Raw genomic sequence first — 72,089 nt, 5'->3', positions numbered from 1 at the left:
CAAAATGGTGCCTGTGCTAACATACTAGCACAGCACCACAAAATCAATAAAGTGGTACCACTGTTGTCTCACACTGAAACCTACAGGTCACTGAAACCAAAATCTTTCAAGTATGTAGAGCTGCGAGATGAATCATATGACAGAAAAGACAAAACATTTTGCAACATAGATTTCTTTAAACATTTTATACTGTACTTTTTGAAACATGGATTATTGCATGGGCATAGAGTGCACATGACCTTCCTGCTGGTGCATGCCAAGAAAAACAGGTGTTTTGACGCATTTGTCATGGTAAATATTAACTCAGAATAAACACCCTGTCCCATAGTCCACTGAATCTGAATTGTCCAGGATTTGGAACTTAAACTTTAATGAATCAGTAATTTTTCCCCAAAAAATTCTAGAACAAAGGTAACACTTTACATAGTACATTTGTCAAAGCACAGGAGCGGGAGGAGTGGCAGCAATTTTTTTCCACTCTAGCTTATCAAGTGTTACTCTGAGCCTTGCACACTCTAATAAACAGTTTTATTTGTTTCTGTTTGCTGTCTATGGCGCAAGGCCCATGATAATCTATCAATAATTCTACCTCGACAATTCTCAAAGATTTATGTGAATAAAGGTATGATAGGATTAGAGAATCAATTCAGTTCTATTTGTATAGTTGCCTAAAGGCAAATGTTATTCTGATTTGACCGAAAAATAACCTTAGAGATGAAATGTGTCTGCAAACAACTGAAATCTTCAGTCATGCCAAACAAACCAAATAATTAGAATTTTTAACGCAAAATCTGTTACTAAAAGTAACTAATGAAAAAACAATACATGTCAATGTATTAATATATGTCAACATGTTGCTTGTATGTGTTAAATTAAGATGGTACTTTATAGTAATCAGTAATTGATATGTCATTATGCAGACTGAAGGTGAGGAAACTTACTGTTTCCTGTTATGTACCACTCAAAAAACTGGTCAAAGCTCTCGGGAGTCTCCAGGTCTGCTAGGGCTTTGCTGAAGTGATAAAAAGACACCATGTTGTCCTTTGGATTCCTCATCAAATACACGATCTGATATATATTTTAAAAAAATCAGAATATTAAAAGTCTGTCACTTAAAGGTAATAATTCACAAAAAAAACCCTAAATTGCACAGGAGTTTTCCTTCTATTAGTCTTATATGTGAACATTGTAAACTTGGAGAATGCTCTCTTACTCATTTATTTCAGACATGTCCCAAATTGTACAATTACTGGCTGGATATCTTTAAATGTTTCTCTGATATGTACAATTTCACATTAGAGCCAGACCCAGTAACTGCATTGTTTGGATCTTCCTCTTCCCTTTTATGCCTCAGTCCTGCTGCACAAACTACAGTTTTGTTCAGGATTGGTTAAGAAAATTATTTTGACCATCTGGAAGTCTGATACTGTGCCTCAGTTCAAAATGTGGTTAGCAGGACTGACTGTTTTATTGCACATGGAGAGGAATAGATATACACTAGAGGACAAACTTCGTAAGTTCTTTGATGTGTGGCAACCTTTTTTAGATCATTTATCAAAGCATAAAGTTCTCTCTGATTGGTTGCAAATAACTTAGTCTGCCACCCTAGTGTCCTACTTGTGTTTATTGTCAGTGTTGAAGCAATATTTTCTGTTGTTGCAGTGTAATCCTTTGCCTTATTTCTGTGTTCTTGCACTTGCTGTTGCTTTGTCTATTTGTGTTCTATTCTTTTTGTCTATATATATATATATATATATATATATATATATATATATATATATATATCAGAAAATCTTAATTAACATATTTTTCAAAAAATTGAATAATTCACTATTTAATGTCATTAGTTTAAAAGAAAAGCAATTTAAAATTTAGTGTTAAAATTGGATTTCAAATAATATTTTTAAAAATATATTTTAAAGTCTGTTTCTTTTTTATCTTTTTTTCTCCTGTTTCTACTTGATTTGTTGGAGATTATGTATCGGAATTTCAGGAGCAGGACCACGCCTCCAAACACTCTCCTTCCGGTTGTCATCCATATAGGTTCATTCTCGTTTACGTGCCCCTCCCTCCCTCCCCTTTTCAATTCTTTAACTTCTTCACTTCTATGTAGTACACGGGGATCTGCCAGGCCCGGGAGCCGTCGCCAGTCCCCTTCGAGGCCTTCCCCAAACCGCTGCTCAATTCATGTCCAAGCATTCACCTTTACCTACTAAAATGCTGTCAAACATAAAATGAGGCTGTGGGTCCAGCTAGTGAAATGAACCTCTTAGTCTGTGATGACCTCATTGTAAGAAAGGAAAAGGACAAAAAAAAAACCTGAAATAAAACAGAATCATTTAAAATAAAACAAATGCAAGTGCTAGTTTTTTGGGCCTGGAACCATGTGTTTGTGTAGAAGTCTATGATAAAAATGACCCTCAGATCAACCACTCTATTTTCATTTGCTAGGATTTGCTGGTTTCTAAAAGCTACCAATGGTCAAAGTGCAAGCCTCAAAAACTGGACTTCAGTGACCAATAGGTAACATCACAAAAAATTTAAATAGTCTTAGCAAGTACAAATTTAGTTTGCTTTATTTTTGCAACAATAAGTAAGTTTCTCAGGGGAGAAACTTTCAAGATGGCGCCAGTGTGTACGGCGAGCCGTCTCTGGATCCGTCTTCCTGAGTGTTGTTTACTCTTTGCCTTTTTATTTTCTATATGCTTTCCAGATGTTACTGCTCTAATTGCCTATGATCGACAAACTCTTTTAAATCTTCGACCCTTGAATCATCAAAAGCTGGATCTATATGGATTCGCTATGCTGGCCAGCAAGCCCACTCGGTCTTACCAGTTGAGTGCCCACCTGTATGGAGCTGGAAGCAGGTCTCTGGAGGAGGTGTGGATCATAGCAATCTTCGCCGGCTGGGACGTGCTCCTAGTAGCGTCAATGTGACTACGCTCTGCTAAACACTAGGTCCCTGGTGAACAAGTCCTACTGTCAGGCGCCACAGCGCGCGTGCACAAAAAGGATCCAGGCGCAGACCCAGCGGTAACAGAAAAGACACTTTATTATACTAACGAAAGGCGACCCGGGGGAAACTTAGAGAGCAAAACGAGGAACTAATAACCCGGGGAAACAATGACACAAGGAAGCCGGAATCGGGACCGCGGGAGGCTGCAACAGAAAGGGGAGAGGATTACTAGGAAGCCGGGAAGCGGAAAACACATTAAGACTGCGTTAGAGTAGTGGGCTTACGATAGAGCGAGACCGTGGGAGCTCGGAAGGGAGGTGCGGCAGCCCGTGAGCAGGGAGTCCGTGGAGATGGTGAAAGGGCCAGATGATGCACTGGGTGAGCCAGTTGAGCAGGAGGACAGGCAGGTGGCAGACGCCGAACGCCGGATTGAAACCTAGACACAGGCAGGCGGGTTAAATACAGCTCCAACTAGATGTTGATGTAACGCTTTCGCGGAAGTCTAGTTACCACTGTGAGGTGATTACGGACTGGCGTGGAGCATCCGTCAGCGCCAGGTAAAGAAGCTCTGCAGGTAATCACCGCGATGGAGAGCAGGTGTGTCGGTGATGGCCCAGTCCGGGGGTGTGGCTACCCAAGCAGCACGCATTCCACAGACCCAGGACCACGGACTATGACACCTTCATTGTAAACGACTTTTTTCTCTCGTCAAGGCTGGACGTCCTGTTTCTAACGGAGACCTGGATTTGCCCCGGTGAGTCCTCTTCCTTTTCGGAACTTCTTCCTCTGGATTGTGCTTTCTTTAACTCTCCTAGGACCGTGGGCAGGGGTGGAGGGCTAGCTTCGGTTTTTTGAAGTAAATTCCGAGTGCGGCAACTGCCTCCTGCCTCATATTCCAGCTGTCCGGTTCCCCCCGGACTCTCTGTGCAGTGGTGTATCGACCTCCGAAGCACAGAAAGGATTTTATCTGTGCATTTGCTGATCTTTTAGGATTTCTCTTTTTAAATTATGATCATGTTCTTATTTGTGGTGATTTTAACATTCATATATGTTGTGAGGCGGACCTATTGGCTAAGGACTTTCTTGCCCTTATTGACTCTTTTAATCTCACTCAGTGGGTGAGAAAATCAACCCACACTAAAGGCCATATGCTGGACTTGGTATTGTCGTATGGACTGGATATTTGCATCACGGACATTAATGATGCTGGGATTTCGAACTGAACTCTGAGGGTCCACTGTGCCTATCGCGTATGATTAATTCTGAGGCTGTTGCCCATTTCTCTGCGGCCTTTGCTAACTCCGTCTGTTTAGTAATGCACCTCTCTCGGTTGATGGCTTAGTCAACTCTTTTATTTCTACATGCTCTTCTATTTTGGACACTGTGGCTCCAGTAAAGACTAAACACCATAAAACCTCTCGCCAACTCTGGCTAAATGAATCCACCCTCGCTCTTAGAGGTGAATGTCGTCGAGCTGAGAGGAGATGGAAAAAAGATCAACTTCAGTTGTCCCTTGACATTCTGCATATGAGCTGGTCTAAATTTCAGAAGGCTGCCAAAATGGTAAAAACTTCTTTTTTGTCGAACATCATTGCAACTAATAGTCACAATCCTCGAGTTCTGTTTAAAATCTTTAACTCAGTGGTTAATCCTTGCTCTGATGTTTCGATGGATGCCTCCCCGGCCCTCTGCGAAAAATTTCTAAATCATTTTATAGATAAAATCTCAGTGTTAAGGGCCCCACATTCTCCGGTAGTAAATCAAGCCCCAGTTTCCGAATGTTCAACAGTTTTTCAACAGTTTGAACCTGTGTCGTTCTCAACTTTAAAGGAAATAATTAATAACCTGAGAAGCTCAAATTCTTTGCATGACATTATTCCTTCTCGTATCATTAAGGATGCATTGAATACAATTGGGTCCTGTATCTTATTTTTAATGAACTCATCACTGTTATCTGGCTGTGTTCCGACTGTCTTTAAACATGCAGTCGTGCAACCTGTTATCAAGAAAAGCAGCCTTGATCATTACACTCTAGCAAATTACAGGCCGATTTCTAAACTCCCTTTCATGAAGATATCTACCTATTCGGAACCATGATAACAGGGTTCTTGCTGATCGGAGCTGGCTTGGCCCTGGCTTATCGGAGAATTACGACAGCGGGACCGGCTGCTGAAACCCCCACAAAGCTGCCCCCTGAGATTGAATTGATGGGACGAAGCGCAGCTTCTCAGAAAGGGCTCACAGACGGGGACATGGTCAAGAGCTTGGAGGCTATTGCGGCTGCAGTGAATACTCAGAATAACATCTCTGAGCGGATACTGGGTCACATCAGGGAAGAATCAGCTCAAATCAACAACTATGGGCGGAAGCTGGAAAACATCACGGATCAGGTGGCTGCGGTCGTGAGGTCTCAGAATCTGCTCTGTGAGCAAAGGATTGACAAGACCACGGAATTGCAGGTAAACAACATCATGGAGAAACTGGCGGCTATCCAACGGGAGATGGAGAGACCAGTGTCGAGGTGCTAAAGCAATAACAGCTCGAAATTTCATGAGTTGTTGGAAAGAAATCGCCATCTTAATGCGGCTACCCCTCCGGCGCCAGCTGCGGGCTCAAGGCTGGAGCCGAACAAAACAATCCCTGATAGCGACTATGTTGACAATGTTCCTCCCCATTCCATGCAAGGCCACCTGGGTTGGCTGGTAGACTGTTTACTTAGCCTGGCAGGGCAAAGGACACTGTCTCAGCTGAACTATGGACACGCATACACATACACTTACACTGATGAGCACGCACTAATCCCCCTCCCTTTCCAAACACCTTCGATGCTTTTTCCCTGTGGGGGAAGACGGCGGGTCTGCGCGCTGCGCTGGAATGGTAGCGCTGTGCAGGACGACTGCTGTGTTTTCCTTCGGACTACTCCTCACCCCCTACCCAACCCTGTGGCTTGTCACGTGCTCTAATGTTGTACTGTGGACATTTATGTGCTCTCTGTGCAGAGGAGTTTTTTTTTGTTTCCTGTTCTCATGCTGTCCTCCCATAGGTGCCCAGCATGAGTAAAGGTCTCTTTTTTTCCTCTTGTACTTTCCCCATTGTTGTGTATATTTTCAGTGTTTTTCTGTAACGCTGCCGATCTCCGACTTGTATTCCCATGTGTTGTCTATGTTGTGTGTGTAAGTCGGGGGGGTTCTATTCCTCTGCGGGGCAACCTGCATATGGCCAATAAAGCAAAGCATTCAATTCAATTCAATTCAATTCATTCATGTCAAAAATTTGAGAGAAAATAGTGCTTCAGCAACTACAGACCCATTTAGAGATAAACGGTATAAACGATAAATTCCAGTCTGGATTTAAACTGCGTCACAGCACCGAAACTGCTCTACTAAGAGTTTTCAATGGCCTCCTTCTAATCGCTGACTCTGGGCGCTCTGCGGTCTTAGTTCTATTAGATTTAACTTCAGCCTTTGACACGGTTGACCATGATATTCTTTTGGCAAGGTTAGAACAAGTAGTAGGCCTTAAAGGAAATGTTCTCTCATGGTTTAAATCATATTTTTCTGAGAGGTCGTTCTCTGTCATGATGGGAAAATATTCCTCTTCTTCTGCCCTTTTTCGCTGTGGTGTGCCCCAGGGCTCGGTACTGGGTCCTGTGTTGTTCTCTCTGTACATGTTGCCCTTGGGCTCCATTTTTGAAAAACATAATGTCTACATCCTCTGTTTGATTGTCTGAGGGATGTTAAAGACTGGTTATCACGTAACTCTCTTACTTTAAATAAAAAGAAGACAGAAATTAGTGTTTTTGATAGAAATATGCCTCTGGGACAACTGACTGGTACACTCGGGCCTGTTGCTAATCACCTCACTGATGCTGCCAGAAATCTTGGAGTTTTCATGGATAGTTCCTTCAAACTAGATAAGCAGGTGTCTACTGTGGTAAAAACCAGCTTCCACCAACTACGCCTAATTTCTAAGGCTAAACCTTATATACCACGCAAAGATCTGGAGAAACTCATTCATGCTTTCATCACTTCAAGACTAGATTATTGTAATTCTCTCTACTTGGGCCTCCAATCTTCCCTCCTTCAGCGATTGCAGTTGGTCCAAAATGCTGCAGCACATCTCTTAACTGGCATTAGAAGGTATGATTCCATCACCCCTGTTTTAGCCAACTTACATTGGCTTCCTATTAAATATCGAATTGATTTTAAAATTTTTTTGTTTACTTATAAAATCCTAAATAATATGGCACCTGATTACTTAGCTGATCTCCTCTGTCTGTATAGTCCTAAGAGAGCACTAAGATCATCGGGCCAACTGCTCTTAGTGCAACCTAGGTCTCGACTGAAGACCAGAGGAGACCGTGCCTTTGCCGTTGCTGCACCCAGGTTATGGAATATTCTTCCTCTTCATATTTGCGCATCAGATTCTATTCAATCTTTTAAATCATGTCTAAAAACGTACTTGTTTAACCTGGCATTCGAGGCTAATTAGGGTAATTTACATCTGGCTTTGCATTTAGATTATGTAATTATTTTATATTTTATATCTGTAATTTATATTTTATATTTTATATTGTGATTTTATCTGTATCATGATTTTACTGGAAAGCGCTTTGGTGTACTTAGGTCTTTAAAATGTGCTATATAAATAAATTTTGATTGATTGATTGATTGAAAATGCTTTTAACTTTCTCAAACTTTAAGACTGCCTCTTTCTTCAAGAAGAATTGAGCTTCTATAAAGTACTGACTTTTGCCTTCTTCTCCTTCACTCCTGGAGGCATGATATGTTCAGGGAGATGCGAGGCGAAGAGTCGTGGAGAGGGAAGAAGAGTGTATTCAGCTGTCTTGTACTCCAGCCACGGCATCCTCTCTATGTTGGTTGAATATTTATTCTGATACCCATGCAGTTCGTGGATGGAAATGATGATCTGCTGAGCCCATACAGTGCCTGATGTGGGGAAAGACATGATCAGAGGTGATCAGTGGATCAGTCTGGCCAGCACAAAACTGCAAATATAAACAATGTGTGAAATTTTTCACCAACCTGACTTTGGATAAGTGACAAGGAAGACATCGCTGTCTTTTATTTCAAAGCTGTCAAGGGAGTCTATGTACTCTGGAGTTGTATGACCGACCAGAAAGTTGTAGTTCTTATGCCTGAACAGATGGTCACTGATCTGCTCCATACTAGTTCTAAGTAAGACAGATAAAAAAGATACATAGGGAAGTAAAATCTGTGAATTGCTACCTTATCATGGTGGAGAGGTTTGTGTGTCCCAGGGATCCCAGGGGCTACATTGTTGGGGGGCTTTTTGCCCCCTGGTAGGGTCTCCCATGGCAAATTGATGCTGGGTGCAAGACCAGACAAAGAGCAATTCAAAAACCTGTTTGAATGTGACTCTGAAATGAAGAAATGTGGTAAAATGTGTTACACTCAACACAAGCAGCACAGAAGAAAAGGTTGATCCAATCAACAAATTTATTATTGTGAATGACGGACACTGAAAATGGTATTTGGGTGGTTTTACAGTTGTTCAATATGGGAATAGTCCAGAGAAATAGAATTTCTCTCTCACACATCTCATGAAGGACTTCATGTCACCAATGAAACCAACTCTACTTGAAATAGAATATTTAGCTATGGCACAGACAAAACTCATAAGATTAAGTCAGCAAACAGTAGTATAAGGAGGAAATCATAGACCTGAAAAAAAGTGTAACTGGTAAGAAAATCATTCAACAATCCTGCCAAAGAATTCTCATATTGCTGACCTGATCTTATAGCACATTCACCAAAAAATCTTCACGCATGCTCAGCCTTCCAGGTAAGAAAATCCCTAAAAAATTGATTCTGTTCGTCTGGACGTAGCATTTTCACATTTACATAATGACTGAAGTTTCAGTCATTATGTAAATGTATTGTTTAAAAGGCTGGGGAAACCTGCAGTCATCTGAGACAGGAGAAATCACTTGGATAAGTGACAAAACATTTTTCCCACTGGAAAAGTTACATATAGATAAAAAGTCAACTTTTTTGAGGTATTCACCAAGAAGCTGGACACTGTGGCAAAGGCACTGCACTCACACTTTCAAGCCATTCATCCACTTCAAATAGGCACTGAACACTCATATCATAGCCACATTAGGAGCAATGTTAGACTTTTTTGTGTAATTTACATTAAATTGCATCTTGCAACCCTTAGTAATTGTATATGTTAACATGAATTACTCAAATAATTCACTCCAAACCCTCCTTGGTCACACCTCTGTTTACAGTTAATCTGAAATAGTAAAACACTTACTCCCATTCTCTGAACCACACTCTCAGTGTCCTAAGCTTTTTTAATAAATCATTCTTTTTGCAAAAACATTGAACAGTTTTAACCATGTTAAACACAATTTTGTAACTCAGAGTAAATCATTAAAACCACTATGACTCACTAAAGTACATGTGTGCAGTGACAGCCAGATTGAGTCAAAGGTTGATAAACAACAAAGCATAGAAACAGTCTGATAATATATGTAAACAAATTCTCAAGACAGAATACTACAAAAAGAGAAATTCACAAAACACATTTTTACTGAACCTGCATTACTTTTAGAACCAATTTAACAGTGGAAAGGTAAGTGTTGTATTACCTGGGTGTTTGCAGCAAGACCAATAGAGTGAATGTCCCGTACACCTCTTATTACTGACATGCGCATGCTCTGAGCATCCATAATCTTCCACAACATTGCCAGAGCATCATTTGCTGATAAGATAACATGGAGAGTCCAGAGTGTTGTTTTCTTATTTATGTTGGCATTCATTCAGAGAGTCACAGATCTCCAACTCTGGCCCTGATGAACTGGGAGACCTCAGACTCTGGATATTTATACGGCCACCTCTAGATTACTTGATTGTACTTCATTAACTTTTCAAAATTAAATATGGTACACTGATTGGAGAGGGAGTTGACAAGTTCTTACTTAGCTCAAGAAACTGTGTCAAATCTGCTTAATTAAAAACAGCAATTTCTAGATGGAAAGAGAATGCATTGGCATCTCTGCCCAGTCTGGAAGGCAGCCATGCTGACATTGAATAAATGTCACAACCTGGCTCATGGGTTATTACATAGAAAGGGGGAAAGGACACCAAACAATGATTTACGAATGTTTGTTTTAAAGAAAACAAACCTAAAAAAAATAAAACAACTAACAACAGTCTGGCGTATAAATATAGGGGTAAAGGTCCAGCTCAGGTGTTCTCAATCAGTTTGCCTGCTGCACTCCAACCAGTGGATCCTGCCATAGTTCCCTAGGCCTCCCTGGTATCTATTTGTTTTGGGCCTTCTCTCTCCCTCTTCACTGCTACCTGCCAGAGTGAAGCCTGACTCCTTGTCCCAACCCTGATCTTCACACCAGGTTGTCATCAGTCACCTGCTGTTATTCTCCTGTGATTACTCAGCTACTAATTAGGGCCTCAGCAGAGTGTTGTTCTTCGCTGGAACATTGTACTTTCCTCCGTTAGTGTGCCCCAGCTCTCTCTGTGATTTCTCTAGTCTTCCATTATGTTCTCTGGCTTTCTTCTAAGGATCGTTTCCCTCTCTCTGGACAGATCTTCCTGGACTCTTGCCTATTTTTCCCTGTGGACCATGTTTGGATGAGTGTGAGTGAGTTTCAGCGTGGATTGGATCGAGTGCTTGTGAGACAGACAAGAGGAGTGTGGAGGTGTTACCCTACCCCAGACCTTTCCCTGGAATCGCTGAAGCCCCCTTCCCTTCTTCACCTGGTGTTGCTGTAAATAATTTCCCTTTGACTTGCACTAGTTTGAGTCCTGCCAGAATTATCGACAGGATCCGTTCCTGCAACGGTGCAAAAAATTAAGTACCCAGCAGGGCTATCACATCTCCACCTATAAAGACTGACGCGAAAAAGGATCACTCGACTAAACATCCCAAAGACAAAATATACACAAGGGAAACAACATCTGACCGTAGTTTTGTACTTAATCAATCTATTCCATATTGTTTTCAGCAACCCGGTACCTAAGAAGCAAATTAAGGGAATTCCACATACACATCACAGTGTTGCAAAATGAGGGCTAATGCCTCCTACTCAATTACAGAATAGTTAACCCGATAACAGTTAAACTTTCTGGTATAAAAAAAACCCGACTAGTCTCACCACGCCCTGATCATCCTCCTCCTCCTCAAGACTGCCCCTGCACCAATGTGACTGGCGTCCACCTGGAGTGTAAATGGAAGATCAAAACATGGAGCTGCTAAAATAGCAGGGGAGCACAACAAAGACTTCACATTGTCAAAAGGCTTGCTCACATTTAGATGACCAAATAAACCTTGCTTTGGCCTTCAACAACTGAGTCACTTCTATAATAACCCACCAGACCCAATCTCCAAATCTTTGCAGTTCCTTCTTTGTTGTTGGGGGAGGATACTGCTCAATTACTGCAATCTTTGCTGTCACTGGGGGCACCTTGTCTCACCACATGGCCAAGATAGGCCATTGTTTCCTTGGCATACTCATATTTAGCAAAGTTAATAGTAAATTTGGCTTCAGCCAGTCGATTAAACAATGCTCAAATGCAATGAAGATGAGCATGCCACATGTCACTGTAGATAACTAAATCATCCAAATAAACTGAGCAGCCCTCCAAGCCAGCCACAGTTTGATTCAATAACTGGTGAAATGTTGCTGAAGTGTTTCTTAAACCCAACGCCATGACTTTATAAGAATAAAGACCAGAAGGACTAATGAAAGCTGATATTTTCTTGTGCTTGTTCTGACACGGGCACCTGCCAATAACCTTTAAGCAAATCAGATTTGCTTACAAACTTGCCTGACCCAACCTGGTCATTACAGTCATCCATTTGTGGCAATGGAAAAGAATCTGGCTTTGAAACAAAGTTTACTTTCCTGAAATCTGTACAAAATCTTGATTTTGTGTCTGGCTTTGGAAAAAGGATACATGGAGAAACCCAGCTGGAGGAAGAAGGAGAAGCAATATCATTTTGGAGCATGAAAGAAACTTCAGCATCCAAATGTTTAGGCTTCTCTAGTGACATGCGATAAAATCACTGCTTGATCAGCTGTATATTTCCAACATCAGTATCGGGGTACAAGAGTGGTATGTTGGTCACATGTCCGTCCGCCAGGCAACGTAGTGCCGTACGAAGTAGCGCGAAAAACTAATTTCAAAGTAGCACTACGTGTTCAGTGGGAGGCGTGGATGACGAGCGGCGATAAATCATTCACCAAAACTGGTCGCATGCGAAAAGCAAGTTTTGCCCAAGTCTGCCAGTGGATTCTGACAGCGTGGAAAAGGGCTGGACTGCTGCGTGATGGAGAGGAGGACACCGCCACGGCACTTCAGAGGGTGTTGGACTCCAACACTGACAACGAGGATTTCTTTGGTTTTCAAAGCAACAACGAAGGAGAGAAGCGGAGAGTGGATGACGAAGCCATCCTGAGCCTGTTCATTTCCGACAGTGGAGAAGGGGACTTTGGTGGTTTTAGTGCGCAGGAAGAAGAGAAAGATGGTGGTGAATGACTGACTTTTCTTCTTGTTAAAGCCGTGTCACTACACCTGAGCCTAAAAGGTAGGCCAAATCTATTTTTTTGGTGTGCTGTAGGTTATTGTTATACACTACATTTGTTACTCGTTTATAAAGCACATGTTTCGTACTTGTAATTACCGGTACTTGTACATATTCGTAAAAAGTTATGCAAATATGTACCGGTAACTTGTTTTTCAAAATATTAATAAAAGGGATGTGTTCCCAAACAGCCATCTCTTTCCTGAATTCCCTTTGTGCATATTCTCTTACATATGGTAAGTAAACATTGAAACACCTGCGGCTTTTAGTCAGGTGCAGCTAATGTATGTACAAAACAGGATTTTCCCCTGATTTTAGCTTGTGCGGCTAATATTCAGGTGCGCTTTGTAGTCCGGAAAATACGGTAATCCTGCTGACTCTTGTTGTCGTTTGCATTAAAACCAGGTTTGTTACAGGTTACGTCTGTGTCTTTACAACATTTTGCTACTGGAAATTCTCCATAATATTATTACTTAGGCTAGGAGGAGGAGTTGGCCGTCCGACTGGGGTCTGGAATGTGGGGCCTCCCTGCTGCTGCGGAGTCGGGGCAGTCTGCTTCTCCCCACTGCAGGGAAAAGGGTAACACCACCTGGGTCTGGGTGCAGTTTCCCCCTCCAGGGGCAAGGGTACCTAGACCCGGTTCTTAGAGTACGCTTGGGGAGTGTGATTGTGTGTACAGTGTCTCTTTATGTCTGTCTCCACGTTGGTTGAGTGTGGAGTATGCTTATGAGAGCATGAGGGTGGGAATGGATGTTTGTATCTGTGTGCCTGTATGTCTGTGTCTATATGTCAGGTCGGGTATCAGACGCCACCTCTCTGGGGACATCTCAGGTCCTCCAAGGTTTGGAGGCCTATCTCCCCCCACCACTTCCCCTGCTGGTGGCGGACGCCCTCAGACATCGGTGCGTTGGTGGTTCTTTGTGTCCGGGGGTGGGCGTCCGGGTACACACCGGCTCACTCCTTGGTGGCTGCTTATCGGGGCCTGGAGCCTGGGGCTCGCTCGGGCCACTTCGGGGGTGGGGTGCCCTCGGCCTCTCGGCCTGGGGCTCGGTCACTCAGGCACAGCTGGCTGCCGGCGGAGCTCACGGGCACGTCACTGCAACCCCCCCTGGCTTCTGCTCCGCGGCTGCTGAGTGACCCCTCATCTGGGACTCTCCTCAGCTCTTTCTGGGATAGTGGCGCGGCTGCCCCTCTGTTGGTCTTCCTTGGTCTCTTGTGTTCTGGGGGCCTCTGGATGTCTGGAGTTTTGATCTCCTCCACACCTGCTTCATGCCCTGGAGGACGGGGCTGTGGCCCCCCACACCCTCTAGCAGATCATTACATTAAGGAACCTTTTAAAATCAAGCGCGTTCATGCTCACAGGTGTACACACGGGTGATCACACACACAAACTACACCCTTTTTGGCTCCTACCTCAAAGCACACTGTGCGCTGTCAATCTTACATGCTGCACAATAATGTTTAATATTTAGTATTTACTGTCATATTCCCATATATCATTGTGATGTTGTTTATTCTATTACTCTCGTTTTCTTCTGCTTGTTTTCTTTTTTCTTTCTCAACAGGTGATCCAGGTGATTGATATATGTATTTTTTGTCTGCTCATTCTGTTGGTTTTTGTTTTTTGCCCTTTTTCCCCGTCCCTCTTCTCAGTTTTTTTTCTTTCCCTCTTTCTTTCTCCCCTTTCTTTCCCCCAATCAAGTCTGTCCCGTATTCAGCAAGTGAAAATAAAATAAACAATAAAAGGTGAATCACATAGATCATTACGGCAAGGCCGGGATGGTCCATTTGGTAAAGTAAATCCGTTGGGTATCTTTCTTCGCCTTTAGACAATAATTCTGATGGCAAAAGAGCCAAACGGGACAGGCAAAAAAAAAAAAAGAATTAGCTTTCAGAAAAATAGCACAATGGCCTACCAAATATAAAGGATCCATCTCCATAAGAGAAGTTTCTCGTGATGAAATTAAAATAATAATATTAATAATCATAGAATAATGCAGTTTTCGAAATCAACTTTATTTATATAGAGCATCATCAGAAGAACTCCTCAAGGCTCTTAATACTGTAAGGTAAACAACAACAATACAGATAAAACTACAACAATTGATCATTTCTCAATCAGTAATTATTTTTAAAAATGTGTTTTAAAAGAGACTTGAAGGAAGTCATAGATTTGGCGAGCCTGATCTCCTCAGGCAGGTCAATCCAAAGTTGAGGGGTCCTGGCAATAGACGGCCACTTTTAAATGTAAAAGTGAACTTTAAATGAGCCCAGCTGAAGATGAAAACTAGCTCATATGAGGTCAACATGTCTGCTGAGTGTGCCTGTTTCTGACAGCTTCCTGGCACATTTTAGTTGGTGATAAATATACTTTATTAAATGTACTTATTTATTGTGAAATATATAAATAGAAAAATAAAAAAATGCCCATAATTCCACTTAGAAAAAGAGAATGGAAAAACCACCCAAACTTCCCCACACCCTGACACTTTGACTGATTTTATATGAATGACCAAAGCGTTCTTCTACATTAGCATTTGTTGAGTTGTGTTTTGTGTTGATGTTGACTTTCTATCTTCTTTCTTCACTCTGTTTAGTTCCTTAACTGTGCACTACAAGGTGACCAGATGTTGCAGACCTTAGAAACCTGTTGGGTTTGTATGCAGTAAACATCTCAGGCCATTTAACTATTCATAAGCAATGAGTTATAATTTAAATTCAACATTCAACTCTATATACATTCTGGAAAAAGTACATTTTACAATATGTAGGACCGGTTGTTGATCTCAATAAAATATTGTTGCATGTTAGCAGGGGTGGTCCTAGCCTGTTTGGTGCCCTGGGCGAACACGCCAACAAACTAGGGCTGTCAACAATCACGAGTAACACGATCAAAATTTTTAACGCAATCAACAAACTTTGGACAAACTGCCCGAAATGCGTTGACAGAGACATTTCAGTGATTTTGAGTCATTCTGTGCTCCAAATGAATTAAGTGCGTTAAAATTTTTATCTCCAAAAGTTGATTCTGTTCATCTGGACGTAGCGTTTTCAGTGGGAGAAATGTTTCGTCACTCATCTAAGTGACTTCTTCAGTATCAGCTGACTGCAGGTTTCCACAATCTTATAAACTGTCACGGCTGCGAGGGCAGACGTGTGGAGGTAAGGTAAGGACCCAAACGCAGGCACTGACTTTAATGAAATGAGTGAGCTTTATTGTGGAGAAGAACAAACGATGAAAGGCGAGGGTGGCGAGAACATAACTGAGAAAACCTAAACTGGGAAAAACTAAGCGTTAACCAACAAACCTGAACGCCAGGAGACGGAGAGCGGAGGTACATAAAGCACAGAGGAACACAGAGAGACTCGGGGAGAAAACACAGACGGACCAGCAAACAGCAGGAGAAAACACAGGGCTTATATACTCACAGGACAATCAAGGAATGGGAAACAGGAGGGAGACACAGCTGGGAGAAATTAGGCTGACGAGACAAGGAAGGAGTAAAACTGAACACACTGACATCACACAAGACCACGATCCTTCAAAGTAAAACAGGAAAAAAAACACACTTTACTAAGACACGGACTAGACAGAGAGAGACAGACTTGACACTGACCAAAACCTACTAAAATAATAATAATAATCATAATCAAAACAGTATCACTGACTAATCAGAACATACATCATAATCTAGAAAAACACCAAAACATGAGAAACAGAAAAAGCTGGGTCAAAATGACCCAGAACCGTGACATAAACAGTACATTTGCATTATGACTGAAACTAGCATCACTGAAAGAACAATGGGCTGGGAGGTCAGTTCCTTCATCATGATTATGCAAGTTCTCATGACCATGGATCAACAACAACTGATCAACAACCACTGATCAAAGACCACTGCTCAATGGCCATGAGTACCATTCACAGAGAGTTGGGGAATGTCGAAGTGAAGCAGCTCATGGTGGTGAGAAGTGACTATCAGGGGAGAGCAGATATAACCTGAGTACTACTGGCACACTTTAGCACCGGATTGTGAATTATTTTGGTATTTCCGTTGAGCCGTACAATAAATTTGCATGTTAGCTAAATATTTAGTTTCCTGTAACATTTAGATTTAAATATAATATTTAGATTCAACATTTAAAATTGTGTTTTAAATATGAAAAGTTACAAATATTTTACTAAATGTTGTAAAAAATGACTTGAAAAAACATGTTTTTGTAAGGTTTTGAGCTAAATGTGGAAAGATGTTGCCGTTAATTTCAGCATGTTTCACTTTACAAACGGTGCCCCATAAGTAGGCACCATTAGTGGGCAAAAGAGTGTATTTTCTGATGTTTTTGTTGATCTAGTGTTTTAGAAAATAGTCCAAGTCACCTGGTCTTCCGCCATAGTGCAACCATTTAAAATTACTACTATAACTAAACTGAGAGAACAATCAGGTGTGACAATAAGATGCCACAAAAATTATTTTTGCCAATGAAAAAAAAAGTTTGTTCGCCACAAGACAGAGGAGAACACCACAGACTTAAACCCTGCAGTACTGACAACAGGTGTATCAGTCCTGTACCTGTTTTCCACCTGGAAGCAGCGTTTACATTGCAGTCTGCCTTTGTGACATTCATTAGTAACTTCACTGACACACAAAACCAAACAGCGAATACACTACTCACTAACTACACAAGACAAGACAACACAACACACTAACTATACACTCCACGCTAAACATGACAAATCTCTCACATGTCAAAACTCTCTCTCTCTCTCTTGCGACAGTCACTCCCAAAACTTTACTATACAGAAACCTGGTTACAGTAGGATGATTATGTTAGCTTAAATAAATCAACACCCCCGAGTCAGACTAAAAATAAGAATCTTTGAAGCACGGCGGTGTGGCAGCAATTTTCCACACCAGCCTATTAATCAACCACAGACCAAGACAGACTTTTAATTCATTTGAAAGCCTAATGCTTAGCCTTGTCCACCTTATGTCACGGTCCTGGGTCTGCGACCCAGTATTTTGAGTTTCTACTATTATTGATATTTGATTTCATCATAATTTTTCACTGCTAGTCTCTTGGTTTTGGTTTTCAGTATTTCTAGCTCCCTAGTTCCTTAGGGAGCTACAATCATGCTTTCTACCCTTTAGGTTTTATGTGTTCTGTGTTATGTCTATGCTGTGCCTTCTTGCCCCACGTTTCAGGTCCCTGTGCCTCTGTGCCTGTTGTGTGCTTCCTGTTTTACTTTGAAAGTCCATGTCCTATGTCACTGTATTCTGTTGTACTTGCTATTCTCTTTTGCTTCCTCCCAGACACCCTTCTAGCCTTCGTTCAAGTTCCACCCTTACTTCCGCATTTTTCCCATCGCTAGCGCCACAGAGCAACAACTTTAAAATGGACCCAGACCCACATAGCAAAATTGGTATGTCCCGGATCTGGCCCACACAATGTGCTTACACATGGCCCACATACCGCAAAGAATGATGGCCCTTTGGTGGCCCAGATCAGGTTTGTGCCTGCCCAGACACACTGGTGGTCCTGTGCTGGTCCATGTGTGGATTACCTCTGGCAAACCTGATCTGGGCCACCAAAGGGGCCATCATTCTTTGCAGTATGTGGGCAATGTGCAAGTTGTGTGCAGCCACGGGCCAGTTGCGGACACACTGCTGGCCCTGTGCTGGCCCAGAACAGTTTCATCTCTGGCCCCAGATGTCAGCCTAATGTGTACCTTAATCAAGCCATGTAATAACAACATGTGCCGGAACATAATAGTGCAAAAGTAACATGACAAAACTCTGTTCTGTCAGTGAATGGACTGATTCTTATATAGCACTTTTCTACTCCTCTGGATTAGTCAAAGTGCTCTATAAAACATGCCACATGTACCCAATCACACACTTTCTCTAAAATGAGTGCTTCCTAACCACATTCATATATATTTCACGCTCTTGAGATGCAGACTGGAGAAGCCAGGGACTGAACCACTAACCTTCCAATCAGTAAGTGACCTGTTCTACCTCCCGAGTTGCAGCCACCCAGTGATAAACATGAGTAAACCCTCACTAGGTTTAGGATAAAGTGTACACTCACAAAACCTGTCAAACCTGCATTTGAAACGTTGGCTACCATAGCAGTATAGTATTGCAACATGGCATTTGGGTCTTCTAACTAAAATAGGAAAATAGGAACATAAATAGTGCCATCATTGCCAGACCTGGCCCACATCTGGTTGACATACACCCTGCCATGACACCAGTCAGTCATGACATATCACTTACCATGCCAGAAGTCAGCCAGCAGTACCAGCTTCACACCAGATCCGGGCCAGACCTGTCTGCTATGTGGGTATATCACTAAACATGCTCTTTCTTCAGGCTGCTTGAGCATCTATACAGCTCTTACCTTTCCCTTCTTGTCCTTCAGTCCTAGAGGCATGAGAACCTGGGAGAGATGTGATGTGAAGAGCCGTGGAGAGAGCTGATGAGTGTATGCACCCCCTGTGAACTCCAGCCATGGCATCTTCTGCGAGTTGGTAGAACATTCATTCAGATGCCCGTTCAACTCATAGATAGAAGTGATGATCTGCTGAGCCCACATGGTGCCTTTTGAGGCAAGTGTATGGGATATTATATCTAACCATTGGATTAGTCTGGACAGAATAAAACTGAAAAATAATGGGATGCTACAGAGATTTCTCACTGACCTGACTTTGTAAAAGACGCAAGTAATACATTGCTGTTTGTTATTTCAAAACTGAAGGGAGTCTATGTATACTGGCCAAAAAGTTGTAGTTCTTATACCTGCACAGACAGTCACTGATCTGCTCCATCTTAGTTCTGAATCACACAGATAGATGAGGGGAAGAGACACAGTTTATGTAGTTCTTCACCCCATGTGACAATATTCTATAGGTTCCTTAAGAGGTACTAAAGTTAATTTTGAAGTGAAGTGTTAATTTATGCTTTACTTTTTTACTAACAACTTTTTTGCTTTTACTAAAAAAATTGTACTTATGGGACACAGTGTCCCGATTACTACATAATAATGATGTTCCTGGAAGATTGGTGTGAAAAACAAAGGTTATTCAGATTTAAAACCACAAATGGAGTGATATTAAAAAACTCTTAAAACCTGAAAAACTTGTGTTTGAAACATGCAATTTTATTCTATATGAACATGAATAATGTGGAGTTTTTTCATCTTTGGATCAGCTTAGTTGTGTGAGAAGAGTTTCTCACAGATAAACTACCTAAATTCCAAATGTTACTCTTGCCTCCCAGATGAGAGCATTCACTCTTGTGTGAAAATCAAAGTTACATTTTGCAGCCATAACGCTGAAAATGAAAATGTTTAGTAATGTTCACAAAATGTAAGTCACATTAAAGAATTATTTATTTTAATTATTATTTTTTAATAGTCTATTATCTTGCAATAAATCATGCGTTAAGAACCTGTATTGCACATATTAATTACATGATATTCAATGGATGCTGTTTACAGGTCTGAGGTTTGATTCTGTATCAGATCAAATAAAGGAAGAATGTCACGCTGAACAAGAATTTAAACAAAATTACACTACAATTGCACAATTTCTTCTTGTAATGTTTTGTTTCTTACCAAAAAAGGATCCTTTTCTTTTGATTCTTCTACACAAATAAATGAGATACTTCTGTCTTAAATGCTGACTCATGATTCTTACTGTCTTCATGGCAAAAGTACATTAAATTCAAGAAATTTCTTATATTTGAAGGTCAAGACATACTTTCAAAAGCAATGTGATTCAAAAACACAATTAACAGTTAGTGACTATTCAGAAATTATGAGAATCCAAAGCACTGTGTACTGACTGATAAACATTTTATTAATGACCATTGTTAATTCCTGGAATCATGATCTACATGACATGAATCCATCTTGGGTAAACAAACATTAATCTTTTGTTGATGTTTTTTTTTTTTAATTTAAATAGCAGAAAAACACATTTTTATGGTTTTCTGATTAATGAAATCAATGCTTTAAAAACTCCTGGGAGACGAGTTTCTCTGCTTATTCCCAGATGAACCTCAAAGGCAAATCACCAAGTTTCTCCTGAAGGACTTGATCCACTCTTTCACTCTGGGCAACAGTCAGTGTGTTCTTCCAGTCTCCAATCTGACCTGTAATGAAGACAAAGCCTGAAATCCTGAAGTCACATTTTTCTGCACAGCAGCTGCAGGTCTGTTATGTTACCTTTACGCAGGAATTTTCCACTGAACTGCTCTGGTGGAAGATGCTGATAATTTGCTTTCGAGTCATTCTTCATGTTCTGAAATGTAGCTTTTTCCACAACTTGACTGATGGCGGCTTCAGTCAGGTTTATCCCTAAGAAGTTGCAGATCTTCTTCACTGATCCTTTCAGGTCCTGAAAGAAAAGCAGGACCGCAACAGAAAAAGAACCTTAAACTCTGTCAGATATTTTATTTGACTTTCCTTAGGAACAACAAAAATGCAAAGAAACATCTTACCAAAATCATTTCCTCGTAGGTCAGGAAGAGGATGTTGTACTGCTCTCTGTTTGAATACCACTCCCTGATGTGGTCAAACCAGGATGACGCAAAAACTGTATAGTGGCATAATGCATCCAGTTATTTGGCATTGTCATTTAATTGAGTTCATATACAATCCTCATGTCAGAAGAGGAGCTCAAGTGTAAGCTCTGTAGTTACCTACAGCATGAGTGCAGGCATAATCAGTCCACCCATTTGGTTCAGATGGATGGAAGTCCATCATGCTAATCATGCAGTGGTAGTGTGCCTCCGAATGTAGTACAGATTTTGTCAGTGTGCTCAATCTCCACATGTCACACACACACACACACACACAAAACTGGTGTCGGTGCTAAATACTAGCACAGCACCACAAAATCATTGGGTACTAAAGCTCGGGCCCTCTAACAGAGGGTCCACAGACAATGATGAATCAATTACTGATTACTATAAAGTGAGGAAACTTACCGTTTCCTGTTATGTACCACTCAAAAAACTGGTCAAAGCTCTCGGGAGTTTCCAGGTCTGCCATGGCTTTGCTGAAGTGATAAAAAGACACCACGTTGTCCTTTGGATTCCTCATCAAATACATGATCTGATATATATTTTAAAAAAAAAATCAGAATATTAACAGTTTGTTACTTAAATGTAAAAATTGTAAAAGTCATTAGTTTAAAAGAAATTTAAAATTTAGGGTCAAAATTTGATTTCAAATGATATCTATTAAAATATGTTTTAAAGCCTGTACATTTTTATAGCTCTTTTTCTCCTATTTCTACTTGATTTGATGAACCTCTTAGGCTACGTTCACACTGCAGGTCTTAATGCTCAATTCCAATTTTTTGATCAAATCTGATTTTTTTGTCTGCTTGTTCACACTACAAATAAAATGTGACAGCAAACGCGCTCTAGTGTGAACCCTCAAAGCGGCCCACATGCGCAAAAGAAGACGTCACACACAACGCGCTCTGTTTATACCCAGACCAAACAGTATTGTTTGACTGATGGCCCTTAATATAAAGACTTGTTTCGGACTTTACGTTTCCTAATTTTGCTTCAAGTTATAAAGTTATTTTGTTATTTGCATATGGCCTAATAATTATCCTAATTGCTGTTTCAGAGAGGAGCGGTGCTTCAAAGGATAGTTGCAGATTTCTGTCAGAATCTGCAGATTATACACTACAAATAAAATGTTCACGTTGTCTTCCCAACAGTTTCACTAACATCTACACGGGATGGCCAGGAAGCGTTCATGATGTCTTCTCGGGCCCTTCTCCGGCGCTGATAATTGGCGTCTGTCTTGTGTCAGTGACGTAAAAGACAGATTTAATGCGACATGACCATTCAAACAGCAGTCGCTTTCTAAAACATCAGATATGCATCGGATTCAGTACCACATACGAAAGTGACCTAGATCGGATTTGAAAATATCGGACTTGTGCTGTTCACACTGTCATACCATGATCAGATATGGGTCGCATAGGGTCAAAAAAGTCGGATTTGATGCGCTTTCGCCTGCAGTGTGAACGTAGCCTTACTCTGCAATGACCTCATTGTAAGAAAGGAAAAGGACAAAAAAAATATACTGAAATAAAAACACAGAATTGCCAGTCTTGGTAGACGGAGATTGGTCCACCGCCCGGCTCATACTGCACCCGACCCCTACGGTGAATCCTGCGGGTGGTGGGCCTGCAGGAAGATGGGCCCATGTCCCTTTTTCCGGGCTGTGCCCGGCTGGGCCCCATGGACTAAGGCCCGGCCACCAGACACTCACCCTCGGGCACCCTCCCCAGGGCTGGCTCCAGGGCGGGGCCCCGGTAACCCTATCCTGGGCAGGGTGAACTGCTCCCTCTATGGTTTTCATAGGGGTCTTCTGAATCGCTCTTTGTCTGGTCCCTCACCCAGGGCCAATTTGCCATGGGAGACCCTACCAGGGGGCAAAAAACCCCCAGACAACATAGCCCCTGGGATCCCTGGGACACGCAAACCCCTCCACCACGATAAGGTAGTGATTCGCGGGCATGTCCCACCGGGAGGAGGTCCCGGGGTAGACCCAGGACACGCTGGAGAGATTATATCTCTCGGCTGACCTGGGAACGCCTTGGTTTTCCCCCGGACAAGCTGGAGGAGGTGGCTGGGGAGAGGGAGGTCTGGGCTTCTCTGCTTGGGCTGCTGCCCTCGCGACCCGGCCCCGGATAAGCGGAAGAAAATGGATGAATGGAAAAACACAGAATCATTTAAAATAAAACAAATGCTAGTGCTAGCTTTTTGGACCTGGAACCATATGTTTGTGTAGAAGTCTATGATAAAAATGACCCTCATATTCCTTGATTTATGATCCCATTATAAAATTTTGTTAGAGGCTCATTGTTTTAAGTCTCACTTGCTTGGGGCACCCTATACACTGGCAAATAAACAACATTTGTTTTGAAAATAATTAAAGATCAACCACTCTATTTTCATTTGCCAGGATTTGCTGGTTTGTAAAAGCTACCAAGTGTTAAAGTGCAAGTCCCAAAAAACTGGACTTCAGTGACCAATAGGTAACATCACAAAAAATCTAATTAATCTTAGAAAGTACAAATTTAATTTAATTTGCTCTATTTTTGCAAAAAAAAAAAAAGTAATGAAATAATTGTAACTTTCTCAAACTTTAAGACTGCCTCTTTCTTCAAGAAGAATTGAGCTTCTATAAAGTACTGACTTTTGCCTTCTTCTCCTTCACCCCAGGAGGCATGATGTGTTCAGGGAGATGCGAGGCGAAGAGTCGTGGAGAGGGAAGAAGGGTGTATTCAGCTGTCTTGTACTCCAGCCACGGCATCCTCTCCATGTTGTTTGAATATTTAGTCTGATTCCCATGCAGTTCGTGGATGGAAATGATGATCTGCTGAGCCCATACAGTGCCTGATGTGGGGAAAGACATTAGAGATGATCAGTGAATCAGTCTGGCCAGCACAAAACAGCAAATATAAATAATGTATGAAATTTTTCACCAACCTGACTTTGGATAAGTGACAAGGAAGACATCGCTGTCTTTTATTTCAAAGCTGTCAAGGGAGTCTATGTACTCTGGAGTTGTAAGACCGACCACAAAGTTGTAGTTTTTATGCTTGAAAACACGGTCACGGATCTGCTCCATACTGGTTCTACATAAGACAGATAAAAAAGATAAATAGGAACGAAAAATCTGTGAGTCACATGGTGGAGAGGTTTGCTTGTCCCAGGGATCCCTGGGGCTACATTGTTGGGGTTTTTTTTGACCCCTGATAGGCTTTCCCATGGCAAATTGATGCTGGGTGAGCAGTGTTGGGGAGTAAGGGAATACATGGGGAATACTCTGATTTTGATTGCTGGAAACCCAGACAAAACGTGCAATAAGAGGCTCTAATGTAAGCGTCCTCTTAATGTTGGTGGCGTCAGTTACACAAGTCCAGACCCAGAGCCAGAATAACAGGGCCAGCAGTGAACGGGCAGGAATGGTTTTCTTACTTGGAAATTAAAACACCACTTCATAAAAAGAATGGGATGGGCGAAACCTCAGTATCTTCGATGTATTATTGCTGTGTGATTTTTATTATAATTACTGAATGCTACTCACCACCAAGCTAACATTGTTAGCTGACGTTAGCTGACGTTAGTTCATAGACTGCAGACTGTTAGGCCATTTCTAAATACTCAAGTACGCCAGTCCTCGTGTTCTCGCTAGTCCAGACTTCATAAGTTTACATGGGAGTCCTCCCGAGAACGCAGTGCGATCGTTCTACAGCAGTGTACTTGATGACATCACAGCTCCGGAGTTTTTACTGCCATCCTTTCTTAATTTAACTGTGATTAATATTTGCAATGGAAATTACACGTGACATAAAAAATTACACATGACGTAGTAGATTTCTTTAAGAAAAAAAATGATAATTTAAAAAAAGAAGCACTTTGGCAAAATTCGCTTTTACGTATCATCTGTTTCATAATGTCTAATAAGCTTCATTCAGTCGAGCACAATCCCTCCATGACAGAAACACAAGCTTAACCTCTCTGAATAAACATAGTGCACATGTACGCCTGAATACAAATTAGAATATAACCTGATCATTTTTGATCAGATTATCTCCACATAGTAACATACTGTTTTTAGACTTGATGGATAGCATTAGCAACCTGCTAGCTGCGAATAATCATGTGCAGTTCCACATGATTATTAACAGACAAAAAGAAAACATATTACTGATACAGAAATAGTTTTCTATACGAGATCACTGCAAAAAGTGCAGCCTTGCCTAATGTGTCCACCGTACTGTTACGGTGAGTTCACACCGAACGCGATACACGCGACCAAAACGCGCCAGACGCCTCTAGCTTGATGCGTGCACATTCGCACCTCGACGCGCGTCCAACGTGAATTATTCGCGCGCCAATATATGCAATTTTGACGCGCGTGAAGCGGAAATGTGGGAGTAAGTAGTGCCAGACGGTATGTTTGCAAGATGGCAGCTGTCGAGCTAGCCTTTGAAGAGAGAGTCTCCCTTCTCTATTTACTGTGGAGAGCAGAGCAGCGGCGTAAAGGACGTCCTCACCGTACCTGGGTCCATCAGGTCCTCCTGAAGCGTGAGCAGTTTGGTGAGTTTCACCGCTTGCTCCCGGAGCTGCGTCAGGATGACGGCCGCTTTCAGTGGTACCACTGTCTTTCCCTCGCCCAGTTTGAGGACCTGCTGTCCCGCGTCGGTCCAAGCATCGCCCGCCTAGACACCAACTACAGGTGCTCAATCCTGCCTGCAGTGCACCTGTCCGTCTGGCTGAGGTTAGTAAAAGTGTTTAATACGGTAGTCCTTTATTGATACCTGTGCTAATATATGCTAAACTATCCGTTTATACACTGATAACATGGATGTGGTATGCTATCAGTCAATGCCGTCGGTGTTTACTGATAGCAAACTGTGGTATGGAGACGACTGTTTATAATATTTCTAGTGATACTCGAAAGGTCTCATCAAGCCCTGATTTAATTCGATTTATGCTGTTATCAGTGTTTGCAATGATAGCATGGCTGTGGTGTCATATCAATGTATGCTCTCGGTGTTTGCTGATATCAGACTGTGGTATGAGGACCACTGTTGGTAATCTTTGTAGTGATACTCAGAAGATCTATCTTATAAAGTCCTTTTTTTTTATTTAGACCCGGTTTAATTCTGGTATAGAACCAGTTGAATATTTGTATATAATCCCTACAGCTGTCACACTCTATCGCAGGGGTCACCAGCCTTTCTTAAAACTGAGAGCTAGATAAAATTGTGAACAGTTTGGTTCATCTTTAGTTATATGATAATAACAATTCTATCTTGATATGCTATGTCTTATTACAGGTTAATTTTTCAAAAAAGGCCTGGGTCGTGTAGCAGCCAACAACTCCTCCAGAGAGGCTTTCCTGGTGAGGGAGAAGTTCATGGCCCACTTCTCGGCGGAGGGAGCAGCATCTTGGCAGCCAAAAGAATAGCCCATTTGAAGTCCCAGTGACTTCCCCACAACGCCTCTGAGCCACCCACAAACCTGCCTTTTTAAAATTTTCTTAATAAATGGAGCTCTACTCTAGAATAAACTAACCTCTCTTTATTCTCTTAAATAATTGGTCTTCACTATTTTCCTATATAGTAGTATATTTTTTTCATTAGTATAATATGAAATTAATTCTACATGTGTCAAGTTGTGTGCCAATATTTGCTGTGTAGTAGAACTGAGACATTAGTCATTACAAAAATTTATTTCAAATAATATTAAAATTCTCAAACAGAAAAACATTAAACATAAATATATAAAATTTAACTATTTACAGAGAGACAGGAATAAAAAGGACCCAGCTTAAAGTGGAAGACCCTCAGGGAGAAGGAGGAGAAAAATGAGAACATTGTTTCTGCCCTGGAGAGCCTGCTGCCTCATCAGAAAACTACTGATTGCTAGGGTCCAGTGTTTCCAAATTTAACACAGCTGTGCTGTTTTCAAAAACTAATTTATAAATTTGAAATTTCACTAATACTCTCGTCTGAGGCGGCATGCTCTCCAGAGCAGGAACAAGGCTGAGGAGGGAATGCTCCATTGGAGACTGGCGTGGCCTCTTCAGGGACTCCAGGATGGCCAGCTCCACCGCCGATGGACCGTCCTGGGACCCGTCCCTCGTCCGCCTCGGAGCTGTACTCCTCTGTGGGCCTGTAAAACACAGCACAAAACAACACAAAGAAATGAGAAGACTGCTACTAGATTTTCATTTTAAACATTGAAAAAAACAGGATATAAACAGATTGGTTGTAGATATTTAGTAAAGGTAATCACAAGGGAATCCAACCAAGTAAAAAGCTATCAGTGCTTGCTGTACATCTGTTGCTACAATTACATACCTGTGGGTGCAGCAGCAGGAGCGGAGGGACCAGGGACTGGGGAGCCAGGAGAAGCAACAGGGGATGGCTCTGCTGCAGAATCAGTTGGCTCTGTCAAGACAATATTAAATGTTAACATGTTCTCAGAATAACTAGCCCCTTGCCACGCACTTTATACACTTTTTTTCACACACACATGAACATTAGTCACAGTTCTCACAAGTTGATTCTCAAAGTGCAAACCTTTGTCGATTTCAAAACATAAAACTATTATTATGCTGCGTTTTTTCTTCGTCTGCATGCCACTTTTGTGCGCCTTTTTCCCTCCCGGTGCAGGTGTCGATTTCCGAATGAGGGTCATAATTATGCGTGTTTTTGTGCTGTTTTTTTCTGTTGGACTCTCAGCTCTTCGTGGCGCTGTCACTTGGTGTTCGCTCACTCTGCGGTAGAGTATCACTTCCTGTTCCTGCGCAAACACAGTGGTGTTTCTGAGTAGCTTATCTGCTTAGCAATTTAATTAACAACTTTAAAATACATTCTTTTCTCATAGTATAATCTTCACGTGCTTCATCCGAAGCACACTTTCTGTGTACTCACTACCTAATTTATAGCCAAAGTATTCACTCACTGTGTCTCTACTGTTTCGCTAGCTTAGCTTAGCTCGTAGCCGACTCGTTAGCACCATGGCTACTTCACCTGTCCCTCCTGCACTTTCCTGCTCATTGTGTCAGATGTTTAGTTACTCCTCGGCCTCCTTTAGCAGTAATGATACTTGTAACAAATGTAACATATTTGCAGCTCTGGAGGCCAGGATTACTGACTTGGAGACTCGGCTTCGCACCCTTCATTCACCCGTAGCTAGCCAGGCCCCTGTAGCTGGTGCAGCCGAAGATAGCGTAAGCCCCGCTAGCTTTTCCCCGGCAGACCCCAAGCAGCTGGGGAAAGAAGGCGGCTGGGTGACGGTGAGGAGGAAGCATAGTCTTAAACAGAAGCCCCAGGTACACCACCAACCTGTTCATGTGTCTAACCGTATTTCCCCACTCGGCAACACACCCGCCGGGGGTCAAACTCTGGTAATTGGTGATTCTGTTCTCAGACATGTGAAGCTAGAGACACCGGCAACCATAGTTAATTGTCTTCCAGGGTCCAGAGCAGGTGACATTGAGGGAAATTTAAAACTGCTGGCTAAGGGTAAACGTAAATACAGTAAGATCATAATTCACGTCGGAAGTAATGACACCCGGTTACGCCAATCGGAGGTCACTAAAATCAATATTGAATCGGTGACGGCATCCATCCCACTTTGGATGGAGCAGCTCTCATTTCTAGAAATATGGACAAATTTATTAAACCCCCCAAAATATGACTATCCAGAGTTGGGACCAGGAAGCAGAGTTGCAGTCTTACATGCCTCTCTGCAGCTTCTCTCCTCCTGCTACCCCCCCCCCAAAAACCCATCTCCATTGAGACTGTGTCAGCTCCCAAAAAGACAAAACACAAACTAAAAACCAGCAACAAACAACTTAAACATAAAAAATCACAAAGAAGGAACAATACAGTATCCACATCTGAACCAAAGAGTAAAACAGTGAAATGTGGATTATTAAATATTAGGTCTCTCTCCTCCAAGTCTCTGTTAGTACATGACTTAATAATTGATCAACAAATCGATTTACTCTGCCTTACAGAAACCTGGTTGCAGCAGGATGATTATGTTAGTTTAAATGAATCAACACCCCCGAGTTATTCTAACTACCAGAAATCTCGAAGCACACGCCGAGGGGGCGGTGTGGCAGCAATCTTTCACACCAGCCTAATTAATGAAAGACCCAAACAGACTTTTAATTCATTTGAAAGCCTGATGCTTAACCTTGTCCACCCCAGCTGTGAAACTCAGAAACCAGTCTTACTTGTTATCATATATCGTCCACCTGGGCCTTACACAGAGTTTCTCTCTGATTTCTCAGACTTTTTATCTGATTTAGTTCTCAGCTCAGATAAAATAATTATTGTGGGAGATTTTAACATCCATGTAGATGCTAAAAATGACAGCCTCAATATGGCATTTAATCTGTTATTAGACTCAATTGGCTTCTCTCAAAATGTAAAAGAACCCACCCACCACTTTAATCACACTCTAGATCTTGTTTTAACATATGGCATAGAAACTGAACATTTAACAGTGTTTCCTGAAAACCCTCTCCTGTCTGATCATTTCCTGATAACATTTACAATAATTGATTACACAGCACTGGAGAGCAGACTTTATCACAGTAGATGTCTTTCTGAAAGCACTGTAACTAAGTTTAAGAATATAATCCACCCACTGTTATCATCTTCAATGCTGATAGAGCAGAGCAGCTATCTGAACACTACACCATCAGAGGTCGATTATCTTGTTAATAATTTTACCTCCTCACTACGTACGACTCTGGATACTGTAGCTCCGGTGAAAACTAAGGCCTCAAATCAGAAGTACCTGACTCCGTGGTATAATTCTCAAACACGTAGCCTAAAGCAGATAACTCGTAAGCTGGAGAGGAAATGACATGTCACAAATTTAGAGGATCATCATTTAGCCTGGAGAAATAGTTTGCTGCTTTATAAAAAAGCCCTCCGCAAAGCCAGAACATCTTCCTATTCGTCACTGATTGAAGAAAATAAGAACAACCCCAGGTTTCTCTTCAGCACTGTAGCCAGGCTGACAAAAAGTCAGAGCTCTATTGAGCCAACCATCCCTTTGACGTTAACTAGTAATGACTTCATGAACTTCTTCACAAATAAAATTTTAATCATTAGAGAAAAAATTACCAATAATCATCTGACAGATGTAATATTATCTACAGCTACTTTCAGTACCATTGATGTTAAGTTAGACTCTTTTTCTCCAATTGATCTTTCTGAGTTAACTTCAATAATTACTTCCTCCAAACCATCAACGTGTCTTTTAGACCCCATTCCTACAAAACTGCTCAAAGAAGTCCTGCCATTAATTAATTCTTCAATCTTAAATATGATCAACCTATCTCTAATAATCGGCTATGTACCACTGGCCTTCAAGCTGGCTGTAGTTAAACCTTTACTTAAAAAGCCATCTCTAGACCCAGCAGTCTTAGCTAATTATATGCCAATCTCCAACCTTCCTTTCATATCAAAAATCCTTGAAAGAGTAGTTGTCAAACAGCTAACAGATCATCTGCAGAGGAATGGCTTATTTGAAGAGTTTCAGTCAGGTTTCAGAGCTCATCACAGCACAGAAACAGCTTTAGTGAAGGTTACAAATGATCTTCTTATGGCCTCTGACAGTGGACTCATCTCTGTGCTTGTCCTGCTAGACCTTAGTGCAGCGTTCGATGCTGTCGACCATAATATCCTATTAGCGCGATTAGAACATGCTGTAGGTATTACAGGTACTGCACTGCAGTGGTTTGTATCATATCTATCTAATAGACTCCAATTTGTTCATGTAAATGGAGAGTCCTCTTCACACACTAAGGTCAATTATGGTGTTCCACAGGGTTTGGTGCTAGGACCAATTCTGTTTACATTATACATGCTTCCCCTAGGCAGTATCATTAGAAGACATAGCATACATTTTCACTGCTATGCAGATGACACCCAGCTCTATCTATCCATGAAGCCAGATAACACACACCAATTAGTTAAACTGCAGGAATGTCTTAAAGACATAAAGACCTGGATGGCCGCTAACTTTCTGTTTCTTAATTCAGATAAAACTGAGGTTATTTTACTTGGCCCTGAAAATCTTAGAAATATGGTATCTAACCAGATTCTTACTCTGGATGGCATTACCTTGGCCTCCAGTAACGCTGTGAGGAATCTTGGAGTCATTTTTGACCAGGATATGTCCTTCAACGCACATATTAAACAAATATGTAAGACTGCTTTCTTTCATTTGCGCAGCATCTCTAAAGTTAGAAATATCCTGTCTCAGAGTGACGCTGAAAAACTAGTTCATGCATTTATTACGTCCAGGCTGGACTACTGTAATTCGTTATTATCAGGATGTCCTAAAAACTCGCTGAAAAGCCTTCAGTTAATCCAAAATGCTGTAGCAAGAGTACTGACAGGGACTAGAAAGAGAGAGCATATTTCTCCTGTTTTGGCTTCCCTTCATTGGCTTCCTGTTAAATCCAGAATTGAATTCAAAATCCTGCTCCTCACATACAAGGTCTTAAATAATCAGCCCCCATCTTATCTTAATGACCTTGTAGTACCATATCACCCTATTAGAGCACTTCGCTCTCACACTGCAGGCTTACTTGTTGTTCCTAGAGTATTTAAAAGTAGAATGGGAGGCAGAGCCTTCAGTTTTCAGGCCCCTCTTCTGTGGAACCAGCTTTCCGTTTGGATTCAAGAGACAGACACTATCTCTACTTTCAAGATTAGGCTTAAAACTTTCCTTTTTGCTAAAGCATATAGTTAGGGCTGGACCAGGTGACCCTGAATCCATAATTGCAGTTATGCTGCAATAGACGTAGGCTGCCGGGGATTCCCATGATGCATTGAGTTTTTCCTTTCCAGTCACCTTTCTCACTCACCTTTCTCTCACTTAATAGACCTCTCTGCATTGAATCATATCTGTTGTTAATCTCTGTCTCTCTTCCACAGCATGTCTTTATCCTGTTTTTGTTGTCTCACCCCAACCGGTTGCAGCAGATGGCCGCCCCTCCCTGAGCCTGGTTCTGCCGGAGGTTTCTTCCTGTTAAAAGGGAGATTTTCCTTCCCATTGTCGCCAAAGTGCTTGCTCATTGGGGGTCATATGATTGTTGGGCTTTTCTCTGTATCTACTGTACAATATGAAGCGCCTTGAGGTGACTTTTGTTGTGATTTGGCGCTATATAAATAAAATTGAATTGAATTGAATTATCAAAACCAAACATGATAAATTTGGGAAGCGCAGGAGACACGACACGGAGGAGGTTTGTCAATCAGGCTGCAGAATGCTATGCGCATTGTTGACAGTTATAGTGTGCAATAAAAACATCTGCGAAAAAGCGAGGCAGTGAAGGATGAACAGCGGTACCACTGTGTGCTGTTTATTAATAAACAATAACATATATTCCTATATGACAACATGCATAAGAGCAGAAAGGTATTTGTACATCAGTGGGAAAATAGCGGGACAGTAGGCGGGCTTGCTAGCTTTTGTGCGGCTTCCCCGGGTCAGTCAAAAATTTCAAAAGAGAAATGAATGAACTTACCAGGTAGTCCGATCTCTTCACATATCTTCCTCCAAGCTAAGTCCTTTTTATTCCTGTCTCGGTACAGAAAGCAGCTGGTGTCGTACAGCTCCGGGTGGTTTGCTACGGCGTTGATTAGCCTTTCCTCCATATTGAATGAAGTATGAAGGGCTTTGGCTGGACCTGCCCCTTTGACCTAGGTCAGAGCCACGTCACCAGGCTCCTGATTGGTTGTCGCGGCGCGAATTAACGCTGGAGTTCAGATTTTTCCAACTCGAGCGGTAGACGCCATACGTGCGAATGCACAAAATGCAACTATGGCGATATTTGGCAATAATGGCTTGCCATATGCAACACAAAAACTGACGCGCGTCAAACGCGCCAGTTGCGCTACTTGGACGCGCGAATGACGCGTATCCGCTTCTGAATTTTTGCGGGACCCCCAGTCGCGCGTCATCACGCTTCTTCATTGACTTTACATGTAAACCTGATGCTCTGGTCGCGTCTATCGCATTCGGTGTGAACACACCGTTACTCATTTTATATTAAGATTTTGAAAAAATCTAGTTAGTATTATATGGTGACTGGCCTTCAGTAATAGTAAAAAAAAAATCACACAGCAATACTACATTCATGTAGTTGTAAAAAACATAACAATATATTAAGTAATCCAAAGTATTCAGAATACGTTACTCTCATTGAGTAATGTAACGGAATGCGTTACAAAATACATTTTGGGGCATGTATTCTGTAATCTGTAGTGGAATACATTTTAAAAGTAACCATCCCAACACTGTGGGTGAGGAACCAGACAAAGAGCAATAATATACCTCAGTAACTGTTTTTGACTGTTTATTATCAATTTGCACACTGCTGATTCATACACCCTTTTAATTTTGCATTTTCTTCATTTTAATATTATACTTAATTTTGAATTTTAGTATTTTTTGTATTTTTAGTGATCGGGAATGTGAGCTGTCATGTGAGCCATTCGGTCCTTATTCGATCCTTATACAACCATTGCAAGAGCTTCACTGTGTTACATGCCATGATACGCAGCCCTGTTGTTTTTCTGTTGCTCTTATCTTTCAGGTGTCAAGCCTCCACCTATTGGCCAATTCAAAGTAAAATGGCACGTGTCTATTGGCATGGGGCGGAAGACCTTTTTGTCAAGCAGCTAGGCAGGCCTTTTGTTTTGTTAATTGTTTTATTTAGACTTTAGGGAGGCTGTTGGCCTCTTTTCATTTTATAAACTTTTTTGATTTGGCTCAACTGCCTGGTCCTCCTCCCCTGCCTTTTTTCTTTTGTCAAGTTTTTTATTGTCAAGGCATGGTAAATGATGAATAAATCCTGCCTGACTATTAACCTCGCTGTTGTCCCTCTCGTTCATTAATTTAGGTTGTCCGGTGTTGCCCCCACCATGGTGGTGAGGGGGGAGGTAACAACTGGCAATAAGTCAGACTTGTTCCGGTGGCTGTTTGACTCGGCCACAGCTGCGTTTTGTCACTGATTGTTTTCATAATTTTTATGGGGAGAATTTCTAGGCGTATGTAGCATATGTGCTGCTCTCAGCTAATAGGTTTCCTAAGCTGTAAGTTGTAATTTGAGAATGACCGAACTGCCGTGTTTTGGTCTGTTTGATATCTGACTAGTTCAGTGTGAAAATAATTGCTGCGGTATTTTGTTAACGGCAAGCACTGTGTTCTTTTATCAGGAGAGCTGGCCTAGCAGATGCACAACACACATAGCTCATGGTTCTGTTTCTATATATTGCAGATGTTGCAGTGGTTTAGGTATATGGAGGTCTTGTTCACAAGTGAGTGGAGAAGAGGAGTGGGAGATCAACAGACAGATTGGTGCTGTGGCTGCAGGGATACAGACACTGTACTGGTCAGCTGTGGTGAAGATAAATTTACCAACCGATCAACATTCCTACCCACACCCTATAGTCACAAGCTTTGGGTAGTGACCAAAAGAATGAGAATACTGAGTCAAATGCATAAATGAGCTTTTTCCAAAGGGTGGCTTGCTCCTCCCTTAGAGCTAGGGTGAGGAGTTCAACCATCCAGGAGGGGCTCAGAGTAAAGCCACTGCTCCACATCGAAAGGAGACAGTTAAGGTGGTTCGGGGATCTGACAAGAAAGCCTCCTGGTAGCCTCCTGGGTGAGGTGTTCTAAGCATCTTCCACTGGGTGGAGGCCTTGGGGCAGACCCAGGACACACTGGAGAAATTATATCTCTTGGCTAGCCTGGGAATGCCACGGTGCTCCCCCAGACTAGCTGGAGGAAGTGGTGGAGGAGAGGGAGGTCAAGGATTCTCCGCTTAGGCTGCTTGCCCTGGTGACCTGGCCCAGACTAGAACTGCATATCAATATGGCCCAAAAAATCATTGGACATCCTCTTCCCTCCCTGAAGGACCTGTACAGCACTTGCTGTCTCAAGAGGGCACGCAGCATCCTACGGGACGGTATACACCCAGGACACCGGGTGTTTAAGCTGCTGCCGTCTGGCAGGAGGTTCAGGCTGCTGAGGTCCCGAACAAATAGACTCAAGGACAGCTTTTACAACAGGGCAATAGCCCTAATCAATGCAAATAGCTGACCTGACTGGCTACCTACCTGGACTTTTTGGGAGGGGAGGTAACAACGGTAAAAACAGTAACAATAATATTTATATTTATAACAAGGTGCAATAATAATTAATGTGCAATAATAACAGTGTGCAATACAAATACACTTCTTCTTCTTTTTTATTACTAAGTTATTATACTGTGTTGTGTTGTTTGTGTTGCGTTGTGATGTGTCGTATCGTGTCGTGTTGTTATATGTAGTGCCGACGTAGGACAGTTTTCCAATTTCATTGTACTATTGTAGTATGTATGACTGTGCAATGACAATAAAGAGTTATCTTATCTTATCTTATAATGATTGAAACTTCAGTCATTATGCAAATGTACTGTTACACAAGTGGAAACCTGCAGTCAGCTTAGACTGAGAAATCACTTGGATGAGTGACAAAACATTTCCCCCACCAGGAAAAGTTACGTATAGATAAAAAGTCAACTTTTTTGAGATATTTACCAAGAAGTTGGACACTGGCAAAGGCAGTGCACTCACACTTTCATCAATTCACCCACTCCAAACTCTTCTCCTATAACTGCTATTAAATAAACACTCATAATTGCAATTATCATAGTCACATTAAGAGCAATGTTAGACTGTTTTTAGTGCTAAGTGTAATTTACATTAAATTGCAATTAATATGAATTACTGAAATAATTTACTCCAAATCCCCCTTAGCCATGCCTCTACAGTTTATCTGAAATGGTAAAACACTTACTCCCATTCTCTGAACCAAATTCTCAGTGTCCTAAGCTTTTTTAATAAATCACTCTTTTTTCAAAACATTGAAAAGTTTTAACCATGTTACACACAATTTAGTAACTCAAGATTAAATCATTAAAACTACTATAACTCACTAAAGCAGTGACAGCCAGGCTGAGTCAAATGTTGATAAACAACAAAGTATAGAAATAATCTGATATTATATGTAAACAAATTCTCAAGACAGAATACTACAAAAAGAGAAATTCACAAAACACATTTTTACTGAACCTGCATTACTTTTAGAACCAGTTTAACAGTAGAAAGGTAAGTATTGTATTACCTGGGTGTTTACAGCAAGACCAATAGAGTGAATGTACTGTACACCTCTTATTATTGACATGCGCATGCTCTGAGCCTCCACAGTCTTCCACAACATTGCCAGAGCATCATTTGCTGAAAAGATAACATGGAGAGTCCAAAGTGCTGTTTTCTCTCTGATATTGTTAGACCTTCATTCAGAGAGTCACAGATCTCCAACTCTGGCCCTGATGAACTGGGAGACTTTACACTCAGCCTACTTCTACAGCCACCTCTAGATTACTTGATTGTACTTCATAATTACTTCATTAATTTTTTGGAATTAAATATGGTACACTGGTAGCAGAGGGAGGGGGCAAGATTTGAACTAGCTCAAGAAATTGTCAAATCTGCTCAATTAAAAACAGTTCTTTGATGGAAAAACAATGCATTGGCATCTCTGCCCAGTCTGGAAGGCAGCCATGCTGACATTGAATAAATGTCACAACCTGGCTCATGGGTTATTACAAAAAAATGGGAAAAAGCACTAAACAATCCTTTACAAATGTTTATTTTAAAGAAAACAACAACAAAAACATCTAACAACAGTCTGGTGTATGAAGTCAGTAAAATCATTCATGTCAATGTGAATGAGTGACAATGTTGAGTGTTAAATTAAGCAACGCAAAGCAAACACAAATATATCTGGCCATGGAGGACAAGCATGCCAAAGTTGGAAGTTGAGGTAAACCCATTCCCTCCTGCTGTGCAACACCCAGGCCTTTATATAGGGGTAAAGGTCCAGCTCAGGTGTTCTCAATCAGTTTGCCCACTGCACTCCAACCAATGGATCCTGTCATAGTTCCCTAGGCCTCCCTGGTATTTGTTTGTCTTCGGCCTTCTCTTTCCCTCTTCATTTCTACCCGCCAGGGTGATGCCTGACTCCTAGTCCCCACCCCGATCTTCACACCTGGCTCACATCAGTCACCTGCTGGTCATCTCCTGTGATTACTCAGCTACTAATTAGGGCCTCAGAAAAGTATTGTTCTTTGCTGGATCGTTGTACTTACCTCTATTAGTGTGCCCCAGCTCTCTCTGTGATTTCTCTAGTCTTCCATCATGTTCTCTGGCTTTCTTCTAACAATCGTTTCCCTCTCTCTGGACAGATCTTCCTGGACCCTTGCCTATTTTTCCCTGTGGACCATGTTTGGATGAGTGTGAGTGAGTTTCAGCGTGGATTGGATCGAGTGCTTGTGAGTCATTGTCAGTGTGAAGAGAAATGTGGAGGTGTTACCCAACCCCAGACCTTTCCCTGGACTTGTTGAAGCCCCCGTCCCTTTTTCACTGTACATATGTATATGGTTCATCTTGTCTTGCTGTAAATAAATTCTTTGACTTGCACTAGCTTGAGTCCTGCAGACCTATCAACAAGATCAGTTCCTGCAACGGTGCAAAAAATTAAGTACCCAGCAGGGCTGTCAGATCCCCACCCATAAAGACTGATGTGAAAAAGGATCACTGGGCTAAACATCCCAAAGACAAAATATACACAAGGAAAACAACATCTGATGTTGCTGGTCCTACTCCCTACTTGCTTTGGCCTTCAACAACTCAATCCGTGGGCATAACACAGTGGAATTTATTTTTTTATAGAAACTTCTATAATAACTCACCAGACCCCAAAATCTTGGCAGTTCCTTCTTTGTCGTTGGGGGAGGATACTGCTCAATTACTGCAATCTTTGCTGTCACTGGAGGCTCACAACCCTGTCCCACCACACGCCCAAGATAGGTCACCGTTTTCTTGGCATACTCACATTTAGCAAAGTTAATAGTAAGTTTGGTGTCAGCCAGTCGATTAAACAGTGCTCGAATGCAATTTAACTGAACAGCCCTCCGAGCCGGCCACAATTTGATTCATTAACTGTTGAAATGTTGCTGAAGCTCTCATAACACATACATATAGGATCTTGGGGGTGGGCACGCTACACGGAATCCAAAAGACCATCAGGGTGTACACCTCACCCCTGACGTCGTTGCCCACCTCTCAATTTTAAATACACGTAGACATTGAGGGCTATCAGGAGGGGCTATGCGCTTACCTGCTGCTCTCTGGCAGGTAGCTCCATGCCCTCCTGGGTTTTAAAGGCACCTTAGAACACACATGCATCAACACTACATATGAGCGGGCGGAGGGAGGTTTGGAGTCTTCACACACCCCCGTTCTCTGCGACCTGCTGGAGCGGGGGGGGCTAGGAGGAGAAGTTGGCCGTCCGACTGGGGTCTGGAATGTGGGGCCTCCCTGCTGCTGCGGAGTCGGGGCAGTCTGCTTCTCCCCACTGCAGGGAAAAGGGTAACACCACCTGGGTCTGGGTGCAGTTTCCCCCTCCAGGGGCAAGGGTACCTAGACCCGGTTCTTAGAGTACGCTTGGGGAGTGTGATTGTGTGTACAGTGTCTCTTTATGTCTGTCTCCACGTTGGGTGAGTGCTGAGTAATTGCATATGAGAGCATGAGGGTGGGAATGGATGTTTGTATCTGTATGTGCCTGTATGTCTGTGTCTATATGTCAGGTTGGGTATCAGACGCCACCTCTCTGGGGACATCTCAGGTCCTCCAAGGTTTGGAGGCCTATCTCCCCCCACCACTTCCTCTGCCAGTGGCAGACGCCCTCAGACATCGGTGCGTTGGTGGTTCTTTGTGTCCGGGGGTGGGCGTCCAGGTACACACCGGCTCACTCCTTGGTGGCTGCTTATGCCTGGAGCCTGGGGCTCGCTCGGGCCACTTCGGGGGTGGGGTGCCCTCGGCCTCTCGGCCTGGGGCTCGGTCACTCTGGCACAGCTGGCTGCCAGCGGAGCTCACGGACACGTCACTGCAACCCCCCCTGGCTTCTGCTCCGCGGCTGCTGAGTGACCCCTCATCTGGGACTCTCCTCAGCTCTTTCTGGGATAGTGGCGCGGCTGCCCCTCTGTTGGTCTTCCTTGGTCTCTTGTGTTCTGGGGGCCTCTGGATGTCTGGAGCCTGGATCTCCTCCATACCTGCTTCATGCCCTGGAGGACGGGGCTGTGGCTCCCCACACCCTCTAGCAGATCATTACATGAAGGAACCTTTTAAAAACAAGCGCGTTCATGCTCACAGGTGTACACACAGGTGATCACACACACAATCTACACCCTTTTTGGCTCCTACCTCAAAGCACACTGTGCGCTGTCGATCTTACATGCTGCACAATAATCAACAAGTGATCAACAGGTGATCACTTGTTTGTTTCTCAACAGGTGATCCAGGTGATTGATATATGTATTTTTTGTCTGCTTATTTTGTTGGTTTTTGTTTTTTGCCCTTTATCCCCGTCCCTCTTCCCCGCTGTTTTTCTTTCCCTCTTTCTTTCTCCCTTTTTTTCCTCATTCAAGTCTGTCACATATCTAGCAAGTGAAAATAAAAAATAAAATAAACAATAAAAGGTGAATCAAATAGACCATTACGACAAGGCTGGGATGGTCCATTTGGTAAAGTAAATCTGTTGGGCATCTTTCTTCGCCATTAGACAATAATTCTGATGGCAAAAGAACCAAACGGGACAGGCAAAAAAAAAGAAAAAAAAGAAATGTTGCTGAAGCGTTTCTTAAACCGAACTGCAGGACTTTATAAGAATAAAGACCAGAAGGAGTAATGAAAGCCAATATTTGTGGTGCTTTTTCTGACAAGGGCACCTGCCAATAACCTTTAAGCAAATCAAATTTGCTTACAAATTTGGCCGATCCAACCTGGTCAATACAGTCATCCATTTGTGGCAATGGAAGAGAATCAGGCTTTGTCACAGAGTTTACTTTTCTTAAATCTGTACAAAATCTGGATGTTGTGTGTGGCTTTGGAACAAGGATATATAGAGAAACCAAGCTGGAGGAATTCAATTCAATTCAATTTTATTTATATATATTTATTTATATAGCGCCAAATTACAACAATAGTCGCCTCAAGGTGCTTTATATTGTACAGTAGATCGCACAGTAATAGATACAGAAAAAAACCCAACAATCATATGACCCCCTATGAGCAAGCACTTTGACGACAGTGGGAAGGAAAAACTCCCTCTTAACAGGAAGAAACCTCCGGCAGAACCAGGCATGGAAACAGGCAACTTCAGCATCCAAATGTTTAAGCTATCTGGTAACATGCAATAAAATCGCTGCTTGATCAGCTGTATATTTCCAACATCAGTATCATGTTCAATCAAGTCAGTGCAAGTGGGAACCTCATCAAACAAACAGCAATAGAAAATCAGTTCTGACAGCTCATTGCATTTATCTACCAGCAAATGAGACAGGAATTTATCCAGATTACAAAGAGACTGAAATTTCTTCAGATGACCAAACTGTCATCAGGCTCTGGATTTTAATCAACTTCAGAAAAGTACGGAAGTGAAGAAACAAACAAAACCGGGTAAACGGTGTCCTTCACGCACCGACTAGAATTTTGGTCACTTGCATAATACGCTTTGAGTAAGTTTACATGACAGAGCTGAACCAGCTTTTTTCTTTTTAGGGTTGAAATCAAGTAATTAAAATCCAAAAGTTTCTCGTTAAGGACCTGTAAATTGGGGATGATACAGAGATCCCACAACTGGCAAAAATGCCAAAACTTGGTCCCCACAACAAAACTCACATTTTTGTATCACAATCATACACCCTCTTCATTCTAGTCTGTGGCTTTTGCAGATTCTGCTTTGCCAAATCCCCAGCTACAAACAAACGAAGTCTAAGTCCATTTACAAAGTCAAGCAAAAACTGAAATATTAACCTAAATGAACAAAATGTCACAAAACGAACTCTAAACTGACAAGCCCCCATTTTGTCACAACCTTGCTCATGTGTTATGACAAAAAATAGGAAAGGACACCAAACAATGATTTACAAATGTTTAGTTTAAAGAAAACAAACAAACACAACTAACAACAGTCTGGTGTATGAAGTCAGTAAAATCATTCATTTCAATGTAAATGAGTGACAATGTTGAGTGTTAAATTAAGCAACGCAAAGCAAACACAAATAAATCTGACCCTGTAGGACAAGCATGCCAAAGCGGTAAGGTGAGGTAAACCCATTCCCTCCTGCTGTGCAACACCCAGGCCTTTATATAGGGGTAAAGGTCTAGCTCAGGTGTTCTCAAACAGTTTGCTCACTGCACCCCAACCAGTGGATCCGTTCCTGCAGTGGTGCAACAATTAAGTACCCAGCAGGACCGTCACAGTAAATGTTCAGAAAATATCCTGAACATTTACACATTGAATAAATGTCAGCATGGCTGCCTTCCTGACAGGGCAGAGATGCCAATGCATTCTCTTTCCATCTACTGGTTTTAATTGGGCAGATCTGAAACAGTTTCTTAAGCTAGGTAAACACTTGAGTGATTTATTAAAAAAGCTTAGGACACTGAGAATTTGGTTCAGAGAATGGGAGTAAGTGTTTAACCATTTCAGATAAACTGTAAACGGAGGCATGGCCAAGGAGGACTTGGAGTAAATTATTTCAGTGAATCATATAAACATATTTGCAGGATGGCATTTACTGTAGATTGTACTTGACACTCAAAAAAACTAAAAGTCTAATATTGCTCCTAATGTGGCTGTAATAATTAGTATTATTAGTGTTTATTTATTAGTATTTTTAGGAGAAGAATGTTCAGTGCCTTTTTGGAGTGTGTGGATGGGTTGAAAGTGTGAGTGTGGCACTAAAGCTTTGGCTCTATCCACCGAGTCTTCACAGAGTTCTAGAAATTAATACTAATACTACTAATTACTACTATTAATACTAAATTACTACCATTGTGCAAAATTTGCAGGAGAAATATTTTAGCAATACTTTTAAAAGGTTACTTGGCTTCTTGTAACAGGCGTGGCTTGTTTATGTTAGGGATGCACCGATACCGATACCAGTATCTGGTATCAGCCTCGATACCACATTTTCTAAAGTACTCGTACTCGTTAAAAGTCCCCCGATACCGGGGACCGATACCACGGTCTGAGAAATGTCTATGTTTGAGCGGCGTGTAAGGGGTTAATTGCAGGCGCCGAGTGCCCACCCCCAGGCCCCGGCTGCAGCTCAGAGCGGGGGAGAAGGCGAGGCGAGACATGTCAGCCGTGTGGAACTATTTCAAAGTGAATGAAGACGACAAAACAAAGGCGGAATGCAAATTGTGCTCAGCGAAATTGTTCAGAGGAGGCTCAAAAGGTAGCGCATTTAACACAAGCAATTTAATCAAGCACCTAAAATCCCAACACGACAAGGAGTACAAAGAGTTTACCCACGCTTCTAAATCAACACAACCCACGCTGCAGCAAACTCTTGCAAGACGAGAGAAAATGTCCAGAGACAATCCACGTGCTGTGAAAATAACACAGGCAATTATCGAGTACATTGCATTGAGTGACCAGCCACTCTCGGAGGTAGAAAATGTTGGATTCCTGCGTCTCCTCCATGTTCTGGAGCCCAGATATGATGTCCCAAGCCGCCACTACATGACTGACACGGAGCTGCCTAAACTACACGAGTCCGTGAAAAAACATATCCACAGCCTACTGCAAGCCTCCTCTGCATTTAGTTTCACCACGGATATTTGGACAAGCAGTGTTAGCCCCGTGTCGCTAATTAGCCTAACCTCCCAGTGGATAGACAAGTTTCACGCCGCAACGAGCCATATTACATGCCAAGCAATTCCGCGGCTCGCACACCAGCCAGGCTATAGCGCATGTGTTTCAGGAAATGCTCCAGACATGGGGTATACATAAAACATCAGTACATGTTGTGCTTCGTGACAATGCCAAAAACATGATTAAAGCCATGAATGACGCAGGGCCCCCAAGTCTGCCGTGTGTCGCACACACGCTCCAACTGGCTGTTCACGAGGGCTTATTAGCACAGAGGAGCATAGCTGATGCTATAGCAGTGGGGCGGAAAATAGTTGGGCATTTTAAACATTCCGCCTTAGCCTACTCCCGCCTCGAGGACATTCAGGGACAGCTCAACCAGCCAATAAAGAGACTGCAGCAGGACGTACAGACGCGCTGGAACAGCACGTATTACATGCTCCAGTCCCTCATAGAGCAAAAGCGAGTGCTGGGGGTGTATGTGTCCGAGCATGAACTCCCTGACTATCTCACCGCTCACCAATGGGCTCTTATGGAGAAGACTGTTGCCATCCCCGCCCCTTTTGAGGAACTAAAACTAAAAAGGTGAGCAGCTACGACGCACTAGCCTCTGATGTCATCCCAGCTGTGACTGTGCTAGTGAGACTTCTAAACAGAGAAACAGACGAACAAATTTAAAATTAAATTTTGTTTTTTTTATAATTATTTATTCTGTCATATGTTGCATACAACATGCTTTTCATTTTAAATAAATGTTCTTAATTCCAAACTAGTCCCTTGTTTGTTTGTTTTTTGTTAAATTATATGACTAAAGCTGTTACCTGTAAATTTAAATCATGTTTTTATTAAGTACTCGGTATCGGCGAGTACTGAAATGCAAGTACTCGTACTCGTACTCGTTTTCAAAAAAGTGGTATCGCTGCATCCCTAGTTTATGTCCCTGTCTGCTTGTTTTTGTTTGCACACTAATGCTCTTCACTGCACCTTTGGAGTCCTGGAGTGCTCTTATGACTCATCGCATAAGCCAGGAATTTCGGGGAGAAGAAATTCTTGTCATCCATGTACTGCACCTACTCCACTGATGTGCATACTGGTCAGCCTTATTAAAGTTTCCTAAAGGAATGGGAATGGTTGGGTGTTAATGTCTCAAAATAATTGTGCATCATATCTTTCCACTTTGCTCTGGAGATATTTTTTAAGCATCTTACATTTTTCATGTGAATTGTGAACATGACTGATGTTCAGGTCAAGTGAGTTAACTCTTTGATCTCTGTCATACTGATCATTTCTTCCTCTCTCATAAGCTTCCATTTAGAGAACCCCTCAGATAGTCCTCTCACTGTGTGGATATAGATGATGGTGTCTGTAGTGTAAGAGCTTAAGGCATCCAGTAGCTCCTTTCTGTAAGAGAACACACCATAGCTGTGTCCCAAAACGTCGGCTGCATCCTTCGGAGGACCCGGCCTTCGCGGTCTACGTGGGCCGGGTCCTTCGAAGACCGAGAAGGCCGGAAGTGCGAGGCTGTGAAATGGGACGGTCTAGCCTTCAGATTTGCATCACCGCTGTGTCTGTGGAGTTTAATAAACTCGGCCGTCTGCTCCTTGCTATCTAAAATATAACAGGACACTGGCGTAAATTCTCGTCCATCTCACATGTCTGTTTAATCAGTTTTCTGTTTGACGTTTATTCAGCTGTGTGAAAATCCCGGAGGAACTCACCCGATGGATTAATAAAGTTGTATTTAATCTAATAATTTTGATCTCAGCCAAACCGATTTACTCCGGAACAAATAAAACACCGAAAAAAGGCAAACAATTACATTTTTAAGTTATCCGAGTGACTTATATATCATGTTTAACCTGAGTAGCGAAAGAGTGGGGGTCTGAAAACGATGAAGCCGGGAGTCGGCTGCTCTCGCCGGCTCGAGTGACCATTGAACCTCCCGGCTTGCTATCGAGCGGGTGGGTAACAGACGTCTCCGAAAACGTCGGCGCACTTTTGCAAATATGCGATGTCTTGACAAACCAAGCAGATATTTGTAATTTACACAGCTACTTTCTCGCCTGAAAATATGTTAAAAGTTTATTTTGTTACCCAGAAAGATTAATAAGACTAATTTTAAAACTTAGTAGCGGCCGCCATTGTTGGCAGCTGAAATTTGGCTGGTCCGCGCTATGAATTCTGGGATATGGTGGGCCACGAAGGACACACCCGACCCATCCTTCAAATTCGGGGAAATGAAGGACGCATTTGTCGGCCGCATTTGAAGGAGTCGACGAATTGGGACAGCCTTCGTCGCCTGGCTGTGACGTAATCGGCCTTCAAATGCGGCCTCCGAAGGATGCAGCCGACGTTTTGGGACACGGCTCATGAGTCTGTAGGTGAAGGTCTGCTATGTTCACACTGCAGGTGAAAGCGCATCAAATCCAACTTTTTTGACCCTATGCGACCCATATCCGATCATGGTATGACAGTGTGAACAGCACAAGTCCGATATTTTCAAATCCGACCTGGTTCACTTTCGTATGTGGTACTGAATCTGATACATATCTGATGTTTTAGAAAGCGACTGCTGTTTGAATGGTCATGTCGCATTAAATCCGTCTTTTACGTCACTGACACAAGACAGACGCTAATTATCAGCGCTCGAGAAGACATCGTGAACGCTTCCTGGCCATCCAGTGAAACTGTTGGGAAGACAACGTTGGAGAAACGTGAGCATTTTATTTGTACTGTATAATCTGCAGATAACCCTTTGAAGCACCGCTCCTCTCTGAAACAGCAATAAGGATAACTGTTTGGCCATTTGTAAATAACAAAATAACTTTATAACTTAAAGCAAAATTGGGAAACGTAAAGTCCGAAACAAGTCTTTATGTTAAGGGCCATCAGTCAAACAATACTGTTTGCTCTGGGTCTAAACAGAGCGCGTTGTGTGTGACGTCTTCTTTTGCGCATGCGGGCCACTTTGAGGGTTCACACTAGAGCGCGTTTGCTGTCACATTTTATTTGTAGTGTGAACAAGAAGACAAAAAAAAATCGGAATTGAGCATTAAGACCTGCAGTGTGAACGTAGCACGTTTTCAAAGTGTGGCTGCTCTGCAAGGTATTCTTGGCAGCACATGTCAAATATTCTGTGCGGGTTACAGAAACAGCAACTCAATAATGGTATTGATAAACATTTTCTACCTGCTGGTTTTGATTTTACCTTTACCTTTTGGATTTTCACAAATAGTCACATAAGATGTGTTGGTGGCTCTGCAGCTGCCCCACAAGATGAGGAAGATGTGCATGGATTGTTTATTGTTCTCTCATTCAAGTACATGCAACTGCGTTTTGAACGGCCAGTCTTTACACATGAAAGTACCTGGCAACTGTCTTTTCTGAGATCCTGTCACTGGTTTTCAAAATCACAAGATAATGCTGCTGACTCTTGCTGTTGTATGCATTAAAACCAGGTTTACAGGTTACGCCTGTGTCTTTGCAACATTTTGCTACTGGAAATTCTCCATAATATTATTACTTAATTGGATGTGCCTTTTGTGGCATCTCTTGTCCCCTGTCGCCATAGTCTGCAAAATCAAACAAAAATATTTTTTTGTTATTTTATTTATGTATTACAAAGGTTAGAGACCAATAGAGGTTTGTGTTAAGTTTTGCTCATCTTGTCTTTACAACAAAGTCAGTTCTGCCGTGAAAATGTTTTCAGTGACGTCAGTCTGTACTGCCCTCTGCTGCTCACAGGAGGAAACACAGCCTACAGTTTCAGCCTCTCAGAGCTGCAGACCTGTGAGTCTTCACTGCTCTGAAGATGAAACACTGCCGGTCTCACACTGGAATCAGGGGACTGGTGCAGGAAGCAAGTTCAACAAAATCCTAGTCTAAATGTAAATTCTGAGTTTTCAGTTGTTCACCAACAATAAAAAAAATATATCGCAGCTGCCGTAGGGCGAGAGGCACCCTGTTCAGGTGGCCTTTTGTCCTAGGACTAACACAGACAACCATTTGCACACCTATGGGTACAAGATGTAATCTCCACACAGAAAGGCTCAGGACAGATCTCGGATTAGAACCCAGAATCTTAGTGCTGTGAGGAAACAGTGTTAGACACCACAACACTGTGCTCCCCAGTTTGGACAACGTTTTTTTCTTTTTTTTAAATGTGTATTGCTTTTTGCCTTTAATACAGTTGGTTGTCTCGGCTTGTTGCCCAATGTCATTTTTGGAAACATCTTTGTGTTGTCAACTTGTGTCATTTCTCACTTATGAATTGATTCGGCAGTCAGATTGGATCAGATGTCATCCAGATGTTATCCTGGTTTAATGTTTAATGAGGTTCTTTTAAAGTGCAAAACTACTCCCTTCAACCACAAACTACATTTTTGTTTCACAAAGACTTCACTGATGTGCATAAACTAATTTAATTCTTCCCACTGATAATCAGTGTTAGTTATTTTCAGCATGGATGTAATTCCACCTCTGCCCACAATGTGAAGCTGTTGCATGTAAAAGCTCACATACATAAGCATGTATTTGAATCTGTAAATATCCAAACGGTGACTCAGTGACATTATCCCATATTGTTCTGTTGATAAGATGATACCAGCCAACAGCAGCAACAGTGTTGTTAAACCAGCTGTGATCAGAGCGGTGCTAAGAGCTCAAGGTTTAAGACAGTTACACAACAAATAAGGTTCCTGATCTAAAATGCTTAACCTCCTAAAACCCAAACTCTTCCACGGCATGCATTTTTAATTTCTCTTTGATATTTGGGCATATTGGGACCTGATGAATGTAAAAACAAAGAATTACCAGATTTTTGTTTTTTTTTTTACCTATTTTTCATTTCTAAGAAAAATGAGAGCCACATATGAGAATATTCATTTAAAATTTCAATAGAACAGTAGCAGTATAATGTCCTTGTAGTGGATATCAGGCCTTTGTAGAGCAAAATTGAGTATTTTGGTCTAAATAACCCAAAATGTGATGTCCACATATGTGGACGCCAGCTCCTATGAGGTTAAGGTGTCTGTAAAGAATGAGAAGCAGGAGCAGGAAACTCACCAGTGTGCTCTCTAGATGCAGGGTGATGAAGTAAAGGATTATTATATTTACTGTTTCCTTATTTTCTCAGATAAGTCACCGAAGATTAAAAACACAGACAAGAGATTCAGATTCAGTTGTCAAAACAACTTTATTGTCCACTTCTTTTGTTACAAACAAAATGTGTCTTAATTTGAGAAAAATGTAATTCAATTGATAAAGATGATCCATGTTTATATCCATATTAACATGTATGTTTTATCTATATGTTGTCTTTTTACTACGCACTTTTACAAGAATGAACTAGAACAAATTAAGAACACAACACACCTCTTTAAATAAAACCAATTTAAATGTTAAAATTAAAATTAATCACAGAATAAATGAGGGAGACTGATAGCTTCAAAGTTAGAGAGAGAAGGGGCGACTATCCACAGGCAGGGGTGGCAAAAGTACAGATATTCTTTACTTAAACAGAAGTACAGATATTTGTGCTAAAATACTTTACTACTCCAAAAAATGCATCTGTACTTTGAGTAAAAGTGAAAAAGTAAAGGGTATATTAATGTAATAATAAAATAATATTAGTACAATTAGTACAATCAAAAGCTTTTTCTTTTTCTTTTTCTTTTTCTTTTTTTTCTTTTCTTTTCTTTTTTTTTTTTTTTTTTTTTTTTTTACAATTTTTCCTTCACAACTACATCTAAACTAAATCTTCTACATCTTCACCAAAAACACCAAGTAACAAGTCTTTTTTTTTTCTGAAAAAGTAAGGATTAGAAAAAACAGATATTTTTGTTAAAATGTAGTAAGTATATTGTAAGGTAAGTAATGGAGAGAAAACCTCAAGAATCAGACAACCTCCTATAAGCGAGCACTTGACATCAGAGGGAAGAAAAAAGTCACTTTTAACAGGAAGAAACCTCCAGCAGAGCTAGGCTCAGAGAGAGTCACTAACAGCATGGCTTCTTCACCTTTTCCTCCTGCATATTCCAGCTCAGTATGTCAGATGTTTAGCTAATCCTCAGCCTCTTTAAGAAATAACAATTTTGTAATACATGTATGCTGTTTGTAGCTTTGAAGCCAGGCTAAAAGCTAGGCTAAACTAGCAAATCCCTAAAGATGCAGATGATTCGACAGTTTTGGATAAAGCATTTGAAGATTAGACTATGAAATAAGTCATTATTTAAAGGTTTGTAGTTAAAAGGGCTACACTGAGTAAGCTACACAAACCATCAGAGAGCTTTAAAGAAAAAAAACTGGTTCCAGCTTTTGAAGAAAAAAAAAAAAACCTCACCACAACTCTAAGCACTGTGATTCAATTAATATGATTCAGTCTCTTATTATCAGATGAATTAAGAACATAATGCTAAAAATAAAAAAATAAAAAAAATTGAGACAATAACTGTTTATATGGTAAAACATAATGAATTATGAAATTAGATTTTTTTTTTCACTTTGATCTCACTTCCCTCATTCATTAATTGTAGTAAATATTAAGGAATTTCATTAGTACATACAATGCAGTATAATCTCTGTACTCAGAGATTAGACTTTCTGTTTCTATGGAGATTTATCTTGTTTTCTCAGGATAAAATGGACTTTCCAGGATGCCTTTGTTTTTCTCTGATTTTTGAAGACCTTCCTTCAGAGAGTCACAAATCTTCTGCCATGAGTTGATCTCTGAGCTCCAAAGTGCAGCTCTGGCTCTGATGACCTGGGAAACTTTTGCCTCACAGCCTTTTGCCAGACTGGTGCCGTCTCTGTAGATGAAGAAAATATCCATGCCAAGGAAGAGAGCATTGAGAGCGATGAACCCAGCCCTTGATGTCTTTGAGAGAGCAAGAGATCCTTTGAGAGCTGCCTCACCAATATCTGGGATATCTGAGGCTAACCTGCTTGCATTACGTAATGCTTTTCCTTTCTGAGCCAAAACTTTACCAGCACTTGGAAACACTTTAGCAGCAGAAGCAGCATCAGTAACTAAATCAAAAGTGCCCTTTCCAACAGTCCAAACTTTAGATGCAATCCTGCTTACTCCCACAGCCATCTCTAGCTTACTTGTTTCTATTCCACACACTGGTTGATTGGTCACATTCTGCAGACAATCTTAAAGACTCTGTACATCTTCCATGAAGTTCTTGAAAACTTCACCAGCTTTTTTTTTGATGCTTATGATTAACTTTCATCTCTGCTCCAGTGGTCACAATGCTGTTAAGACCACTGGTGATTCCCAGCCCAACACCAGTCATTGTCAAAGCTAGAGATGTTCCTGCTGTTACAAGAATTAACGCCAAACCAACAATGGACAGCACACCACCAAACGCCCCTGCTGAACTGCCTGCCACACTGGAGATCTTTGAACCCTTACTCATCTTATCTAGCTGAACAGCACACTGCTCCAGCTCATTTAGGAACTTCAACATCCTGGGCTGGTGTTCTTCGAACATACTGATAAAATCCTCACCAGCCTTTTCCTTGAACATGAACACCATTCGGAAGTTTGGGTCCATCCTGAAAATCCCAAAATTAAAGTTAGACTAAAAACCTTATTTTAGTAAATGATTGAAACAATGAGATGTGAAAAGAAGGCACTACTGGCTCAAATCCGAGCAAGTGCACCAAAAGAGGATGGAGCAACTAAAGGGGCTGAGAGTGTGCAGTTGACATCTGATGGTAACTGTTTGCCAACAACCATCCATTTGTAGTCGTTGTTGAAAAATAATTCCAAAGTTTAAAAACAAACCAACAAAGAACTGCATTTTCTTCTTTAATTGCAATAATTTGGTAGATTCTTTTATTGTGAGCTAAGCTCTAGTTGGACCACTAGTATTAGTGAAAACATCCAGCTGTTCATTTATGGTGCATTTTTTAATGTTCTACAATCTCTTTTCTTTTTTCAATTTTTTGAGGTACAAAATTAACCTGGTTATGTTTTGGCAAAAGTCCTTATTAAACTTTAAAAAAAAAACTATTTTTTTGCTGACCCACTGATTCACAATGGTTCCTTTATATCTCTCACATGACCATAAATAGCATCATAAACGCCTCACTTTATAGATATGGAATTTCAGATATTATTCTGACAGATAAAGATTTGTGAGTGATGCTGTATACTGATAGATTACCTGATTTCTTCAAGCAGATAAATATGATGAAGCATACTTTGTATGCCAGCCTCAGACAAATCCACATTCAAGTCTACCACGGCTTTTGTGCTCTTCAGCCAGATATCATTTATGGCACTGTGGAAGAAACAGTTACACTTCTTATGTGTTCTTGCTTCAAAACAAAATGTGCTCTTTATTAGATGTTACCTTTCCTCCAGCTTCTCATGGATTATCTGGGAGGTCACTAAGTATCTGTCCAGCTGATATGCCAGCACATCCACATTCTCATGTTTGGGGAGGAAGAAGACTTTTGAACTTCTTTTAAACTCCAGCAGCAGAGGGCAGATTTGTTGTGAGGCACTGATGACAGGCTGAATATGTTAGGGTTAGGGTCAGGAAAAGCTGAAGATAGCTCGGGCCCCGCCAGGTGGGGGGCGCTCCCAGAGGAAGAAGCAGGGTTGTCCAGTCCAGTGGAAGGCGGGCGGCCACGGCGGGGGGCCTGAGCCGGCACCACCTGATCATCCAGAAGCACATGTGCCGGTTTAAGTCTGTCAATAGAAACAGCCTCCTGCTGACCCCCAAAGTCCAAAAGGAAATGCTTCCGGCCCGGTTGAATAACCCTAAAGGGGCCGTAATACAGTGGACGCAGCGGAGGCCCATGAGCGTCATGCCTGACGAAAACAAACTGCGAAGAGTCCAACGACCTCGGAACAAAGGTGTCGGGCAGACAATGGTGCACTGGGCCAGGAAGAGAAAATGAGTCTCTTGGGGGACGGAGAGACAGCACAGAGGGAGCAAAGCACGGGGGTGGGCTCTCGGGCAAGAATTCCCTGGGGGGCCGGAGGGGCTGACCAAGGACAAGTTCAGCCGGGGAAACCCCGAGGTCTTCTTTAACCGCGCAACGCAACCCCAGTAAAACCCAGGGAAGGCGGTCAACCCAGTTGCCATCTTCGAGAGAAGCACGGAATGCGGCCTTAAGCGACCGGTGGAAACGCTCGCACATCCCGTTGGCCTGCGGGTGGTACGCAGTGGTTCGGTGGACCTTGACCACCAGGCCATCAGCCATGGCAGACCAGAGCTCGGAAACGAACTGGGGGCCCCTGTCTGAGGTGATGTCGGCGGGGGGACCAAAACGCGAAAACCACGTTGACAAAAATGCCCTGGCCACTGCTGCTGCTGTAGTGGATGCCAGAGCCACTGCCTCAGGCCAGGGGGTTGTGCGGTCCACTACAGTCAAAAGGTGCGTGAAACCTTGTGACTGCACCAGAGGACCAACCAGATCCACATGCACATGATCAAAACGCCTCCCTGGAACGCGGAAGGATTCGAGGGGCGCTTGTGTGTGCCTATGCATGGAATGCACGCCGCTGCCCAGTCTTTCACCGATTTACGAAGGCCCGGCCAAACGAACCTAGAGCTGACCAGCTTGACCGAGGCCCAGACGCCTGGATGAGAGAGGGCGTGTACGGAGCCGAAAATGCGACGACGCCACGAAAGGGGAACTACAGGGCATGGACGGCCGGTGGAAACATCACAAAGCAGGCTAGGCCCGCAATTCCACACGGGTCTGTCCTCCAGTACAAGGCCCGTTTGCGCAGACCGAAGGGCAAGGACGTCCGGGTCGGCCGGGTCGGCCCGTTTGTCAGCGGCCATAGCGTCAAAGTCTATGCCAACATAAACGGGAGAAACCAGCGCGCGGGATAGACAGTCACCCACGCAGTTGGACTTACCAGCCACGTGCTGAATGTCAGTTGTGAACTCGGAAATGGCTGCCAACTGGCGCTGCTGGCGCCTGCTCCACGGGTCAGAGACCTTGGACATCGCGAATGTCAAGGGTTTATGATCAACGTACGCGGTGAAGCTCCGACCCTCGAGAAAAAAACGAAAATGCCGCGTCGCGAGGTGCAGGGCAAGCAACTCCCTGTCAAAAACGCTATATTTGCGCTCACTGTCCCTAAGTGTGCGACTGAAAAAAGCGAGCGGTTGCCAGACACCGGAGACCCGCTGTTCTAACACTGCGCCCACCGCCACGTCCGACGCGTCGGTGGTCAATGCAATCTCCGCCGACGGAAACGGTGGGCCAGCAGGGCGGCGTTTGCCAGCGCGGCCTTGGCCTCAGATGCCTGGATGCGTTCAGGGAGCCAATCAATCGGGTCCTTAGCTGTTTTACCCTTCAAGGCAGCATAGAGAGGCTGCAGCAGGTGCGCAGCTCTGGGGAGAAAGCGGTTGTAGAAATTGACCATCCCCAAGAACTCCTGCAGCGCTTTAACGGATGCGGAAACGCCGAAACAACCCGGACCTTGTCCGGCAACGGAACCACACCGTCAGCGGAAATGCGGTGGCCCAAGAAATCTAGAACTGGCAAGCCGAACTGGCACTTGGAGGGGTTGACGATCAAGCCGTGTGCCACCAAGCGCTGGAAAACCTGACGCAGATGGGACGCCTGCTGACTCTCAGAACAGCTGGCCACCAATATATCGTCAAGGTACACGAAGACGAAAGGCAGCCCGCGCAAGACAGAGTCCATCAACCGCTGAAAAGTCTGGGCGGCGCCTTTCAGGCCGAACGGCATGCACAAAAATTCAAACAGGCCGAAAGGGGTAATAACGGCAGTTTTGGGGACGTCTTCGGCGCGCACGGGAACCTGGTGTTACCCCCGCACCAAGTCAATTTTAGAAAAATTCGAGGTGCCGGCGAGGTGGGCGGAAAAATCCTGGATGTGAGGAATGGGGTAACGGTCGTTCTCCGTGACATTATTCAAACGGCAAAAATCCCCACACGGCCGCCACCGACCGTCTGACTTGGGCACCATGTGTAGCGGAGAGGCCCAGGCACTATTTGAGCACTGCACAATGCCGAGGCGCTCCATAGCGGCAAACTCTTCCCGAGCGACGGAGAGTTTCGCGGGGTCAAGGCGGCGCGCGCGTGCGAACACCGGGGGACCGACCATCAGAATATAATGTTCAACCCCATGCGTCGTTGCCGTGTTCGAGAAATTAGGAACAGTCAGTGAAGGGAACTCCAAGAGCAAACGCTGAAAAACATTTCCTGAAGTCACCAAATTGGCCCGATTCAGGGGCTCGATGGCGTGAGTGAAACAGGGTATTGAAGAAAAAGACAGGGCATCGATTAAGCGTCTGTTAGCGACATCGACCAGCAGTCCGTGGGCACAAAGAAAATCGGCGCCCAAAATAGGTACACAGCTAGCGGCAACAACAAAGGTCCACTGGAAATCCCGACCATGAAAACAAACAGTCGCGAACCTTTCCCCGAACGTTGCGATGGGAGAGCCATTGGCCGCAATAAGCTGCTGCTAAACTGTCGGCACCGGAAGGGGGAAGGAGGCTCTTCTGGGAGCCGGAGTCGACCAGGAAATGTCTCTCGTACCGCCACCCAGGCCTAACAGGGAGAGGAGCTTCTCGGCTCGCTCTGCATCGGAGAGGGCATAGCGCCGAAGAAGCAGCTCCTTAAGGGCGGCGTACTTCCCTCGGGTGGGTGGGTCCCGGAGGAGAGTCAACGCATGACGGGTGGCTAGCGGGTCGAGAGAGGCCACCACATGGTGATATTTCGTGTTGTCAGCCGAGATGCCACGAAGGGCGAACTGAGCCTCCACGTGCATAAACCATGACGGGGGATCGTGAAGCCAAAAGTCCAGCAGCTTGAGCACCACAGCAAACACAGCTGCAGCCGGAGGCAGAGGGCTGGCGGCTGCTGATGCATCCAGAGCGGAGTCGGTGCCACCATCGGACTGCAGCATGTTCGAGTCAGGGGACACCAATGTGGAGGTAAACACAGACGACACGAGAGCTCTCGATTAACACTCCTCGTTTATTCTCATCACCACACAACTGAATACTTTTCCCTCCAAAACACAGCAACAACACTTCCTGAGAACTGGGTGTGAGTGGAGCCCTCCAGTGGTCCACCACAAACTTATTATTCTTCATTCTTATTATTTGCATACAAAAAACTGAAGACAAACATATTTTCAGGCTTTTCATTAAATATAATTACTTGTGCAGATCATACTTGTGTTTTTGGAGTATATAATATGGCCAGCTGTAGCACAGATAGTTTTCACTTTACCTTTTCCCCGACATCCTTTGCCTTCACGTCTTCACGAGCACTGTTTTCCTCTGGTTTATGTTGTTTGACAGAAAAAAAGATAGGATTTAAAAATGTTTTAATTTAAGCAGAGATATCAGTTGGTATGGTTGAGGAGCTTGTTTTAAAACCTTCATTCAGGTAAGTTTGGTTGGTTTTGCTTTCACTCCTAATAAACGCTACAGAGAAACCACGCCCACTTCTGTCGTTATCTCCTAACAACACGTTCTCTTGGATTGGCTAACAGAAACTAATTTAGCTAGCTTACCGCACATGTGGTGTGGCAAGATATATGCACTTAAATGTTAAGTCATTTGCTGTTGCACGAAATTAGTAATCTTCACTCATAGAACTGCTAAAAGCAACTTTGTGAGCTCACTCTTTCGGTATTTTTTGTTTTAAATTACAAAAAAAAAAGAAAAAAATCTACAGATTCAGATTCTTACTTACCTGTGATATGATCGAGTATCATGACGTCACTGCAGCTGATCTAATATGAAAAAACACTTTATAAAAAAAAAAGGGAGTCGCCGTGTATTCTTTAAAAGCACCGAAAATGTTTTGCCTAATGTTACATCCCACAGGAGGATGTTGGTTTTCTTCTCTCAACTAACTCCTTATGTTTTGTCTAGGCTCCACCTCCTCTGTCCTGATTGGATGCTGCTTAGAGTCCAGCTAATTGTTAATCAGCAGAACACTACTTAAGGCCTGTGGAGCTGTGTTTCTGTGCCCTCTGGCCATTTTGATTGCCATAAATAAATAAATTTTTATTTATATAGCATCTTTCAAGACAGAATCACAAAGTGCTGCACATAAGATTACAAGTCATAAAAAGATTTAAAAAAAAAAAAAAAAGATAAAATAAAACAGGCAAAAAATTAACCAAAAGCAGTTTTAAAAAGGTGAGTTTTGAGTTGTTTTAAAAAAAAACAGCTACTGAGTCCACAGTTCTTAATGTTTGGGGGAGAGAGTTCCACAGTCTAGGGGCCACAGTGGCAAAAGCTCTATCACCCTTAGTTCTCCTCTTAGAATTGTTTTTTTTTTTTTTTTTTATAGCAAGTAAGCCCTGATCAGATAACCTCAAGGACCTGCTGGGGACATAGGGCTGTAGCAGATCAAAGATGTAGGCTGGTGCCAGTCCGTGCACAGCTCTGTAGGTCAAGACCAGGATCTTAAAATTGACTCTAAATTTAACAGGAAGCCAGTGTAACTGAGATAACAACGGTGTCACATGTGAGTACTTGGAGGATCTTGTCAAAAGCCTAGCTGCAGCGTTTTGCACAACCTGCAGACGATCCAGATACCTGTGCAGGCTTGCATGCCTTTGTGACTTGTATGTGCATTTTTGTGTTCATGTGCAGACTGCCTGTAGGGGAGAGCTGCCTTTTGTTTTGACACCCTGTTTTCTCCTGTTTATGTGTTGTTAGGTAGGCTGTGGTTATAGGTTGTATATTTTGTTTTCTTTGGAGTTAGGTAAGTTTCTTTTATTTTCATATCAGGGATGTTTTGTTTGTTATATTGGCCTTGGCTCTCCCTGAAGTTAACTCTCAGTCTGCACCAGAACTTCAACTCTGGCATGAAATAAACCTTTTAAAATTACCATTTTGGCTCCTCCTTCACTATTCACCTTTATGTTCGTCCTTTCAAACCCTCTAGACTAGCCAGGGGACGTAACACTAATATTACAGTTGTTCTGTTTTATTGATTTGTTTTATTTGTTTGTTTTTTTTTAATACGTAAGAGCGTGATTATCCAAAGCAGACGGTAAAATGACTGCATGTATTGAGAGAAGTTGGAGAAGATATGTTAAAGCTGTAGCAGAAAGAACCACAGGTTAAAAATGTACAAGGATTTCCAACTATGAAAAGGATTGTAGAACAGTTTATAAAACCGGTACAATAAAGTCACCTAAGCGCTAGCAGTGACATTACCCAGCATACATCACTCACTCCATCAATGCAATAACCGATACAAAAGTAATAGCCTGTAATTTTATCTGCTATAATTTTCTCTCAGGTAGTTGTTTACATTATATAATTTAATCTGTTCAGTATAGGTCACAATGTGATTTTGAAAATATATAAATATAACGACAACAGGCTCTTCCGTGGCAATCTCTTGTCGTCAATAAACAACGTTTAGGTGAGCAAAACAGTATTCAATAGGAGTGCCCTGCACGTTAATTCTTGACGCAAGTAGGGGTACACGGCGCGTCCATAAGTGAAGCAGAGGGACCCTGACCATGCGTCGCACATTTGACGAGTTGGGAGTGAGAACGTGTTGGAGTACCATAGATAACTCCCATGTGAGCTGTGTCCTCGGAAATCTGGACTCGTGTGGAGTTTCCATGGAAAAATCGGTAAGAACTTTACACCACTATATTCAAATAAATAGACTATTACTGAAATACAAGTGTTGTATTATAAACTATGACATAAATCTAGAGGTGCTATTAACAGGTTTTATAAAGGACACCTCCTTGCCTTTATAGTCTTATTCATGAGCATTTTTAGTTCTCTAACATCAAGAAGTTGGTGTGTTTCATGGTTTCTAACAAGCCTTTTACAGTTAAATTAGTTAATTACGCCCAGGGTTTAACCATCCACTGAGAACTAATACTCAGCGGAGGTTTTGTAAGCTGTTTGTCGGTGACCAGATATCACCTACTGATAAAGTGGGTTCGTTTATAAAGTGCTTTGTAGTTTTCTCAGTGTCCATCGCTCCTTTTAATGCCTGTTTATCCTTTTTAACCCAGATTGGTCACTCTGAAGGGAAACACAAGCTCCAACAGCTCTGCGCTCAGGAAACAAACTACATTTGCATATTTTGTGCACAATATTGCAATGGCGTAACGTTATATTGAGCAGCAGCAGCCCACATTAATATCACCAGGTAACGTGGGCGTGTTTCCTGAATCAGCAGCAGGTGTTAAACAGGTGAGCAGGATGAATGCAGGTAAACTGAGGTTCTGTCGAGCTGATTGCTGGTGTCATGAGGAAAATGTAGGCTCGCTATTTATGTTACAGAAACACAGAGATGAGACCAGGTGGAATTTTAATTAAAAAAATAATTTCTGAAGATGATATTGATGCATGTAAGCATTTGTAGCAGCTGGAGAGGATGGAGACCTTATTTCTGATCTCTTTAATCTTGATCATGATTATTACAAAAAACAAGCAATACCTGAAAAAAACATGGTAAACATGTGCATTAGTGTTTGTGTTTGTACTCAATAATGCCCCTCAGGTGCCAGAGGCAGACAAAGGACCCAGGAGTCTTGGGGCACACGCAACCCTCCAAATAGTACTGAAGACCGAAGTCCCGTCTTAATTCTGTTAATCTAATGAAAAATCTAATTTTCCGAAATTTACAAGATTTATCTTTATTAAATTTAGAATCAGCGTACAGATAATTTGAATTTTACTTAATGTTACTTGCTATATAATGAAAATGGTAAAGCATAAAACACATTGCAAATACAATTTCAAAAAAGAAACAAACTGATGACCAAAAATCACAGCTAGTAAACAGCCTGTAATAAGTTAAGACCAAAGCTTTGAAAAGCAGGTTCCAGTTTTTAAACTTAATCACACAATTCACAAAAGAAAAAGGGAAAAATTTCTGATATGATTCATCTTCTCATTGTCACATTTATATCTCTGTAATATTATTAATAAAATGTGTTACTGCATGACGTTTGCACTATAGCATACATTTAGAAAACAGTGGAGCACATTGTGGTTCAGTTTCCCCATGTAATGCAGTCCTGTCTGTTTACTGATCGATTACCCTATAACTCAAATTTATGTTTCACTTTGATCAGATGAAAATTTTATTTGTTTTTCTCTAAAGATCTAACTCTTTATAAAAGGATAAAATGGCAAGTGTAGAATCCCTAGTTTTTCATCATTAGGCATCATTAATGAGCAAAAGAGTGTATATTCTGACGTTTTTGCTGATCTAGTGTTTTGGACACTAGTCCAAGTTTAAAGACACACAAAGGATACTGCCAAACTGTCCCAGTGGCCTACTCTGTTCTTTCAACTTAAGTTCTTTAATGGTGAATGTACCACACAGCCATATAACAAAACCCAGTAACCCTCCTAGAACTGCAATAAATAAAGTCCTCTTTTGTGGCTCATTTTCTTACACATAGACCGTCTTCTGATTTAGTTGGTCTATGTCAGATTTCTTTTTCTCTGATGTCTCCAGACCTTAATGCAGAGAGTCACAGATCTTCTGCCATGATCCTATTTCTGAGCTCCAAAGTGCAGCTCTCGCTCTGATAAAACTTTTGTTGCCTTTAGCTAGACTGATGCTGTCTTTACAGATGAAGACATCATGCCAGTGAAAAAAACAAACAAACACTGAATGCAATGGCACCAGCTCTAGCTATAGCTCTAGATAGAGAGAGCAAGTGAATGCTCCCTCTGAATGCTGCCTGACCCCCTGGGATTTTTGAAGCCATCTTAGGTGCATTACTTATTACTTGCTTTACTTTTGTGCACCACCATCTTTGTGGAACAAGCAGGGTTTTGAACAGCACACTGCTCTAAGAAACTGCATCGTGTTGTCCTGTCGCTTGCTCAGTTCACTAGCGATGAAGTGAGAACATGGCATTTCCTGGAACAAAAGCAGCATCCAAGTTTGGGTCCATCCTTAGTGGAAAAGAGATTTAGATATTTGTTGAAATAAAATATTTGTTATTTGTTTTTGCTTTTATTGGTGGGTAAATATTTAAGAGAAAGACAAGTTATAAGTGAACTTGTCTGTCTTAATCAGAATCAGAAACAAAACAAATTATTACAAAGTCTAAATTAATATTGCTACGCTGCTATTTCTGAGAGCAACAAGAAAGATGTTAGCAAAGCTTTGGTCCTGACCAAGAAAGAGAGTATAGCTCAAGAAATCAGTCAGAATTTCCACATAGGTCCACACACTAGCCACTAAGACCAAAGACAAAGTGGCACACTTTTATACTCTTTGGCCTCACCTTAAGTACTCTCATGTCTAATTGCTAAATGTGCCACAGACCCACGCAGCAAACCCTAATAAGCCTCCTAGAACCACCATAATTAAATAAAATTCTTTTTTGAATTTCGGTTCTCTGTCCCTTTGTTTGTTCTCAAAAGACACAGACTGTTTTTTCTGTACTTGTATCTTCATCGCTGTATAAAATGGAATCTCTAGGAAAGCTTTCTTTTTGTCTGATGTCTTCAGACCTTCATTCAGAGAGTTACAGATGTTTTCCCATGAGTTCATCTCTGATTTCAAAAGTGAAGCTCTGGCTCTGATGAATTGTGAGATTTCAGTTTTGTTGGCTTTAGCCAGACTGATGCTGTCTTGACAAATGGAGTAGATGTCCATGCCAAGAAATAAAGCATTTAGTGCAATGGCACCAGCTCTGGCTGTCTTAGAGAGAGCAAGGGACCCTTTGAATGATGCCTGACTCATTTCCTGGATTTCCGAAGCCATCTTGGGTGCATTACTTAATGCTTTACTTTCCTGAGCCACCATCTTGCCAGAACCTGCAATCAGGTTTTTAGATTTTATCAATTTAACATCTGAAGCATCTTTAACCAGTGATCGAATGCTCAGTCCCACTGACCCAACTTGTTTAAAGCCAATGCACATATCTTTATAAAAACCCACTTCTTTGTCAGCAGTTGGTTGATTGATTACCTCTCCCAGACAATCGTGAATACTTTGCACATCTTCCATGAACTTCTGGAGTACATCATTGGCTTTGTTTCTCTGCTTGTGATTAACTCCAATCTCTGTGAATGTGGTCACAGCACTGTTGGTTCCACTCAAGATTCCCATTGCTGTCCCACCTAGTAACAGACCCAGAGATGCGCCTGCTGTTACAGGACTTAACGCCAAACCAACAATGGACAGCACACCTCCAACCGCTCCCACTGAGCTGCCTGTTATGCTAGAGATTTTTGCTCCCTTATTCATTCTATCTAACTGAACAGCACACTGCTCCAGGTCTTCTAGAAACTTCAGCATCCTCGGCTGTCGGTTTTGGACCTCTTTGATGAAGTCAGAACAGGACTTTTCCTGGAATAAAAACACCATCCGGAAGTTTGTGTCCATCCTTAGTAAAGAAGAGGAAAGTTTTAACCTTCATTTTATTCTGTTAATTGAGAGTGATTAGTTAAAAGATAGACAGGAACAATGTAAAATAAAATAAAAACAAAATATTTACATTTAAAATAAAAATAAAATATTCTCATAAAATTAAAATATTTATTTTTTTAAATTTGAAAACAATGTGACAGACTGGCGATTTGTCAAGGGTGTACCCTGCACTTGCCCTATGGTAGCTGGGATAGGCGCCAATCCCCCAGCTAAACTGAATTAAATAAGTGGAGGAAAATGGATGGATAGATTTGCATGTGGTTCAAATATGTCCTTTTGTCTATAAAGATGATTGAGATATATCAAGATCATGAGTCCAGTTCAGAAAATCAACAGTAGCAAAATCTCTGTAGATATCCATGATAAATTTAAAGTGAAATACAGATCGAGCTTCAAATAAATTTCGAAAGCTTCAAACATTCCCTAGAACAGTGAAAGACTTCCTGGCTCAATAAAACAAAAAACAACGATAGCTTCTCAGTGGCAGTCACAAGTAGACTGTTGAAACCTGAGGTTATAGGTAAATAGAAAAATATATCTAAAAGCAGCATTGGGGAGTAACAGAATACATGTACTGGTGTTAGGTATTTAAAATACAAAATATGAGTAACTGTATTCCGTTACAGTTACCATTTAAAAAGGTGATAATTAGTATACAGTTACTTTGTTGAAATAAATGGATTATACAGAGGTCTTTTCCTGTTTCATATGTTCAGCTATCCCCTCTCTAATTTTGGTAATTCCACACTTTGGCAAAACCCTAACTAGCACAACAGAGCCAGCAGTGCATGAACAGGAATGCATTTCTTACACGGAAATTCCGACACCATTTCATATTTAAACAAAAAAGCGGTGGGCAAAATCTGACCGTTCAATGCAAACTCTGTTTGCCAGCAACCAAGCTGCTCTCAGCGTCAAAAGACTCCAACCTAAAGAAACATCTAAGTAAGTTGTTTATTTACGTTAGCCTACTGCAGCTACCTTGTTTTAGTTGTGGTAGCTACCTGGGTTATGTGCCACTTCAGGGTTTTCGATGTGCTATTGCTGTGTGATTTATTACTATTACTGAAGGCTACTCGCCACCAAGCTAAAATTGATAGCTGGCGTTAGCTGAGGTTAGTTCATAGACTTGATGGATAGCATTAACAACCTGCTAGCTGCAAATAATCATGTGCAGTTCTGAAAGTCTATGAACTAACGCCAGTTAACAATGTTAGCTCAGTGGCAAGTAGCCTTCAGTAATAGTAATAAATCACACAGCAATAATACACTCATGTAGTTGTAAAAATCATGACAATATATTAAGTAATCCAAAGTATTCAGAATATGTTACTCACATTGAATAACTTAACGGAATAGGTTACAATATACATTTTGGGGCATGTATTCTATAATCTGTAGTGGAATATATTTTAAAAGTAACCTTCACAACACTGTCTAAAAGCATCTTTTCACTTTGTCATTATGGCCTACAAAATCAAGGCTGATGAAAAGAAGAAAATGACATATTTATTATAAAATGTACTTTCTAGCAAACATGAGGGAGGTCTAACAACGTAATTAAGACATTCCTACCGGATTTCATTGAGCTGGTTAATACGACAAAGCATGCCTTGTATGTCACTTTCAGGCAAATCCATGTTGATGTCTACTTGAACTTCATTCATCATCAAGGGAAAGGCACTGATGCTGATTTTAGAGACACAATATGAAATATGTTAATGTTTTATAAAGTGCATAGTTTCTTTTTTATTTGAATCAGAGGGATTCTGTTGTTCATTATGTTGTTTACCTTTTTTCAAATCTGTCACAAATCCTCTTGGAGACTTGTACGTATGTGTCAAACTGATATTTCAGCACCTCCAAATTCTGAAGTTTGGGAAGGAAGAAGACTTTTGCATCTCTTTTAAACTCCAGTAGCAGAGGGCAGATCAGTTTTGCATGTATGATGACAATTTGAACATGTTCACTGTGTTTGGGCAGCTGTACCACCTGGTTTTGAGTGAACACATTCAGTGAGGTCACTGCAAGCTTCTCCACTGCATCCAAGAAGAGGTCAAGCTTCTCCAGACCATCCAAAGTGTTTTTTAACACTTCGTCCAGCTCCTTCTCCAACTCTGCATGTTTGCTCTCTGGACTCAACATCTTGTTGAGCTTTTCCAACTCAGTCTTCCTTGCTTCCATCCATTTAGGGAATGTCTTGCAGAAAGTTCCTACTGTCTCAATGTGGCCTAATGTTTCTGTGATGTATGTGCACAAGGCCTCGTTGAACCTTTTGCTATAACACAAAACAACAATTTGCCTCATTTACTGAAACATGCACAGTAAATTGTTTACTGCTAAGTATTTTAGTGAATCAGAATCTTTAACATTTACCATCAGAATAATTTGAATTTCTTTTTTCTTTCGTTTTTTTTTTAAGAAGGACAATTGGACAAATAAATAACTGTAACTAAAATGTTTATTTTTAATACATGGTTGAAAACCCTTTACTGACAGTGACAGCCAGAAGTATTGAACTCCTGGACTCCTGGGGTTTCCTCTACTCTTTACTTAATGACACAAAACACCTCAGTGTTCAGTAAAATGAAGCGTAAAAGACGGTTTACCCTTAGACCTTAGGGCTAGTTAACAAATTCCTCTATTAACTAAATCTGAATGGGACACAGGGCAATGTAAGAATAATGCTATTTTTATACATGTTTGAATTGCAATAAGTATGTTTTAAAATATCATCTGCATGTACATGAATATCTGAAGAAGAATTTTTGTTGTTGTTTAAAGACAGATTTCAGTTTCCTTTTTTCACTAAATCTTGACCTTGATCCCACTGTATTAAAAAAAGTTTTAGTATAGCTCTTGCCCATCGGGAGGAGTTGCGCTTTCTGAATACTCTTATTTATTGACTGATATATCAACAGGCAACCCCAAGGTCCCAAAGAGCAGTAATAACCAAATATAAATTACTAATAGAACTCAGAGTGCTAAAAGGGTTCTCTCACCCCAACCGGTCGCAGCAGATGGCCCCGCCCCTCCCTGAGCCTGGTTCTCCCGGAGGTTTTTTCCTGTTAAAAGGGAGTTTTTCCTTCCCACTGCCGCCAAAGTGCTTGCTCATAGGGGGTCATATGATTGTTGGGTTTTTCTCTGTATCTATTTTTGTACAATCTACTGTGCAATATAAAGCGCCTTGAGGCGGCTGTTGTTGTGATTTGGCGCTATACAAATAAAATTGAATTGAATTGAATTCAAAGTATTCTATGATATGATTCAGGCACTGCCAGTAATATGACTTTATAATTGCTAATGCAAATTCAGCAATGAAATTGAAATGCTCTTCCTTGATTCATGATAATAAGACTGATGTCTGCATATTTAAAACACAGATTTATCTAAAAGTGATAGTAGTGAAAGTGTAAATTGTAACTTGCATCCCTTACAGACTGCCCTTTCTAATTCTCTGGTGTGTAAAAATGCTGACAGTCACACCTCTGTTTTTAACGCTGTCCCTGTGTTGTCCAAGGTGAGATATGCATTTGATTTCTTATATAGGTTTCCTTTGACAGCATTAGGTAAAAGCTGCTGGGATGTAAGAAAGGATCTGGAAGTCTTTCAAATACTGTCCTCTCATGGTATAGTGTTGTGATTACAGTGTATAAAGCTACAATAAATACATATAATTTATTGCAGTCTTTGATTTCCCTATGTATATGTATTATGTGTTGACAGTAGAAAAAACATCTGGAAAAATATCTTATTTGTTCCATATTTGAATATCCTTAGAATATGACTGTGATTATTTTTGTTAATATAGTAGATTTAAGTATAATTACCATTTTTGCTAATACTTCAGCATAACTGTTTTGTTTTTGGTTTTTTTTTTACTTTACCTTGTTTCTGACATCCTGAGGTCTTTGTTGACTTCAATTATCAGCTGGAAAAAGAAAAAAATCCAGAGCTTTTTTATGGTTTCTTTTTTAAAAATCACATTTTAAAGGAATGGCTAAGAAAAACTAATCATATCACATACCAGAACATAGCCCTTTGCTGCTTTCTTTTAACTTTGTTTTTATCATGTTATAACTCTCCGTACTTGGTAGTATATAATAAATCCATCTCTTCCACTTATCCTTTATGGGGGAGCTGGAGCCTACCCCAGCATAATACACACTAGACCACAGGTGTCGAAGTCCAAACCTCGAAGGCCGGTGTCCTGCAGGTTTTAGAGGTGTCCTTGATCCAACACAGCTGATTCAAATGGCTAAATGACCTCCTCAACATGTCTTGAAGTTCTCCAGATGCCTGCTAATGAACTAATCATTTGATTCAGGTGTGTTGACCCAGGGTGAGATCTAAAACCTGCAGGACACCGACCCTTGAGGCCTGGACTTCGACACCCCTGCACTAGACAGTTCACCAGTCTGTTGCAGGGCTAACACATAGGCACAGGCAACCATTCACACTTATGGGCAATTTACCAATTAACCTAACCCCACTGACTGCATGTCTTTGGACTCTGGGAGGAAGCCAGAGTATCTGAAGAAAGCCCATGCAAACACAGGGAGAACTCCACACGGTGTTTCCAAGACCATGTCCTCATGTAAATGGATTTATGATGACCGACAAACACAGAATTCACATAATTGGCAATGAAAAAATTCAAAAAAAAATGATATGGTGACAGTTCCTACCCACCTAAATATGGTTTTATTTCCTGCTTGTTATATATAATCTGCAAAGATAAGTTGTTTTTTTTTAACTTAAAAAAAAAAAATTTAAACCCTCAATGAAAAGCATTTTACTCAATTTCATGAAGTTTTACGTTAATACAGTTGGGTTAAGGTCACATAACCATTAACAGTGTCTCCAAAGGTAATAATAAGTACTGTTCAGATATTTTTCTTATTAGATATGTGTTGCATAATTTTTTTGCTCTGGCTACATCCACTTATCTGAACAAACACCTAACGCTCTGATAGGGTCATCCCACATACACGTGATAACTTCAACAGGTATGCAGGAAGAGCATGGGGTTGAGCAGAGCAGAGAGCAGATAAGATAAGCATACTAGCAGAATTTATGATGAGGCATAGAACTCTGAACTAACATTCCACATAAAAACATGGTTGTAAAGATGGCATTTCAGCATATTTAATAAATGTCAAATTTTGAGTGTTGATATATGTAGTACTGGGTTTTGTGTGAATAATTAATGAATTTTAAATCCTTACCTAGACAAGTGATTAAGAAAATAAACATATGAATTACAGATTTTATGGGAGTAGAGACTCTACTAAGATTTAAAGTACTTCACAGGCATTGATCTGTTGATGTATTGCTCTCCATTTGCCAAAAAGTACTAAAATGGTTTTGTTTTTCTTTTGGTTTTTTTGGCATTAGTGTGATAAATGACCATCTAGACTAGAGGTGTCGAACTCCAGTCCTTGAGGGCCGCTGTCCTGAAACTTTTAAATGTGACCCCGCTGCAACACACCTGGTCATTAGCAAGACTCGACAAAACTTGACTGCATGCAGAAGTGGCAAATCTTACCCTACTCAAGTAATTTTAAATAAATTTAAGTAAATGTAAGTGTTTGGAAAATTGTACTTCTAAAAGTACTGTTATTGCCCAACGTTATTGCACCATGTTCATTCACTCATGAGCTGCTGTAACAAATGGCTGAACTGCCACCTTAGCATGCAGTCATGTTCTATCGAGTCTTGTTAATGACCTACTAATTTTATTAAGGTGTGTTGCAGCAGCGACACATAGAAAAGTTTCAGGACACTATCCCTCGAGGAGTGGAGTTTAACACCTATGATCTAGACAACGTAATAGTAGTTTAGGGAATATATCCATTTATTTAAAGTTATCACTAGAAGCATATTTTAGGCATCACAATGTTGCTACAAGATTTTAGTTAATATTAATAACATCTTAACTGGATTTGCCATTTGTATTTTCAATTTAACCCTAACCCAATAAAAACATTAGATCCAGTTAAGATTCACTGTAATAAAAAACAACTGCAGAGTATTTACAGAATGAATGAAAAAAACAAGTAAATAAATAATCAATGTAGATTTCATAATTTCTTTTCTGATAAAGATAAAATTTTTACCCTCCTCATCTTTTCTAACTGTCCTCAACCCATCAGCAGGACTGGTATATGTTCTTTTGTGCAAGTAGGAATCAGACCAGCCCAGTTAGAGCTCCAATATGACCTTTAACAGGACACAGGCGTGAATTTCTCTGATCAAACAATCAGAAACTGGCCTCATGAGGGGGGCCTAAGAGCCTGAAGTTCTCTGGTGGGCCCTGTACTCATTGCCTGGTATCGTGGAGCCTTACTGGCATTTGCCATTTAATACCAGAAATTGCAGGTCCACCATTGGTATCCTATGCTTTTCATAGATCAGAGCACATGTGACAAACATGAAAGGGTCTGGAGAAGTCTTGGAGAGCATTGTTCAGCATGACCAGTTTGGTGGTGGTTCTGGGGAGGCATATCCATGGAGGGATACACAGACCTTTTGATGAAAAATGCTGGAAGAGTTATTGAAAATCAAATATTGCATAAGTTGTGCTATATGATGAACCAGCTAAACATAGCAAACACTCATCGCAAACATATTTTCTCCCACTAGTTTCTCTTGTTTAAACATCTCCTCATATGGGGAAGGAATTCTTTATGTTGTGTCACTAGGGAGTGGGGCTAAGTGTATAAACAGTGTTGGGGAGTAACAGAATACATGTACCGGCGTTACGTATTTAAAATACAAAATATGAGTAACTGTATTCCGTTACAGTTACCGTTTAAAAAGGTGATATTCAGAATACAGTTACTTTGTTGAAATAAATGGATTACACAGTCTTTTCCTGTTTCATATGTTAGGCTATGCCCTCTCTATTTTCGGTAATTCCACGCCAGTGGAAACCCAAACAAAACACGCATTAAGAGGCTCTAATGCCTGTGTCTCAATCTCGCGGCCCATGTCATCTCTATTTGTGGCCCACATAATGATGTGAAAAATTGTTTTTAAATGATTATTCAAAAAATGATCTAATATGAAGGTAATAGCCAGAGTGTTACAGGCATAGCCCTACAGAATGTAGCCTCATGGGCAGTGTAGTCAGTGCTGCAGGGAGAATGGACTGCCATACCCGTTATGTGTCTGTGAGCGTGAAGGAGGGAGAAAAAGGAGAGTCGAAAAGTACGAGCTGTCACCGACCAGAAACCTGAGATGGAAGCATGTAAATATAATAATAGCCACTGCAGCCAAAAAGAGTGCCTGATGAGCCCAGTTGTAAGTAAGCTATTAAGACTCGACTGTACACTGTATTCGTGTTTTCCTCCAAAGCCTTTCAACACCTCTCTCTGTCTCTCACTAGCAAAGTTGACCCAGACAACAAAGTAAAGCTAGTTTTCGGCTACGAGCCCAACGTATTAGCCAGAGGTCGGTTTACTACGATTCGGAGCCGCGGACCTGTTTTATATAGGTGCAGAATAATTGGTATGGCGAGTAACCTTAAGTAATAGTAATAAATCACACAGCAATAGTACATTCATGTAGTTATAAAAATCACGATAACATATTAAGTAATCCCAAGTATTCAGAATACGTTACTCTCATTAAGTAATGGAATGGAATACGTTACATAATACATTTTGGGGCATGTATTCTGTAATCTGTAGTGGAATACATTTTAAAAGTAACCTTCCCAACACTGTGTATAAAGAGGGATGGACAGACTAATTTTTGTTTCTGTATATACTGCATAGACTCTATATATGCTGTTACTCCTCTTGCAAGGTAAAGTAAAGCTTTACACCTCTGCTTGGTCTCCATTTGTCATTTGTTATTTTTCTAACACCTCCACAGGCTCAAAACTGACACCCTGGCAGCCATTATGTATCCATATGGATCCTAGGGTTCTCCTGCTGCACGACAATGACTGGCCTTATGGGGCGAGAGTATGGAGGCAGTTCCTGTAAGATGAAGGAACTGATACCACTGACAGGCTCCACATTCGCTTAACCTTAATCAAAAGAAGATCTCTGGGTCATTATGTTTATGAAGTAGGTCTCTCTTGTAGATTACACACTGAGTCCCAATGGAATTACCTAAGGTTAAATAAAAAAATAGTAATAAAATATGTTTCCGTCCATCCGACACCACCAGGTTGCACCTCAGACTGTCCTGTGATGCCCAGATCCAGCTCTCGGAGGAGATCCCCCAGGACACCATCCATTGTCTCATCAGGAGGCACTACTGAAAAAATATTCAGTGTGTTGTTTAAACAAAGAAGCTGCCTGCAATGCAAAAGGCAGCACACCTAAGATCATCAACTTGTTTCACTTGTGATGTTCTTTTCTTGGATGTCACACTCAATGTTCCCTCTAAGCTGCGCACGTGCGCAATTGCGCACTGCTGGCACGGTGTCTGCGCACAGAAAATCTGCGTTGCGCACAAAAAAAAAAAAATCTAACCTGAATTGAAATTAAAATTAATACTTTAACAATTCTGTTTTGCAGTGTTAGTCAGTGAGTGACTGGCTGCTCCCGTATGGGATTAGAACGATGCCACCTTATCCCATAGTCCAGCCAATAATGCGATTCACATTCGTAATCAAGCTAATCAACGTCGTTGACAGGCTATGACAGCGTCCTTATGTGCCGACACCGGTGTTTTAGCTGGCAAAGCGGCGTGGCTGGTGTGGAGTGAAGCCACGTTAATGACAACGTGTACAACCATTGGAGATGTGAGCAGGACAGACGGAACAATTGACAGAAAAAGTGTGGACTTTATACCAGTTTTTAAATTGTGTTGATAGGCCACGTAAAACCAGAGTTATGATTTTAAAAAAAAAAAATGCAATGTTTGGTTTTCTTCCTGAATACTATCGTTATACTGTGGGAATAAACGGTAAAAACGGCGTTTGATAAGGGAAAAAGGCTCGAAAGCCTGTGAGCAAAAACAAACTACACCCCCTCTCCCTTTCCTATTCGTCCAAAAAAGTCGACCAATCAAAAAATGATATGTCAACGTGGCATCTAGTTGTTCAGGAACGGGGGAAGTTTTAGGAGTGACGGCGGTGTTTTGAGATGTGAGAGATTTGAGACGTTTAGCGCAAATCTTGTGTAGTTAGTGTGTAGTGTAGTTTTGTTGTGTGTCAGAACAATGAGGCGACTGCTGAATGTTACAGGAGTGATACATCTCCTGTTGTCAGGCCTGCAGGTATCGGGCTGTTGTTCTCCTTTATCTCATAGTGCACAGAAATTATTTTTTTTGGAGTGGCACAAATAATTTGTGTGGCATCAGATTTGATGCAGAACAGCTGATTGTTCTGTAAACATTTTGAAATGTTTATTTTAAAAAAACGCCTTGGCTGCATTTAAAAAAAAAAATAGCTGCAAAAATGTTGTTTGCAAAACTCAGTTACTTTTTTGAAGAAGTAACTATATGATTAATTGCCCAGCATTGGTCATTATATACTATATTTTGCAGACAGAGAGTTACAGGACTCTCTCCCAGACCACAGACTCATAATACAAGTCAGAGCTTTATAAAGAAAAAAAAACAAGAAAAAAAAGAAAGTTGTGTTTTCGAAATTGGAGTTCAAGTTATTTTTACTTCCAATAGCGTTAACATACTACACAGGTCATGAACAAGATTTTTTTTTTAAATTTTCATTGTAAGTGGGCTAAAGCAGTTAATTAAAAGTAGTCTAACATAAATGTAAATGCTGTAATTTGATTATTTTAATAAACCATGTAACTTGGATGGATTAGATGCCGGCGTCTGATGTCGCTCACGGTGGTCCAAGGGACCGCTCAGGGAGTTTGTGTGTTCGCTCAGACACGTGAAAAATTAGAGGGAACATTGGTCACACTTACTTTGTACAAGTGACTTGACAACATAAAAACTGTTGAGTCTGGGTACTTTATACATTTTTTTGTTTTGATGGCAGGTTTTCGAGTGGTACCTTGTTATTAAATGTTTTTCAGCTGCGTAGTTTACATCAAAATTGAAGTCTCAGTGAACTTGGGCTCTATTCCAGGAAATCATTTCTTGGTCCCATCACACAGTAGTCTCTAGTTTGAACTGTGTTAATCCCAACTGCCTGATTATATTATGTAAGCACATTTGATGAAATAAACAAGAAAGGAAATAAAGATTTTTAAAGTCCATCATGGAAAGTTAAAGTATTTTCCCAACACTAAGTCAACTTATGTAATAAGCATTAAATTTATAGACCTGGGGCCCTTATCTGGACAAGTTTTATCACTATCCTTCTGATAAGATTCAGAAGGTCATCTCCAAAGGTTTCGAAACAAGCGTCCTTGCCATTCATAGAAGTATTCCACAGTAATCCATTTTTTAACTTAAAACTGTACAAAAATAATACCGTCTCTTTGACCCAAAATTGTAATGGACATCTTGACCCAAACAGTATTTTAAACTGTATACCACCTTGCTCTAAATTGAGGCTAACTAACCAATTTTGAATGAAAACTTGTGATGTTCTTCCTAATGCTTCAAAGGCAACAGCACTGTATGATGTTTATTTACAAGACTCTACTGCAAAGATTAACCATATGTTCCCTCTGGTCTTAAATTTAAACAGTGCACTCAGTGTCAGGTCACAGGAAATGTGGGGGAATTGAACTCAGAAACATCTTGCTGTGAGGCAACAGTGCTAACCACCGTGCAGTCCTTTGAACATACTTTACTTAATTCATGAATACGTATTACATGCCAAAATTATTGTACAGGTTT

At 41.5% G+C, this 72,089-nt stretch overlaps 3 protein-coding genes across 3 annotated transcripts in view; all 3 read right to left on the bottom strand.

Annotated features, from left to right (window-relative positions):
- The window catches only part of LOC134625604 (amine sulfotransferase-like), an 8,977-nt gene extending 834 nt beyond the window's left edge, over positions 1 to 8,143 (bottom strand). Inside the window, exons 1-3 of the mRNA XM_063470853.1 lie at positions 8,002 to 8,143; positions 7,706 to 7,905; positions 942 to 1,068 (exon numbers count right to left, since the gene is read on the bottom strand). Coding sequence (XP_063326923.1) covers positions 942 to 1,068; positions 7,706 to 7,905; positions 8,002 to 8,143 — 469 coding nt within the window. The remainder of the gene's footprint in view (positions 1 to 941; positions 1,069 to 7,705; positions 7,906 to 8,001) is intronic.
- Positions 8,144 to 20,599: 12,456 nt separating this feature from the next.
- On the bottom strand, positions 20,600 to 24,217 carry LOC134625603 (amine sulfotransferase-like). Its single transcript, XM_063470852.1, has 6 exons — positions 24,076 to 24,217; positions 23,783 to 23,982; positions 21,547 to 21,673; positions 21,058 to 21,152; positions 20,783 to 20,954; positions 20,600 to 20,709 (listed from the first exon to the last, which is right to left on the bottom strand). The coding sequence occupies exons 1-6, from the start codon at positions 24,215 to 24,217 to the stop codon at positions 20,600 to 20,602; spliced, it is 846 nt and encodes a 281-aa protein (XP_063326922.1).
- A 30,158-nt stretch (positions 24,218 to 54,375) lies between these two features.
- On the bottom strand, positions 54,376 to 65,899 carry LOC134626791 (uncharacterized). Its single transcript, XM_065470702.1, has 5 exons — positions 65,808 to 65,899; positions 63,103 to 63,588; positions 62,886 to 62,993; positions 60,321 to 61,266; positions 54,376 to 54,810 (listed from the first exon to the last, which is right to left on the bottom strand). Exons 1-5 carry the CDS (start codon positions 65,897 to 65,899, stop codon positions 54,376 to 54,378), a joined length of 2,067 nt encoding a protein of 688 aa, XP_065326774.1.
- Between the last annotated feature and the right edge of the window lie 6,190 nt (positions 65,900 to 72,089).

This window comes from Pelmatolapia mariae, linkage group LG4, assembly GCF_036321145.2.
Source record: "Pelmatolapia mariae isolate MD_Pm_ZW linkage group LG4, Pm_UMD_F_2, whole genome shotgun sequence".
Taxonomy (NCBI): Eukaryota; Metazoa; Chordata; class Actinopteri; order Cichliformes; family Cichlidae; genus Pelmatolapia; species Pelmatolapia mariae.
The sequence above is the reverse complement of the archived record's forward strand: the minus strand, read 5'-3'. Positions and strand labels throughout refer to the sequence as shown.

Coding starts and splice junctions, on each gene's coding strand:
- LOC134625603 (XM_063470852.1), bottom strand. CDS start 24,217: ATGGAGCAGATCCGTGACCGTGTTTTCAAGCATAAAAACTACAACTTT. Junction 21,674..23,782: donor TGAAGGAGAAGAAGGCAAAA/GTCAGTACTTTA, acceptor AATATATATCAG/ATCATGTATTTGATGAGGAA. Junction 20,955..21,057: donor CCTACGAGGAAATGATTTTG/GTAAGATGTTTC, acceptor CTTTTCTTTCAG/GACCTGAAAGGATCAGTGAA.
- LOC134626791 (XM_065470702.1), bottom strand. CDS start 65,899: ATGGTCTTGGAAACACCGTGTGGAGTTCTCCCTGTGTTTGCATGGGCT. Junction 63,589..65,807: donor CCAGAGTCCAAAGACATGCA/GTCAGTGGGGTT, acceptor TTTGTGTTATAG/CAAAAGGTTCAACGAGGCCT. Junction 62,994..63,102: donor TGTGACAGATTTGAAAAAAG/GTAAACAACATA, acceptor AATCAGCATCAG/TGCCTTTCCCTTGATGATGA.